Here is a 60,358-nt window from a genome sequence, read left to right on the forward strand (position 1 = left end):
TTCACTAAGTATTTTAATGTGTAACCTCTCATCAGCACATTAGAGCCAAATCCATACATGTGGTATGATGTAACTACTGGGTGGTGAATCCCTTGTGGAATCTCTGGTCCACCAGCATTGGTATGGATCCACTTGTTTCACAATACGAAAGTATCAACCTTTAACAATCAAATCAATGCACAGGCAAAATTATTTCGCATAATTTTTCACACGACTTTCACATGATTTCCACCTGAATTGAGCAAATAAACTTTGTGTCAGAGTTCATTTGAAATTCTGTGTACCAAGCCTTCACGTGAAATTTACGTGAATTGTTCACATGAAATTCTTGTCCAGAGAATTTCACGTGAAAATCATGTTAATTTCAAGTTAAGTTCACGTGAATTCCATTTGAAGCTTGATTAACACTAATTTCACGTGAAAAATAATTGCCTGTGTATATTTCTGGGAGAATTAAAAAAAAAAACAAATGTTAAACTCTAATACTTTCTGGTAGTGAAATACCGATTTACTAGACAGCTATTTATCTTGGACTCATCGATAGACTCCGTGGTTCCATTTATAACAACAATGAAATGTAGGAATATGAATTAGTCATGTCCATTTCCATGGTTGTATATTACTTGAAACATATATTGACCTTGAGTTTGTTCTGATTTTAGGACAGAAATCACGTAATATCATGACCATAGAACTGATTTATAAGATGGCATTGTTTAATAATAACATATCTTTTTAACATAACAGAAAAAATCAAACCTTGAAAACAGGGTGTAGTTAGATTTCAGATACATGCATACAAAATTGGCGATACATAATGCGGAAATATTTAATGATGTGCACGAAAAAGGATTCGTTCCTTTGCCCTGGCTGTTATCGCTATGTATTTCAAGTGCCCAAATCCACTGTAAGGAGTACAAAAAATTAAACCACAGATGGAGTTGCCATAGTGGGTTAAACGGTATATTTTTTATTGACATTGCATGAGTCATTTGTTTTAATATTATGATATATGTACCTGATGTATGACTATGTTTTTATTAATTTCAATTGCATTTTATTAACTACATATGTCCTATATTCGAGGAACATGAATATACTCACGCAGATCCGGCTATAATAAATGTTAATATTTTCGATTGAATTAAACGTCGAGCTATCCTGTTAGTACTTTCACCGAGATATACATTTTATTTCTTTTAAAATCTTCAAGACGAATTATTGCTTTGTGACATCAAATTCAAGATAAAATTCAAAATTTTCAACAAATTATTGATAAATGACGTATGTTTTATGGTGAATTCTAATTTTGTCGAATTCGGATGTTTTTCCACTATTTCCAAGTTGCTTACTGCGCTTGCAGCATGACACTTGGTTACAAATGAATGATTTCACCCTAATGTCAATGTTTGACAATTTGTCATTAATGTGTCGTTATTTGACTTTTTAATTTATTTTAAATACGTGTCATCGTTCTGCTACCGTGGATTTTATTATTTTGTTGTCTTGGTTTTTAAGAACTTACTTGAAGGTATGTTTACACTTATTGAAGACCTTTAGAATAGAACAGAATAGTAACACCGAAGGAAGTTCCTATGAAAAAAGAGGCGGACGTTAACACCAAAAAAGGACAACAGGCGAGCTTCAGTTAAAAAATAGGTATTCCGACATCACCAAAAGGACTTCAGTTGAAAAAGGTATGCCGACATCACCAAAAGGACAACAGGCGAACTTCAGTTGAAAAATGTTTGCCGACATCACCAAAAGGACAACAGGTGAACTTCAGTTGATAAAGTATGGCCGATACCAAATGGACAATAGGTGAACTTCCGTTGAAAAAGTATTCTTTCAATACCAAACGGACAACAAATGAAGTACAAATTAGTTTGTAGTGAACTTGAAATTTAATGGGTTAATCAAAACTCTGAGGTCTCTTTATGTATTTACATTAAGAAATGTTTGTTTTGATAGTCGGGGAAGACATCATTAATCTTATCATATATTATTTACCAAAATTTGCAGTATTACAAAATTAAAAATCCTGGAACGTGGAGGCTTTATTCCGTATATTATACATGGTATGAATTCTCGATGCTTGATTCGACATTATTTGTTTCAAGTACTTCTTGTATACAGTTTAATTTTGGATAAGATCTCCTTACGTATATGTTTTTAATGCTGCTGATGCGAGGTTACTCCTTGAAACACGTGTACATAATATAACGAACGTTGCAATATGTATATGTTTAAAATAAAGGTCTGTCGAAAACTGCACGACCAGATTACAATAAAACTAATGCCAGTGGATTGTGTCCCTATCCTTTTTCGGTTATAATGTTAAATTCTAAATGTTTTAATTGCCATATTTGTCCTTATGTGTCAGACATTGGCATATGCATTGATTTGTTAAAGGTCTGATCAATGTTCATTTTGAATAAGTATTCTGATATTAATGTTCCAATTAACTAATTAAAAAAATTCAGATATCAAGTGTAACGTTTTGACTTGAAAGTAAGAACAAACAGAATTATTGAAAATAATTGACGACACGTAAAAAGCTATTGATTTTGGCGTTACTCTTATGGACTTATTTGAGTAACTGAGATCATTTATTCCTCAATAGCCTTATTTATAATTAACTTAATGTTAATAATATGAATAAAGGCGTCATTCATCTTGCAAAAAAGAAAACACGATGAGTTGTTCAGAAAGGTTTATGTTATAGAATTACTAGTATTCTTTTTATTCCAGATGTAATAAGTTTAGACAACTGATCTTATGATATTCTTAAGATTTTTTTCTTCAAAATTTGCATGTAAATTATGCCAATTCTTTAATAACAAATATACAGATGATGAAATCATTCCAAAGTTGAACTTTTTGTTTGATGATATATTTGATGGTTATGATATCTAACTTGAATCAATTTTACACATTTGAGGCAAGCTTTTAAATTATCAACAACATACCCTAAGAAAATGAACGAGGTTGGCGCAGTCCATTAATTTCAGCTTCCGTTGTGTAAATAATTTGTCGTTAAATAATCCTGGATTTTATTACTATCTTCATCTTACAAGTATCAACGAGAAAAAGCTTGAAATTTATTAGAACTATAGACACAGTGAAGTCTGTCTCTTATATTGACCTTCGTTTAGAAAACAGAAAAGATTTCAACCAAAGTCTATGACAAACGCGACTTGATTTCCCAATCCAATAAAATATCAGTCTTTATAAAAAATTAATTCGGACATAAATCATACATGTAAAAAAAAACACCGAATTCAGTCTTATTTCTTGTTCAGACACGGCAACAGATCACATGACCAGTCTTAGTTTTTCATTTGGTTGTTGCCCTTTTGATATGAAATTTACACTTTGCAAGAGTTATCGTTCTTGATTTGGTTGATTTTAGCGGGAAACTGATGTGTGATTTTCTAAAAAGAGTTGATCTGAATGCAGAAAAGATTATTGTTATGTGAAAGTAAAGCATATCTAGACTAAAAAAGCATCGTTTATTTAGTTGGTTTTTCTCAACCATGAATCACTTAGTATTACCATCCCATGGCCATCGTCTCCAGCGAATGGATTTTTTGTCCTTTAATGCATATGCTTTCCTTGAAATTGCGACCATAATACCAAATTCCTAGATACGGTTTTTAGATTTTCTCAAAAACTACCGGATATAAATATGTTTCCGATACTATGTCGTCATTACAAAAACACACAGTTAACAACATAAACTGATTGACTGTTTTGAAGTGTTCACTCCCAATTTGACAAAGGACCTCCATCTTTCATAGTCGATAGCGTATATTTTATGAAAAGCAGAACGGTTCATTTTTTTTGGAGTTCCTGACTTGAACCAACAAGTTAATAGTGGGATTCATTTTCCGGTGTTCTTTTCAAGTGCAATTTGTGTTCTACGATATGCTTTTCAAGTTTTCTCATATGGCCCTTTAGTATTCCTAGTATTGTCTCGTCAAAGGAGTTCATCTAGTTTGTTCCTCTGATATTGCAACTTTACTAAAGTAACAGGTTCCAATATTTTCCAGAAGTTTTGGCTTTGGGAAGAACTTATTTTATTGACTTTTTCAATTTAATTGAACTAAACTGGAAATTAACCATTTTTTTAAACATGATTTTAGACATGGATTTTATTGGTCTTTCATGAGAAATTCACCTAACAAAATTGTTATGTGACCCAATTTATTTCTCAATTCAAGTGAAAATTGTAAGAATTTCCTCTGGCCCTGCACTGTCCATGACAACAGTATACTAGTTAAGATACATAACTGAATTTTGGTTGTGATGTTCAATAGACCACAATTTTAAGACACAGAATGAATGTGTTTTAAGATCTTTAAAAATGCAATTTGACACAAAAGTTAAGCAACTGATGCAATTTACATCTAGTTCAAGAAAATGCTTATTTTTTACCCTTTATTCATTAATTATTACCCTTTAATGATTAAGGGTTAAACTATTTAATTCTAGAAAGAATCCATATATGTAAATCTTTTATTCAAGAACTACTGATTAACATATATATACAAGAACAAGATATATTCAACAAAGAGTATAATAAAATTGTATACATGTTAGTGAAACCTATATAAAATTACTCATAGTAAGGCCATACTGTGCCTACTGTCTCCAAATACAACAGATCAACTGGTCATAGTAAATTATGAAAGAATGAGATAAATAGCTATCAATGAATTATTGCTCAAACCATCGATTATTGGCAAATAAAAAAAAATTGGCTACTGGCCTGTATCAATGAATTATGAATGCCTTTTATAAAAGTGAAAGTGACAAACCTTGACATGAATCTAAATTCTTAATAGTATTATACTGTGTGTGAAACTTAAATACAAGTTATAGTAAAGACACAACACATTGGTTTATATAAGAATATGTACAAAAATACATGCAGTTTTGTTTCAATTATGCACTTCTTTGAGCAAACAATAAAAATTTTGAACTTAAAAATGCTTTTAATTGTAAAAATAACAATTTTAAGTTGTAAGTAAAAAACTGTATGGGAACAAAATGTGTTCACCATTAATAAGGTTACAATATAAAGTTATAAATAAATGCTCAGAAAGATTTCTTGATTCTTCATTAGAAAAAAACAACTGTCCAAAATTCTTATTCTAATCCAATCTCCCCCCTAACCAAATCAGTGTCTGAATTCATAAAAAAAATCTCAAAATGAAAGTTTCCCCAAACCTTTACTCACCTCAAATTTCACCTTATTAAATCATTGAAAATTTTAAAAATTGAGGAAAAATTCAAGGATTTGAAAAAATATCTATTAATTTAAGCTTTTTTATGGAACCAGACAGTATACCTATAAACAATCACATGATATATCATTAAAAAAATACCTCTGACTAGATAATCAATACACCATCTATACAGTATACAGAAATTTTAGTTAGTTTTAAATTGACTCTATTTTTTTATTTTGTCAAATAAAATCAAACAACAGGACTTGACCTATTTAATTTATGATAAAATCAATACAAACACAGAATAGTAAAAAAATGAAATTTGTGTAACAACATCAAATAGGTTGGAAGAAAAATAGCACCTTTAAATCTAAAATTAGCTTACACTGAAATGGTTTATAACTTATACATGAACATTACTGTGAAGAACTTTCTGAATAACATTAAAAAATAAACCAGAACCAAATCTGTTATTTATAGGTTATAACATTGTTTTAATATTTGAAAGCAAAAGTACATTGTTTATTGAAACCCAAATTAAATGACAAATGAATATGAGAATGACTTTTCATTCCCTGTTCCATAGATCCAATCAAGGAAGGTATTGAAAAAAGTTCAAGCCAAGCCCTACTAGAGATGGAACACATTCAATATATTCATAAACTGAATATTGAAATTTAATAAATATACGAAAAAATATTCTATTAAGAGCTGTTAGAGATGAGATTCTAACAATAACCTTCTGTTATCATAGCCTCTGATTATACTGTAAAATTCCAACCTTAAATTGCATCTTCAAAAAGTGCATTAAACAAATGGTTGATCTTGAACTGAATTCATCTTTTTAGATAGTTCAAGATAAAAAAATCATTCAATGATCATAATTGTTTTCCACAATTCCTCAGAAAGTTTATTTCTCTGTGATTATGTCTTGCTTAAAGTCAGGTTTGATTGCTTCAGCCATTTCCTCTGCATACATGTCTAGCCTTTGTGTCATCTGTAAAATTCAGACTGATGGATTGAAATTTTAAGTACAAGTCTTAGTAAGAATCATGCAAATTCTGTAAACTGTGATACACCTCAAAAAGACTACATATTTTTAATCTGTTATTAAATTGCTTTATAGGTCTTTATGATGAAATGCATAAATGTTCATTCCAATTTGTCTGCTCTAAGGAGATAATCCACATGGAAAATCCAATAGTTTCTATTGTATTTTAGTGTCATTTACAGAGTTATCTCCCTCAATTTTGAATACTACAGTACATTCTATATAATTTTTATCTCCTATGAACAAAGGTTATATGAAAAGCCACATGTTACTTTCTGTTTAGTATGGTATTTCAAACAAAATATAAAACTTTAAAATATGTAGGCTTTCCAACTATAAATCACATTTTACATGATTCTTATGTGGAGTGCTACTTAACAATCTATGGCAGATACTTCATCCATTTCAGGATAAGATCATTTAATCAATTAAACATATCCTGCAATAGTCCAATAGATAGGTTCTAGTGTGCTAGTAAACACATGCAATAGTCCAATAGATAGGTTCTAGTGTGCTAGTAAACACATGTAATAGTCCAATAGATAGGTTCTAGTGTGCTAACACATGCAATAGTCCAATAGATAGGTTCTAGTGTGCTAGTAAACACATGCAATAGTCCAATAGATAGGTTCTAGTGTGCTAGTAAACACATGCAATAGTCCAATAGATAGGTTCTAGTGTGCTAGTAAACACATGTAATAGTCCAATAGATAGGTTCTAGTGTGCTAGTAAACACATGTAATAGTCCAATAGATAGGTTCTAGTGTGCTAACACATGCAATAGTCCAATAGATAGGTTCTAGTGTTCTAGTAAACACATGCAATAGTCCAATAGATAGGTTCTAGTGTGCTAGTAAACACATGTAATAGTCCAATAGATAGGTTCTAGTGTGCTAACACATGCAATAGTCCAATAGATAGGTTCTAGTGTGCTAGTAAACACATGTAATAGTCCAATAGATAGGTTCTAGTGTGCTAGTAAACACATGTAATAGTCCAATAGATAGGTTCTAGTGTGCTAGTAAACACATGCAATAGTCCAATAGATAGGTTCTAGTGTGCTAACACATGCAATAGTCCAATAGATAGGTTCTAGTGTGCTAGTAAACACATGCAATAGTCCAATAGATAGGTTCTAGTGTGCTAGTAAACACATGTAATAGTCCAATAGATAGGTTCTAGTGTGCTAACACATGCAATAGTCCAATAGATAGGTTCTAGTGTGCTAGTAAGTCCAATAGATAGGTTCTAGTGTGCTAGTAAACACATGTAATAGTCCAATAGATAGGTTCTAGTGTGCTAGTAAACACATGTAATAGTCCAATAGATAGGTTCTAGTGTGCTAACACATGCAATAGTCCAATAGATAGGTTCTAGTGTGCTAGTAAACACATGTAATAGTCCAATAGATAGGTTCTAGTGTGCTAGTAAACACATGTAATAGTCCAATAGATAGGTTCTAGTGTGCTAACACATGTAATAGTCCAATAGATAGGTTCTAGTGTTCTAGTAAACATAAGCAATAGTCCACATGTAAGCCTCACAAAGACATTACTGTGACTCTGACCTAACCAGTGGTCTTTCTATTACTTTTATCCTGCATGCTCAGCAAAGAAACTGAGTAATTTCAAATTTTGAATTTTTAGGACTTTTTTATTCTGCACATCAGGTGAGTATTGTGAGTATTCTATTATGAGACAACAAGGGTTTGCAGCCTGCCTTTCGGTATGAGGATTTCCTCATTCAATGAAGATCAATGCATGACCTTGGGCTGACATTTTCATCTAGGTGGGGTGGTTGTCTCTTTGACATATACACCATACCTATTCTCTTTGTATTTGTTAAATTCAGAACTAAACAACCATTTAATAAACATAGACATACTGAGTCATAATAAATGTTGAAACATGAGGTTGCTTACCAAATCTTTGAATAAAAAAAACCAGGAAATTCAATGTAAGACAAAACTAAAATAAGTAAAGTATCAACCTAAAGCTCATCATACCAAATATGAAAATCTGTCATGTTGAAATAGATGAATAGGATTAGAGGCTCATCAATTAGGATACCAAAGATCTAAACTTCCATACATGGTGAGGTGGAAATTTATTCCTTACCCTGAAACACCACTTATCTTTGATCTGTCTACACAGATTGAGGTCCATCTCAGCTACCAACAAACCATCCCTTGTTCTGGACAGACCCTGTAATATTCATTTTTGGAATGATCTGGGTGAAATTTAAAGTCTGTAAACTACTTAAATATAAGATATACTTCTACCTACTGCCTCAATCTTACATGGAGATATACATAAAACATGTAAACTATTTACTGACAAGTCCATTTTTTACATTCTGCCCACAATGAAAACATCTGTCATCATCCAACATAAATACATGTCAAAAATGTATGTAAAATATTTCATTAAATAAATATACATCTGACCATGTCACTAGATGTAAATTTATTAATTATCATTGTCAAAACTGTATCAGTGAGGCTCCAGAAGAAAAGCAATATTAAATAAAACACAACAATGACAAATGAGACCTTTGTTTATATAAATTGAATAGTAAAAATAAATTCTGCTATCATAAATACAATACTGGAAGGAAAAATTACACCCAAATCATTGAAGCTCCTGATGGAAACTCCTTTTTCATGTTACATTGATAAAAAATACTAGTATTTATATAATTATTTACAGACTAATTAATAAATTCATAAAAACATCCCCCAGAACAGAACAGGCAGAACTGAGCTTATCCTCACTTGGTTCAATTTTGATTGTTTTCCCTCACATTTGAGATGAGAAACATTTTCATAACCCTTAGCACACACTCCTTTTTCTTTTAAATCCTGGATCTTATCTTTAAACTCTTTAATCATAAGACACATCATAAACAGATTTCTTTTTCAATTTTTCATTGTTTCCTCTAGATCCTCAGTAATACAGTGGACCTCATTCTGTCCAATGAATTACCATACTCATCCTAAAGAAACTTACAGGTGTACGACTTCCATCTGGAGCCGCTACATAACTAGAACCTACAATAAAAAGTTGAAATAATCGCAGCATCTTTTTTGTCATGTTTTGCTTGTTTTGTTTGTCTTAGATATCTTTTTCTTGTTTGTTTATTAACTTTCACATAAAGACAGTAATTGAAAGCCCTTTCATCAAATCTTATGATTTATTAGACAAAAAAATTCATTACTGGTATTATGAAAGGTAAGATTTTTCATTAAGGATTTTTAAAATTTATTTTAACATACAGCTGATGCTTTATATACCTTGTCAAAAAGTCCCATAACTAAACTGAAATGCCAGATTAAATTAAGACCTGATCACTTTTCAATATGTAAATAGAAGGGTATGCAAAATTCCCAATGATGTTAGAACTGTCAAATTTGCAAAGCAAGACTAACTCGTACCACTGTGATATCTATGGCAACACTGCCTGCACAAAGTCCAGCGCCCTAAACCACTCTGCCAGCTAGGCTAACATTTATTTTGGCATTTGATCAATTGAAACTTTGTGAGTGTAACTAATAGGTTTATCAAATAGTTAAGCATTTGTAGTGTGTTACATTACATTATATTTCTACAGTAAAATAAAACATGTAAAATGATTTTCAAGATGCAGCTTGGTACAACTGCAGAGGTCAAACCTTAAACAGTTTGGGCAAGTGTGAACACAACATTCAAACTTGATACAGCTTTGGTTTCTGACACAGGATAATAATTTGAAGCCTTTTGGTCCCTAATTCTTGAATGGTTCTAGTAATAACTTCAAACATCAATCCAAACCTTCCTCTGGGGGTGTGGTACTTTGTGGTAAAATTTCTAAGATATCCATTTCAGAATTCATAAAATATTTGATTCTGGCCCCTTCCTGGCCCCTAATTCTTAAGTCACAACCCCAGTCTCCCTTTGAGGTATGACACTTTTAAAACATTATTATCTGAACACTAGGAAAATGCTTGTTTCTGGCCTCTTTTTGGTTCTCATTTCCTACCGGTAATTGAGTCAAATCATAGCCCACAAAGTTAATCCAAGCCATGCTTTGGTGGTATGGTACCTTGAGATACAATTTTGAAAAGATCAAAATAATTATAGTCAAGTTTTTGGTCAGAACATCATAAAAACGCTTGTTTTTTGGTCACATATTCAAGTCTTAACCCTTTAAATCAATCCCAGAATGATCTTTGTCATATAGAATATTGTGAAGCATTAACATAGCCACTCATATGCTCTTACTGGCTTTTAGTAATTAAATTTCACGAAATGTTTGTTTTAGGCCCCTTTCAGCTGCTAATTCCCAAATGATTTGGGCCATAACCGCAAAAAATCAAAGCCAACCTATCTTTTGTAGTTTAGAATCTTGTTTTAAAACTTTATTGTGACCAATGGCAGATGACAACACACATGTGGACAACGCAAAACCATTATACAACTACAAAATTTTTGGTGTTGTTAAATAAAAAATTCTTACCATAAAAATGACCAAAGTCTTTGTGAGCTGTGAAAAGAAAAGAATTTTTATTAGCTTATGCTCTAGAATATACTGTGGAAGAGCTGGTCTTTTTTAAACATACCACTTTTCTAGGGAAATTGGAAAAATCAGAAGTCAATAAAGAGTAAAATAAATAATCATAATGATAAAATATGAATTTGTAAAAGGAGAAATCTCATCCTTGTTTTTGCATTTTGTTCAAGCTACAAAGTCTTATTCAAAATGAATCATAAAATTTCCGTTAAGAACTTGGATGCTCTCATAAAATCAATAAGTTAGGTCAGATTTTGACTTTAAATTTCCATGAATAAAAGTACTATCTCAGTGCTTTTTATACAAGTCCTTATAAATTAAGAAACTACAAAAGAATAGGCGATTCATCCAGCAGAAAAACCAATTGATTTTATGTACCTATACCATATGTTCATGTAACTGTCCTTTATACATACAGAATTAAAGATCTGTATATTTCATAAAACAATCCATTCATCTCTTTCTAACTCAACCAAATAAAGAACGATCACTCTTGTGACTTGACAAAATCATGTACAATTTATATTATTTTTATCTCAAATGTACAAGTCCATTTGTAAATATTTCATGCACATAACAATCAAAATTTAAAATTTCATTCAGAGATACACAAACTCACCTTTCTTTCCATCACCAGATGAAAATTCATTGGCAAATTCCTCCTGAAAATATAACAATAATCTTATAACGTACATGATTAGCTGTGTATAAATGTACTCCTTGTTATTCTGATGTTCAATTTTCATGTAAAAAACTAGCCCGTTAAATCCAAACAAAATCACTACCTCTTGTTGTATTAAAACAGTATTTTACAGTAGATTTAGCAACTGACTTAAGATAATTTTCTCATGATAAATTTTGTCATAAACTTGCTTTCCTTTATGCCACTGACTAACAAAACATGAAGTTGCCTGTGTTGCAGTGCTAGATATACCTCCACTCCTACAGGAAGATGATATCGGACAGCACCCAAAATCACTTACAAGGTATGCCCCATCTATATAAAGCAACAACCCATATTTGTATGCATGTAACCGATCCATCAATTGGGAGCTGAGATTTTTGTAACGAAAATTCTCTCTATCATTCCATGTAGTAAAAAATGACAATTAAACCCACAAAATAGGAACCTGATATCAAACAGCACCCAAAATGGCTTACAACATGTCTATCTATATAAGGCCACACACCAAATTTGAAATCAATCCATCTATTGGAAGCCTTGATAATTACAATGAAATTCGGATGGATGGACAGACAAGGTGAATCCAATATACCACACACTCATTGAGTGGGGTTATAATAGAACTTACCGAACCCACTCTGTTGATGGCTACAGTGAAGTAGCTATTGGCGATGGCAGCATTTCTAGCTTCTATAGGCCACATTGGTTCACTGTAATAGAATTGTTGATGACCTATAGTTATCAAGCTCAATATGTTTCCTCTTACAAAATTGTTAACAAATAAATTTGTCAATTCATAAAAAAATAGTTAAAAACCTTAATTATACCTGCAACTTGTTGAGAAGGGATATTATACATACTACTGTCCTTCAAAAGTCTTACCTGGGTGCTCTCATAGAAGGAGGATTGAATATCATCTCACCTACACACTATGCAGCCAAGGGCTTGTGAAGACCATAACATACAATGAAAATTAACTCCTATATAATTCAATCTGATAACTAAGTGTTCCTACAGTACCAGAGGGATTCGATACAATGTAAGCACATTTGATACTGCACATAATACAGGTATGGGGGTTTGGGGAACATAACACGTTAAAGACTTATTCCTATATTATTCAATCTTTATTCAAACAGTGATGACTTACCTAAGTGCCCCTACAGTAGCAGAAGGATTAAATACAATCTCAGCCCCATTGATACCATACATCAACCAGTTCAGGGGGTGGTGACGGCCATAACATATGTTAATTGCAATTTTTCCTGAAAGGAGGAAAGGTCATTGAAGAAAGATTTGTTCTATTAACTATGAGATTGGTGGTGTTTACATTAACAACTTAATGTATCAGTTAACTTCTGAAATTAATTTTATTTTTCATTCAACTGTGCATTTAAAAACATTAAGTGGCCAGTATTGTACATTTCAGGAAGTTGTCATAAAATAATAAAACATAAAACAGTTCACTTAAAATTCATGTGAAATGAGCTTCAAATGACATTCAAATGTAGTTTATAAGATTTTCACATGAAATTCATATGAAGGATTGATTTCACATGAAGTTCTTGTGAAATTAACAAAATTTAGTGAAAATAAAAATATTTTGCCTATGATAAATGGCTTACCAAACTGTGTCTGGAAAACTTTGTGACCCGTATTCCCTTCCATGTAGTAAGTGGACTACAATAAATAAACAAAGTAAAATTATCACATAAGACATCTCCCTTATTAAACTTGTTTAATGTTCATAATATTATTCATATTAAAATAAGAGATTTGACCCTGTCATCATAGGCTCCCAAAAATGTTTGGTTTGAGTTTATGCAATATACAACATAATCAAACTTGACTCATTAGTAACATTTTGCTGAAATGAGACAATATTTGATCAAACAGATCTTAAAATATCATTTTGAAACCGAAAGTGAGATGGATAAATTTGTTAAAAGTTAAAATTGAATTACTGCAAAAAAAATTCCAAGCTACAAACTACCAACTTACTGACTTACCTCATTGAAGTCTCCAACTCTAGGTATATGGTTCTTCCTAGACTTTCCCAGATACTGTCCTGTGTTGGAGATTACAACTGAAACAGATATCCAAGTTAATAGCATGTTGTCTTAATGGTACTTTTATGAATGGTTTTAGGGTAACTTAGAATTGGTGGGAGTTTACAACCAAATGAGTCAGATCATACAGGATACTTTGTTTAATTCTGATGTGACAGGAGATTTCTGCTATGCAGTGCATGCCCACTCATTAATGGTACTTTTATGAATGGTTTTAGGGTAACTTAGAATTGGTGGGAGTTTACAACCAAATGAGTCAGATCATACAGGATACTTTATTTAATTCTGATGTGACAGGAGATTTCTGCTATGCAGTGCATGCCCACTCATTAATGGTACTTTTATGAATGGTTTTAGGGTAACTTAGAATTGGTGGGAGTTTACAACCAAATGAGTCAGATCATACAGGATACTTTGTTTAATTCTGATGTGACAGGAGATTTCTGCTATGCAGTGCATGCCCACTCATTAAGAGGGTACATAACAAACTAGAAATCAATTTTATAAGAAGTAGCCCAAATAACTGACACAGAATTCAGATGGATGGTCAGAAGGAATAGCAGCAAACAATTTACCTGCAGTGTTTGCCAAAATGTCCCCATGGGCTTCATCTCGCTCAAGTATTGGAGAAATAATTACCATATTAAACTTCTTGGCAAGCTGTAAAATAAAGAAATATAAGATGAAGTTTAATACTCTACTTAAATATGAAGTTTACATTGGACAGCAACAAAAATTACTTATATTATACAATTTTTTTGGAAAACTGCAAACCAAAATACAAATCAGCCCATCATGGGGAGGTGAGATTTTTGCCAAGGATATTTTCACTATCATTTACATGTGCTGAAAAATCCCATTTTAATGTGGCAATTAAAGTAAAATATTTTGCATATAAGATAATTGTTCATCATCCACAGATGAATAATTCTCATGAGCTGACACACAAAAGTAAGTATATCATACTAAATGAAGATAACTAATAATCATTTGTATTTTTTGACATTGTTGATGTCAACATTAACAACTGCACATGTGTTCTTAGCCCCAAGCCAATATTATCTTCTTACTTTATTGCACTGGAAAAGGACATTATCATCCAGTAAAAACAAAGAAAAAATTTATATAACAACAATTGATGAAGTTTGAAAGATTGATCATAGTAAGCCTTTCACTTTCTAAAGAAGAAAATAAACAGCTGCCTCATGTAGGGGAAGTAACTACCCTTTTTATTATTTCAAAAGGAGAAGCTAAAATAAAGATGTGATTTCTTGTAATCTGCTAAGTGGAGAGGAATAGATGATGCTAGCACAATATTCTTATCCATCCATCTACAACAGATATGATTATCCCTCCATCTACAACAGATATGATTAAAACATTTTACCTCTTGAAGCAGCTTTGTAGTTGGTCCATTCTCTGCAGACTCAGAAAATTCACACCATGGATGCTTTTCTCTGGTGCAAAATGCAAATGGCATGGCTAAAATGTAACAGAAACAATTCATCAAACGAAAGCCACTTGATTAAATAAAGATTTTTTTTAACTTATTTCAATAGTAAATGAATAATTGTCTCCTTAAATAATGTGTGCCTTGGCATGAGATTTCACTCCAGACTTTGTTTTGTCTACAGATATCCGTGGTAAAAATCCTCATCATTTCTATAAGAAGCAGGAAATGCTAACCCATCTGCAGCACATGAGTTCAGCCCCTTTTTTCGCCAGGTTCTTACTGCTCTTCTTTGTGTGTATTTCTACTTTTAGTATTTCTTGTTGTTTGACCATATCAGTCTATGTGTTCTCAAATGTTTTTGACTAAGGAATTCTCCTCTGTGAAATCTCTCCTTTTCAAGGGCACTTCCATATTTTCTCTTTCCTTTTCTTTCTTTCAATTTTCTATTTTATTTTCAGTTGGATAAAATTGAGTTAAATTAAATACTATTGAATTAGAAGATATAAATCAATTGACAAGTCCCAATGCAAGAATCTGTTTTTCTATTTTTCATACTTAAAATATTTTTAGAATGATCTCCTCCATTTGTTTCAAGAAAAATTTTATCCCATGTTTGTCTCACTAAATGAAAAAACTTAATTTCATCCAACTTTCTGATACAATAAAAATGAAGTTGCCTGCATTGTCATGCTAAGTATACCCCCACTAGTACAGGTAGGTGATAGAGGACAGCAGCCAAATTTGCCTGCAATGAATGTTTCATATATATAAGGCCACAAATCAAATTTGAAATAAATCTATTCGTTGGAAGCTGAGATAATTGCAATGAAATTCTGATGGACAGAATGAAGGACAGATGGCCAGGTGATTCCATAATGCCACCAACTCATTTAAGGTATAAAATATTCAGAAAGCAGTATACATACTCCATGCCTCCTGCATACAGAGAATATTTACTCCACTCAATGCTGCGACTTCTATAATCTCTGATATTCTGTTGTGAAGAGATTCAACCTGATAATACAAACAAAGAAAACTAAGGTCACAATGTGATGACTCTATCGAGAACTATGCCCCATTTCCATAAAAAATCTCAAACTGAGGGAAAAACCAATGATTAAAGGAAAATTTCAATTTGAGATATTTTATAAATTTCATGTGAAGCCTGACTATCTGATGGAGTACTTCTAAAGTCTGTCTAACCTCACAGTTTGGTTTTATTTATCTGAGGTCAAACATGATATGTTGTTTGATATCCCCTTACTCAGAGCTCAGAATACATGTATGGGTAAGTAGGAATACAATTTGGAATTTTTTGTTTGGAATTTACAACTCTAAATGGGAAGTTATTAATTTCCAAATCAAAATGGCATGAGTGTAGTGTTTTCAGAGCAGTAGCCAACTTGCTTACAACTACCTTTATCAAATTTTCAGTCAACCATTAGTGTGGTTTAAACACAAATCAAAAGATGATGTAAAAACAATTCTGATATGATGTCCTTAACAGGTTTTGAGAATACAACTGTGGTCGATTTTCGATTGCTATATGAGCAGCACACGACTTATTGGGTGTGGCTTGTGTGTGTGTAAATTACTGCCCACCTTAATCATGTAAACAAATACATGTAACATTCTGGTGTGTATCAGCAGTTTTTATTTAGTTCAGTAGCGTGAATGAACATCAAATTCATTTTTAATAAAAATATTAAATTTTATGTTATAGAAATGTAATATGATATTCCGTAAAAATCCATTACACACATACATTGCCACTTGCGCCATCATGTATGAAACCAAACGATAACAATAGTCGATGAATAATACATTGTACCTGTCCATGTGTGAACTCTGTGACCTTATAATGCAAGTGACTATTGCCATATCTAACATCGTTCTACTTAATTTGCCCTTTCCTTCATTATTAAAAAAAAGAAGCAAATTTTCAGTAGCGACCATTTCAACTGACATAGCTAGTGTAAAGTGTACAGACAAAAATGGACAAATATGGCCAGTCTAAGGTTACTACAACAACTGTAGAACAATCTAATAAATCATGGGATCTCCATCATTGTTTTACCACAGGCTGACTATTTAAGCCGATATTTAACCCCTTGCTATCATTCGTGATAAAATTATGCGGCATAAAGGTCAGTCCATGGCAAAATGGAGTTTTTGTGATTTATATCTTAATTAAATTGTTAATTACCTTCAATGCAACTTAATTTTTCTGGGTTGTGTAAAGTCAGATGTGAACTCAGGATATCAAAAATGTTTACATTGATCCCTATTAGTTGTTATGCAATGTATACTTGTAAACCAGGAGTTTGATCTCCTGAGCTAGATGACAGGATTCACCTCTTGAAAACATTGAATTCAACCCTTCTGGCAGGATGTTCTTATGTATGAAACTTTATTCTATGAACAGACGCCTGCAATGATATTTCTGAGTTCTATCTTCTGAATTTTTTCATCCCACCAAAAAAAAAAATCATGTGTGCAATAATTAACCAGTAATTGACAGTGGCAGAAAATTAGTGCCAACCTTTTTACAGTCTTTATAATCGACATTGCCAAATTCATGAAATATTCTACTTTTTCTTCTGTTCACAGTACATGCAAGTTATTTCAGCTATCACTGGTTACCTGTTTAGATACTGGCTCTGTTGTTGGGATCACAATCTGGTTCTGTATAGCACCAACTCTTACAATTCTAGCAGGACGTAGATCTTCTTTAGCAGCTTCAAAACAACTTCCTTTCAATTCAAACCCTCTTTTGCCAGCTAATTGTTGTGCCTCTTTGGAAAATTCTAAAGGCCTAAAGTTCATGTACTCAAGAATATAATCATTTAAAACTGCCAATACTTCACAAAACTATTTTATGACCAAGTATAAGGTTTTAAACTACATGTCCTCATTAACTTTTAATAAAATGGTTCAAAGGACACAGCTTGATACAACCAGGGCAAATATGGACACACCATTCAGACATTGAGACACTGTTTTGAATTTTGATAGCAATGAGAAATTTGTTACAGGTTAAGAATTTGACCTGAATCAATTTTGTTCCTAACATCAAAAATCAAGTTTCCTTCTGTTGTTTCGAAAAGAACAACTGATACTCAAGTTATTGGACTAAAAACCAAGTATCTACAGACAATGACAACACAGGTGATGATGACAGTGCCATACCATCATATAGGGGGTTGTATAAAAAGGTAGAAAAGCAATGGTTCATATCTTGTTACTGTAAGTCAATTGCTCATATTGCTTAGTAGTCATATTCAGGAGGCTCGGACGTAATGCATTTTCTGATACAATTTAGAATTAAGGTTTTGTTTGAAATGTTTCTGAAAACAAAAGTGATCTTACAGAAATGTTTAAATGATTCAAAATGTTTCAAAAATCCCTTTGTTTTTTTTTGTCTGTTTATGTTTCTAATAAGTCTCAAACTCAAACTTTCAGAAAAAATATACCCTTTGAATTTACAATATTAAACATCAGCTAAAGTATTATCTGCAATCAACTTTATCCAGTAATTAAATATACAATGTACCAAACTGTACAAATGTACTAGCCTATACACTCTCCAGGAACGGTATTGTCACAAACAATCCCTCAAAATTATTAATTCCCTCCTATTACATCAGGTATGCCAATTATTAATCTTATCAGTACATAATGGTTGCACTTCATACATGTATTTGATGGTGCTATCAATATCATGCAGAATAGCAAACTACGTACAGTGACATCATGCCAATATATTTGATCACTTAAAAAAAAGGCTTTAACAAACAAAAAACCAAAAACAAATACAGTGTATGTTTATTGTTCATCTTAATGTAACACAATGAATGTTTTTTTTCATATTTGATGGTGTACCAGTAATCAATATTATGCAGAATCACACTTTATGTCAGTATGTGCACAGACATCATGCCAATGCATTTGGTCACTTAAACAGAAATCTTTTTTTTTTTAAATATCATTTAACTGTTTCTCAACCAACTTTTATGATTGTTAAACAACTTATTAAAAAAATAGTTTGAAATAAAATTACATTTAGTAAGATGCAGGTACGAGACCACAATTAATTCCCCTTTGTTTTCATTGTAAACGAATTTAGTTCCAACTTTGGTAGAAGGCACCTACCACATTTTTTTCATATTTTTACTGGAAACTTATTTGCTTAAGTTTTGCCTCTGATAGGTGAAAATATGTCAAAATTACATGGGATTTTTTTTTATTAATAAATTCTGACTACAAGTTGTGATTTTATTCAGTGGAAGAAGGTTAAAATTTAAGACTTTTAACTCAGTTCTTCTGTCATGCTTACCCCATCTCCAGGTCATTTGTATTAGTTTCAGAAAATGATGGTAAAATTTTCTACAATTTATATATAAAATACTGTTTGTAGGTATCTATAGGCCAGAGAAGTTTTATTCAGTTCGGGCCGGTGGAATTTTTTTAATCTGCTATATTGAAATGCACTTGAAAATTTATTGTGGTCTCGTGCCTGCAGTGTATTACTTTGACTTTCTTTGTTATTAAATGTACATTATACAGAATTCATTGATAGTTAAAATGCATATTGAAATTTTCCATAGACCCTTTCATTGTACATGTAAATGCAGGGTAGTCAATAAGCATGCTTAATAAACACTTCAATAAGGAAAATTTCATGGTCTACCAACAAACTTGTCATGCAAGCTCATCAACTATCCAACAATAAACATGTAAATTCTCAGTCCATTTAACATATAAAAAAGACATTGAAAAATGTATTTTTCAGTAATTTTTTTCTAGAAAGTAAGAGGAAATTTTACATATCCTTTAGTTTGCATTCATATTTATTGCATGGATCCATTAATTAAAATAAAACTGCAATAGGAGAGTTCGCCAATCTCATTAGAGATGTCCTATTCACTAATTCACATATCATTAAGTGTCAAATTGGTTGGAAAATAAACAAATGAATAAACAATTGAAAAGTTCATGATTAGAATCCCAATTTTCAAAACTTTATAACTTTGTTACTTTATATCCAATTTTGGTTCTGTTAAATGTTTCATTTAGATAAAATAATTCATATTTTGTAAGTGGATTTTTAATCTTTTACTTGAAAAATAAACTTGTAATGATGTTTATTTGTAAACCTCTATTTTCATATAAAGTTATAATTAAAATCTCTGACATATAAAGTCTAATTACTGAATATTTATTTAAAAATTAAAATGGATAAAAAGAATTTTATTTGCAGTTTTGGGAACCAAAAGAATTTTTCAATTATCTTAAAAAATGAAAAAGTTATGTTGATTTAAAGTTGATGCCCCGTGCCACTCAATGGATGTTTTGCCAACCAAAACCAAATCACAGGTAAGTGATGACATGACGAAGAACTCTCCTACGGAAAAGACTATATAGTGTTCTTGCAAACAAATTCATGGGAAAGTCTTGTACTTAGTACTGACCGAATCTTTTGATTAATTAGTATAAAATGTGAACTGCAAAATGTATCATTATCTGCAGTGGCTGACACAAACGTAAACAATGTATTGATATTCCTATAACATTTGATATACAAGAAGTAGCTGTTTAGCAGAACATTTACGGTAAAATAAAAGGCTGCAAAAGATAGTAAGCTTTATGAAGGTAGAAGTGAAAAATACCTCAGTTGCTTTCCATAAAGCACCCTCCAAACCTCTTGTAAGGCTTCTTGGGGCAAATTCTTGGATAAAGCATCCTCAACACTTGCAAACTCTGCAGCCATCGTCAACACGTCGATGTCAGAGGTTAGACGAAAAGTTTAGAGGACTTCCGGATATCCGTCTATTTTCACTTTCACTTTGCATAGGGGGTCTCAGTTCCGAGACTTTTGTTTTCAATTAATCCGATTGCTTTATAAGTGTGATTTTTCGCTATATTTATACATTTAAATCATGACTAGTTCAATATCAGTATAAGTTTATTTGAATATTAAGTTATGTTAGTAAATTAAAAATGTTAAGCGATTATTGTAACCCCATGATGTTGGTATAGCCTTGATTGGGCTTGAAATATCTAATGGCTTACGTTTTGCCGGGAAGATTTGACTATTGTGGTATGGTTTAACTTAGTCGGCTGACCTTGCCATTGTGCTTTGATAGAATTTATTGTGGCATTTCTCAAAGGAAAACAACCTTGAAAGGCAGCTAATGTCATTGACAACACCGCTGCTCAAGATTCTTTATATCCAGTCAATGTAATAGTTTTGGAACTTGACGGCTTAGTCTAATTAATACATGTAGATAACCACAACATTTTCTGATGCAGTTTGAAATCCAGGTGTTGATTCATGGGGTATTTAATGCATGTATGCCGCATAACTCTGGGTCCTTCATAATCCTGCGTCCAGATGGATAGCTGGGTAGTGAATGTTAATATTTTATTTTTTGGGTCCCAGCATGTCAACATTCTGTATCCACCTGTCTATAATGCTGTATCCCCCATATGTGTATGGGTTCATCCGAATTCTGGATCTTGCCTGAAATTTTTTACAAACAATTTTTAGCACTGCTTATGCTAATAGATGAAACATTTTGTATTACTAACTTTCATTATCATCCATTTCCTTTTAATTCGAAGTATGTTTTTGAGTTTATTTTATTATTTTTTTTTGTGGATGTTTGTTTTTTGCTTTATAACTTTTATAAATAATGTAACTTAACCCCTGACACCAATTATAAGGTGAACTGAATTACTACACACTAACTGATCAATCTGAAACTATAAATAATTTCATGTGGACAATTTTGTGTCTTTGGTTATAATCACCACGGGACCACCAATTACTACTACGATGCCTGTTTTTAGGTTTCAATGTATTGTAACAATATGATTAATAAAAGTTTTTGTATTTATCTTTTAATTCAATTTTCTGTCAAATAATAATCATGTGTACATGTAACAAAAAAGTTACTTAGAACTTACAAAAAAACTGTCATTAGAACATAAAAGCTACATGTATAACCTGAAAAAAAGCATTTTTTCATATCATTACTCATACCTTTTGCCAGATCTTGCCAGAACTACACCGACTTTCTGCACCATGCTAAACTTACTACAGTAAGGCTTCTGGAACAGGGCTATGTTGCTAATGGCTTAAAGTTATCACTGCAGAAGTTTTATGGTCATAAACTCATGGATTGTTACATTGTGTCCATCTGCACGATGAGAACTAATTCACTGTGTTTTTCCTTTCCTCTTTCATCTACCCTGGACATGACATTTCATTGAGCAAATCAGCGGCTGTTTCTTGAATAGCAGAGGACACTTTCCCTTCCTGTGCAACAGGTCCATGCTCCCGGTTTTGAGTGGAGTCCGAGTCCTTTACTTTTGTTTCTTTGTATGTGTTATTTTGGTTAATCCATGTTTTTTGTTATCTGTGTCTGTTTTCTTGTTTAGTCTGTATCCTTGGTATATATTCTTTTGATTTCTGCTCGATTCTTAGTTCTCTTGATTACTCTTTAATAAAGAAATCCTTTCAGAAATCTTGATTTCCCTATTTTTCAAGTTTACATGAACTGGCTCAGATAAAATTCATTCATCAATTAGTGACTATGAAAACAGCATCTTGCTGAAAAAAAACAGGGTTCCAGGGGCAAGGTTTACATATCCCAGATAATAGAAACTGAAGGCTCAAGTTTGTGGGACTGTGTCTAATATGAGGGAGTGTGGGGTACTTGAGCATACTCATATCAGTTAGTTATGTGTAATTGTCATTTTTGTAGGTAAAACATTGTCTGCAGTGAATGATGAACTTTTTAAGGAGGTAGAAAAGGTGTACAAGGAATCTAGTAAATGTAAGTTTATTTTTAAGAATATTTACTGCTCTTTTGTTGTTAACTTTGTAAATTGTATGATGCGTTGTACATACAATTTAGATATGTTAAAAACTACCTTTAAAGTACATTTATTTATGCCTTTTGGTATGCATTTAAGTGATGCAGTCTGATCATGCAGAAAAATCAAGATTCTTCAAATTGCTAAAATTCCTTTTTTTTACTATGGCCATAATTTAACATGTAGAAGAATTTTGTTGAGTTATTGCCCTTTGTAAATTTTTGATCACAGGATGATTAGACTTTCTCTAGAAATATTTCAACCTCAACAGGAATAAAATTCTAGAATTATGATATGATATTGATGGCTATAAGTGTTATTTAATCCATTATAAATTATTTGTTTTTTTTTACAGCTGGAAGGGGACATAACTCTTAAGTAATTTTTATTTTTAATTTAACACATTCCAATATATTATTTTCAGTTGCCAATAATTTTAATTTTTGTTTTGTTTTTGTTTTTTTTTTCATACACAGTACCAGATGAACTGTTGTCTGCGTAAGTACTTCAAGCCAGATGTAAAATTTTGTGTTACCTGTTGTCAAACTTTAAGACTTACTCTGTTCTCTCTAGTATGTTCAATGGTTTCTAAGTGTATAAGGAGTAATAAAGCTTCTGTTAATGTCCTTAAATTGAGATTCATGCAGAATTCGTATATCAAAGTCATTGCACTGTTATTTTCTGTAAATTGCAACACAATTTAAAATAAAAATGCTGATTCAAGCAGGAAAAACAATGTTTTTCATTCAAAGCAGGCAACATTCTGGCAATTTTTAAAAAATGTAACTTTTGTGATGTCACAACAAAAATGTTTATTCTGTCAGTAACCATATACCACTTGTTAATATACAGTCAATGCATTTTGTTGACTGCTCAGATAGAATGGTTGCAGTATAAATACCTATAATTTCCTGTTGTAGACTGAATTTTGTTTATGGAGCACCACTTTTACCTGCTTTAGACCTGGTAGACCATAGAAATGTCTCGTGTGTGACCTCACCAAGTGGCAGATGTGCTTACCAGGTTTGTTAAGCAACAATTTATAGGGAAGTCCGAAGGTAGATTTTACATACAAAGGAGTATGTTTGTGTTATCAGATTCGGCCCTGTAGTAAACTTTGTCCAATCAATATTGACTGCATTGTATGATACTTTTAAGCAAATATATGTTTACATTGCTAATAAAACCTTTTTTTGCAGTTTATTCATGCATAATACAGAAACTTATATGCAAATTGAGGCAATAACATTTAAACTTGAGGAAAGTAGGGAAAACATTTTAATTTCATGACATGTTTCTATAAAAAAAATATTTGCAATATATTTTGACAACTTAGAAGATATTTTAATCATGAAAACCTAATTGTGAAATGAAATTCATGTACTCAAAATGTATTAGTTTTCGCGGTATCTAATTTACGAGGATTCTGTCAAGTGAACATATATATTCACAGCTATCAATTTTCACGATTCAAAACAAAAAAATATTAGCATTATATTATGTTTAAAATCAATTTCGTGAATATCTTTCCACTGCCAAAATAGCAAAAATAAATACGCCACAGAAATTAGAAAGTTTACAATAATTTTTTTTAGCCTTTGATAGTATAATTTTGTATGTGATATTTCAGGTAATTGGCAGTTCTGGGACACCATATACATGTCTTTCAACAAGTCTATACTGTTCCTGTCCAGCTTATAGATACTCTGGTAAATATACTACATGTATTTACCCTACATATCTGGGGATAGAGTTAACTTGTTTTCTAATGTCTGTCTGTCCGTGCCATTTTCTTTATTTTCTGTGTTTCAGTATTCACTTAATGATTTACAAATCTAAATACAACATGGTGGTTTTGTGGGAAGTGTGCTCACCTTGATTGCTGGAGGGTGTGTGTTCAATATTGGGCAAGTCACACCAAAGACTTTAAAAATATCACTACCTCTCCCCCTAGCACACAGTATTTATGGACTTCTTCCCCTAGCATGCAGTATTTATGGACTTTTCCCCCTAGCACAGTACTTATGGACTTCTCCCCTGACATAGTATTTATGGACTAGAGTTGTCTTGAGTTGGGATGACATGCCTATCTGCACATCACAGCTTCTGTGAGCTACATGAAGCTTGATAAAAATCAGCTTCAGTGTGTTAGATTTGTTAAATCAGAGTCTGTTTGATTGGTCAAACATTAAATTTCTGAAATGCATGAAGTATCTGCCATGGGACCAATCAGTCAGTACTAATTCTGTGGTTAATATCACACATAGAAAAGAAAGTAGAAACAGAGAAATTTGCCTTCGGTGAACAATGAGAATTTTCCTACACCCAGAATCTGCATTCAACTGGTCCCTGAATTGTCAAACTAACCAGTTCAGCAAAAGGTCAAATCACACTTCACCTTAAATATAAAAAAAAATTCTAAATCATATAATGAGAATTTATATAGTCAATAAGACAACAACCCAGTCTACTTCATCTTATGGAGCTTTGTTTCTGTAGACTTAAAAGATATTTTTGATACACAACTTCAATTTCTGTATGCATAAAAAGTAACATTCTGGTATATTATTTTCTTTTTTCACAGTATTACTGAGAGATGATCATATTATGGTGAGTATTTTTTTAAAACTCCCTTTATATCACTTTAAATGTATTTTGAAGTTGATAAACTGAATGCCTGTCTAAATGGAACCAGTTGTGGAGAAATACATGTTGCTGTAGATTTTTGCTTCATTTGGTGGGATTTGAAAATCAGGGACATTCTATTGTCAAGAAGAACTGAAGTTCCTCTAGATGACAGGATATTTTCTTATGCTACATTTTTTGTACTAGTTTTAACAATTTTCAACTTTTAGTTAATCCAATATTTCTAGGAGTGTTTGAACCTTTGTGAAGTATTGGATTTGACTTATATTTCTTTGATGAAAACTTATGATTATTCAGTCTAAGAACATGTGTGTTTTTTGATTGAAATAAAAATTGGTTATCTCAAATATCTTGATTTTACCATTTGACAGTGTCCCCTATCTTTATTTTTTATGATGTACCCTTTTATTTTTGGACACTAAATTTATAAATTACAAGTACTTTCTGTAGTATATTTTACCATCTATTTGAAATCATCCTAATGCTCATGGTGCACACTCAAAATTTATTTGCTTAACATATTGTGTAAATACAGTATATAGGGATATTTCCAGGGTCAGATCCAGGATTTCAGGTTGGGGCATGGGGAATACATGAATGCCAGGCGAGCAAAATCAAGAAAATGTTTGGGGTAGAACTTGTGAAAAATCAAGTTTTCATGCAAATATTTTTTTGTTTTCCAATTTTGGGGCAGTACACTCATCCTTGGATAAGTGCATAATTTCATCAAAAGATCAAAATGTTACCTTCATTCCTATTTAAATTGTTTTCATTTTATTTTTTTTCACAGTGCAAGCATGTATTGGCTATAAAGCTGTCTGAAGCAATGAATGTTACAAAGAAAGTAGAAGTCAGTGACAAGGAAATGGTGAACATTATAAAATCGATCGACTAAAAATGATAGACACAAACAAGTCAAGTGACTAAAAGTGATAGACACAAACAAGTCAGTTGACTCAATAATAATAGACACAAGCAAGTCAATTGACGAAATATGATTGACACAAACAAGTCAAGTGACTAAAAATGGTAGACAAAAAAAAGTTGATGGACTAAAAAATGATACAAATAAGTCAATTGACTGAATATGATAGCCTAAATATCAATATTCAATATCTTATTAATTAAATGTATCAGGTTGTTTGAGAAGGTGGTGTGACTTACTTGGTAGACAATGATCTGTAGGACTAAGATCCTTCCTTTTGAGGCCTAAATTTAAGACATTTTGTTTGAGTACCCTAAATACTCATAAAAAGGCCTCTACTAATTTTTTTTATTGGCTTTAAAAAATGAAGTTTGATTTTATTGTCTGCCCTTGATTTTAATCATAAATAGTATTGTTTTCAGTGATTATGATAGGTTTTGGTGTCCATAAAATAAAATTTCATTCCTATCTACCTACCTTCTTATGCTCTAAGTAGGGGAACATCAAACAAACATTTAATTATTTTTGCCCGAGGTCGATAACCAAGCTGTAATTTCTGATGTGTTTTTATCCAAGAAGTGTTTAGATTATTGTAGCTACTTCATTCACCCCACGGGTGACTAAAGAACCATTTGGAAGATTTTATTGACACGTGTGAATAATCTTATTATTAAAAAGATCAGTTGCCCAATTTGATTTGCTAGTTCTTTAATCATAAACCTATTTCAGAGTATATATCTTTGATTCACAAATAGTTGAAATACTGCATGTTTCTTGTTATGTCTACTTATTTTTAATGTTGAATTAAATTTTATTACTGTATTAGATCATTGTTTACTTTTTTTATTTTTTGGAGAATCACAGAGAAAGATATGGTTTTAGGCTACGATGGATGGAGCTCTGTTTAAGGTGCACTGCCATGTTGCTATGTATGGGGTCTCTTTTGGTGAGGAGAATGTGTAAGACGTTTTTCTGGGATAGCTTTATATATTTCTATACTGCAAATATTTTCCAAATTATTATTAAATAAATAAAGTGATGAATAAATATAAAATCACATCCATTGATGTATTAGAAGACAAAACAATACCTCCACTTGTCTACATGTCAACAAATTTCCTCACTTCCACCTGAATATTTTTTAGCCCTTCATAGTTCTGGCCTTTCATTCTACATTTATAGGGCATTGCTGTCCATATTAATTGATTGATTAGTTGTGGTTTAAAATCCTATGGCAGATATTTATGCATTTACTGACAAAAATGTTTTATCAATTAAATAGACCCTGCTGTGCACTAGCCCAACAGGCTGAACCAGATTTATGTGCTAGCTCACAGAAGCATTTCACTCCAAGAACTGACTCTGAGCAGAAAAATCCACACTCTTATCTCCAATATGCTTAGAGTAGAAGCAGTCCCTACCAATTTTAAAGCTTTTAGTGTGATTTATCTAGGGATGGAATCCACCAACTCTCATACTCAAGGTGAGCATAAACAAAAAGTATAGAAAGGCCACTAAAAAGTCTTTAAAAAACCTGCTTTCTTTAGTACATTGTTGATTATCTTGGCAGCAGAAATTAACAAAAATATGACGTGAATAGTACACTGCGTAAGAAGGAACTATTCTACTTCTACTTAATAAAACCTTTGACACTCCATCACAAAAATGATTTCTTTTTGAAAATTTTTCATTATTTTTGAAGTTCAAAAGGCTACTATCTAAAAAATATATAATGCAGAAGAAGATCCAAGGAGAAGTTTCCAAAGGTTTCATTACTGCATTAATGTTGTGCAAAATTTTGTAACATTTGAGCAAAATATAGCTATGAACATCATTTTTATCAATTTTTTAATCCACCAATGAAATATCGAATACAGTAAACATATAAATTTTTACTAATTCTCAAGTAAACAAGTGGATCTCAATTTTTAGCGGTTTAAAAATGATTGGTGTTATAACGTGTTAAATGTCAGTTGTGAAAATAGCAAAAATTAGTACCTTTACAGTATTGTAAGGAATAAATATTTTATCAGACTTAAGAACTGATTTATCAACAGCAATAAAAAGTTCACCACCTTTTAAAATATGCTGATTTGATACAACTAAAAGTTTGAGCATTGGTACAAAAGTCATCAATGGAGTTTACTTTTTTATTTTTTATTATCAATCATTTTCGAGATCTGATTCGGCAATGTCTTCTTCTGAGCGAGATTTTATTTTTTTTCCGAAAACTTCCTCTGCAAATAGTGGCTGATGCCTACCAGTATCTCCAACAGGTCTACTTATTGAGCTGGCAGCAATTTTTTCCTGAAAAAAATGAGGTTTAAATACAAAGAATTCCTCATAAAATAACATTCTGCTAATTGGATGTTGAAATTGAAAGCAAGTATCAAAATATAGATATCTATGAATTTAATACTGCATATTGTTTGTCGTCTTTGATAAAAGTGTCTAAAGTTCTTTAATATTTTCATTTTCAACAATGAAAGTGTTAGGTGCACTGGTCCATGCTCCCAGTTTTTAGTGGCGTCCGAGTTGCTCATTTGCTTTTGTTACTTTGTATGTATGATTTTAGTTACTTTTTGTTCTTTGTGCTGTTTTCCATGTCTGGTCTTTGTCCCTGGATTACATTCTTTTGATTCTGCTATAACTTTGGTTCCCTTGATTACTCTTTAAAACCCATTTTACTATATGATCTCTGATGTATTGTTCTATACATTACCATAGCTTATTATGCCATTATTTTAACTTTTAGGTATTTTTTCTACTTTATGTTGTTTATGAAATTCTGCATGTAAAGGAATGATACTAGTGAATAAGTTCTCCATCAATAGGAGTCATTAAAATTAATTCTACATTCAAGTTGTAAAATTAATAATTTCAACATGTGAGCTTTACCAGAGCTCAAAACCCACTTTTGTGCTGTAATTGAACAAAAGTGTATGTACATTAATATAAAATATAGCTTGGTAAATTCTACCCTTTCCACAACCCATTATACTAGCCTATGTCTACCATGCTTCGAAATGGCAACTGCTTTGGAATATAATTCTGTTGTAATATCTGTTAAATTGCGTAAAATCTAAGTGCTGATAGCACTGGCAGTTTTTTTATTCTTGTGAAAATTGTAGCATGAACAAAATTCAAAGATTATATGATTCTAAATAAAATTGTGATCATACATTCAAATATTGTTTTCAAAATACTATCAAGAACTGTCCTTTTTCACTATGTATAAGCTGAAAGTCAATCTATACTACTGATCCAACTTCACACACATTTACAAATTTTTGTTCCATTTCATCTTTTTTCCCCAATTTTAAATCTATCCAAACTTTAATGTGCATTTACATTCAAAAGCTTAATTAACATAGTATGTATCCTATATAACAATTATACTTAAATAAAACAAATATCAGCTTAAGAAAATAACTTCCTTAACACAAGATTTTTAAAATCTGGACACTTTTATCAATCTGAATTTTCCTGCCAATTTAAAATCACTGCTCTTCACTTCCTATTTATAAATGGTAAAATATAAATGAAAGGATGGATAATTTGACTTATAAGTGTGTCAAAATGAAAATATTAAACAAATTCTATCCTTCCAGACACATAACTGAAAGAAATAAATTCCCAAAATGTAAATTTATTACATTTTGTACTAAATATCTTTCAAGCCCAAAAAGAAGTCCCTCAAATTTTAAGTTGATATGAAGACTAGATCTTACTTTTATTTGCATAAATAAAAGAATGTTGTTGAACAGATAAATTGCAATAACATATTTACTAGTTATAAAAGAGGTATTGAATGATTTAAAAAGAATTACATTTGGACTATATTTTTGTGTAGTGTTAGGGAAGTTCCAGTGATAGACTGGTGATATAAGTTATTTTGATCCTGAAGGACCAAAAACCCAAAAAGACCTTCATACATCAATGACGGCTGCGGTCTAAAGAGTTTTGAAGCATCCCTATGGACAAATGACAATCTAATTAAGCTTTTGTGTAAATCTTACTAATTTTTTGTTTTTGTTAAGTTCTTCCTCTGTGGCTAATCTGATTCCCTCAGCCCGTAGAAAGTTTGTGGTCTGTTGAAATAAATCTTCATCTTTTACCATTTTGGATTTCTTCAGTTCAAAGTATTTATCAATAAACCTGAAAAACATACAAAATATATCCTAGGGTTGTGTCATTGAAACATTAATTTAATTATTTTGAAATGTTTTTTCCAAGCTTTGCAACAGTATGCACCTTTAAAATATCATTATTTCTGGCAATAAACAATATCGTTACACAGGTCCTGCTATAATGTTACACAGGTCCTGCTATATTGTTACACAGGTCCTGCTATATCGTTACACAGGTCCTGCTATAATGTTAATATTTTTGATTGAACTCATTTTTTCTATATTTTATTTCTTTTGAAATCTTCTAGTTATTATTTTTTTTGCCCTGCATTTTGTATTATTGCATAATTTATTGCTTTGTGATATCAAATTCAAAATTTTAAAGAAAAATTTATGAAGCATTGCTTCTGATGATTTTTTATTGTCTGAATCTAATTTTGTTGACTTTGGATGTTTGTCCACTACTTCCAAGTTGTCTGTTGCAGTTGCAGCATGATACTTGGTTAGAAATGAACGATTTTGCCCAAATGTCAATATTGGTTATTAATGTGTTTTCATGTCAACTTTTTACTCTGTTTTGAAGTAGTGTCATTGTTCTATTACCCTGTGGATTATTACATTTGTTGTCAGGTCCTTTCAGAGCTTACTTGAAGGTGTGTTTACTCTTATTGAAGACATTTTGGTGATCTCTGTAAGTATTTACTATTTTTATAGGGGTTATAAGATGATGCATTTGTTGTGTTTCACCATATCTATTCCTTTTTCTAGTGAAATTTTGAAAAGGCTCATTTCAACATATTTTGATTACAGCAACTGATACATCCTATTAGAATATATGGATATCAATAGTGACTTTATTACAATACATGTCAAGTAAGCTCATGCAGTTCATTCAAAATTATTGTATGTGAACATACATGTAATTAATTGTTTCTACCATTAGTTACCACTGACTTGCTTAACAATGAAGACTTCCACAGTAGTCAGCTGACCAGAGAAATATCAACATTTGTACCATGTGAAGATCAGAGAAATTTTGTGCAAATTACAAAAAAAAAATCAGTAGTTATAGACCATTAGGCCAAGAAAAATTTATGTTGGTTTAACATTGCCCTACCTACACTATTTCTTCTGCCTACCCTAGCACATTCTAATGGTATCATTTTTATGAAATGCCGCTAAACAATCTATTTTTAGTTGAGTATTGTTAAAATAAATAAATCCTCCCATAAGTGGCTATATTGAATAATCTAAAATTAAAAGTTTTGCTGAGCACAGCTGTGGTCTAACTTTGAACAGTTGGGACAAGTGTGGACACAATATTAGTTTTTGACACACATAAGCATAGGGACTTACAATTCATTATGGATACAACAAATAGTTTGGATACTATATTGCACAAAATTTTAAATTAAAATCAGAATTTCCAAATCAGACCAAAAACAAAAAAATTATTTTTTTCCAATGTGGCCCATTTACCCTTATCACTAGAAAACAATAAGACATGTAAAATCCGAATGCAGGCAGGGATTTTTTAAGGAATCCAATGAAAAAAATTTGAAATCAGTCCAAAAATTAAAAAAAGCCAATTTTTAGGATGTGGCCCCTTTAATCCTTTACAACTCCAAAACGGTGGGAGATTGAAATATGCAGGTAGGGGTTTTATGAGGAATCCAATAAAAAATGTTTAAATCGGATAAAAAATAAAATAGGTTAATTTTTGGGTGTTGCCCAACTTTAACCCCTATAACTTGAAAATGGTCCAAAATACATAATATCTGTTGATACATTTGTTTACCAGAATGAAATAAGGAACACAATAAAACAAGAATAGTTAAAATCTGGAAGAAAACAAACATTTTCCTATTTTTACCTTTTTTCTTAAACAGTATGGGCTACAAAGTACAAATTAAGTAAGAACCTTCCTTTAGTGAATAACTGGTCAACCACAACTTAAGTTATCACACGGAAACGAAATATCCCCAGACCCAGGGCTTTCAGGGAGACGGAAAATGAACGGGCAGACATGGAATTTTTTTGGAGGATATCACATAAAACCTTTATCTTTTCAGTGAACAGGCTTAATAGAGAAAATGGACCGTCTACACCTTCAAAATGTATCAAATGGGGAATGGGGCCCATCGTGATTTTGAACCGTCCATTTCCACCTTTTGAACGGTCTACATTTTGACAGTAGCCAGTTCTTAATGAAACCTCTGCAGACCAACAACAAAGACGGCAACTGCGCCACAACATTATAAGTTGCAAATTTTTTGCAGTCCGTATAAAAATAAAATGAATGGACTTACCTACATTTTTACCTACCCTATTTTTTCATGTAATATTAAACAGACATTTTTTTCTTGGCCTTATGTGTATGTTTAGAAAACCATGGAACAATGGATTGACAATATCCACTGCTTACCTCTGACAAATTGTTGGAGTCTTAGAATCTGTCAAATCTGTGATATCTTGAATCTCTGGACTTCCATACATTGCATAAAACTTACTGAAAACAGAAACATTCTGTAAGTACATAGTTAATCAAATATTTGTAAGTGAGTTGTAAATAAAATGCTCCACAGGGAAGCTTGATATGACAGCCAATCAGCAGAATGAACATGAAAAGTTGGGGCAAGTATTGATGCTATATCTCAGCTTGATAATTTTCTAAAGTTAGATTTTTATTACCAGTAAATATTTGCAACAGCATAGGTTTTTACACAGAAAGAATGTGGTGAAAGAACTTATAATTATTCAAAAAATCAACAGTAAATTCACTTGACTTTTAACCTATCTTGATACACTTCTGTACATTCGCATAAAAAGTCATGTAACTACAAGTATTTTGAAAAACAAATTAATGAATAGTAAGGGCCTTTAAATGGGAGTTAAATCTTCTCATATACACAGAAATCACCCCAGATGGAAATCAGAAGTTAGCCAGATGCCTTTTGAAATTCAAAAAAAAAAGAGGACTAATGATAGCAAATTCATTTTAGGGTACCCTGGATACTTGGTTTGACAGGGGGTCTTTATACGAAAACATAGCCATCAGAAAAGTTAAGTGACTATGGCCCCCAAATTCCTTTCCAAAGAGATCCCTGTGTACATGTAGCAACCCACTTACGCTCTGACTAGATCTTCTGGATACAGAATATTGACAACATGTTGATTTTCTACTGGTTCTCTAGAGAAGTTAGGTGTAACTTGTGGTGGGAATGATCTGTAGACATTGAACCAGACTGGTTTATCTTCATACTGCAGTACACCAGATTTTATCATACCATGTACCCTGGATACAGCAAAAAAATCATTAATTATTGAGGAAAATGCAACATTGTACCATAATGCATGCAACTAATGCAAAATGAGACTGATAGTGGTCCAGTGTTCTACGATTCCTTTCTTCTGTCACCCAGGGCACGTGCAATTTTGGTGTGGAAAAGTTGGTTATTATGACCCACATTCCCTTTGGCAAGTAGAAAACTTAGTTTTTTTTTAAAAGGATTTGTCAAGTTAGGAAAGCAAACTTTAAATTTGGGAAAGTTAATCTTCATTCAGACTTTTCCAAGCGGAAACCTAAAATTTTGAATAATCCTAGAATATTGACTATATCCTATATGGCAGGTATTTAATACATTTCAGAACAACAACTCTTGATCAACTGAACAGGCCCTGCTTTAATTTCAACACACTAACCCAGATTTTTATTGTGCAAGCACATGGAAGCAGGCATGTCACCCTACTCATATACATCATTTTGACTGTGCCAACCAGTTTCCAGAATATACATTTTGTATGCCATGTGCTTAAAAAAGAATTTAAAACCTTTTCATGTGATTCATTCCACGACCAAACCCACAATCTTCCTCACACATGGCGAGAACACTACACACTAAACCACTGAGGCAGTTTACTTAAAACAATAGTGACAATAACTAGTAACAGAGCATCAGCGATGTCCTAAATGTACATTTGTACATATATACATGTACAACTGTAGATTCTCTGTCAAAACATGAATGGTACAAAAAAATTTTCTGTCGGAAGTGACGTCAGCAGTTAGGATGTGATTGTTTGAATTTTCAAAGCAGACACACAGCATTCATTATATAACATAGGGGTGATTATCAACAAAGCCAAATGTTTTTAGTAAAACTAGCTGTGTCCCCCATTAGGACAGTCTAACTTCATATTAAAATATATCTAGAAAAGTATACCCTATCAGTGCACCTACTCCAAGCTTCCTGTTTACAGTGGATTCCAGGTTCTCATTTACTTTTGATTGTGTGTGCCATTTTTTTTTTTTATCTTATTAGTTACTTTGTATTTTTTGTTCAATTTTTTATTTAGTCATCATCCTTGGATTATGCTATTACTATTCAAATCCTGGTACCCTTGATTTCCCTTTCATGTTTCTGGAGTTCAGGCACTTGTTTTTATTGTAACAGTATTACAAAAAATTATACTCCACCAACAGGATCGAACCCTAGACAGCTTGTTGAAAAGCCAGCAACAAACCCATTCAACTATAGGATTAATTCTTCAGCCAAATCGGTTTGTTGCTGGCTTGCCACCAAGTGTGAGTCTGATCATGCTCTCCTGTTACATTTTGCACCATACTAAAAAACCCACATGGTTTGGTTAGCTAATGAAATAGTGTTAAGAGTTCTTCGAGGAATGAAGACTCTTGAGGTGGGAGGAGTGTGGCAGTACGGCCTACCTGCATTGTAGTAGGTAGTGAGATTTACAAATGTAAATAGCAAGTTAATTGACTTGGTAAAATGATTAATTCTTTAGCCGAATTGGCTTGTCACTGGCTTGTCACTGGGCGCATATGGTTCAATCCTGATGGTGGAGTATAAGGAGTTTGAACTTGACTTGTCCAAATAATTTACTCCAGTAATGCTAGAGGTTGTCTGGCAAGCTATTTTCTGACTTGGTGCCATCCTAACCTCTAGCATCTGACATGTTGAAAGCCACCGCAAATGTGAGTTAGCTAAACATGTGTTTTAAAACATTTTAAGTCTTTTATTTACATAAAAGAAGTTTAACCTACAGGAAATCGAGCAATATAAGTCCTAAATATATGTTAAATACCTAGAAAACATTAGTGATGTTTTACGGAATACAATATATTTTTGACAAAACGAACATTAAGTTGGTAAAGGCAATTGGTTGGTTAATTTAATATGTTCGTTTCGCAAATTTTAAAATTCATAATTTTATCAACCGGAATTACGCACTCAAAAAGCTAAAAACCAAATATGAAGTTCATTTTAACTGCATTTACAAAGGATTTCCAGGATTGCTGGATTTTCTCATCAGGTTGGTCATTTGTTTTTCTTCACTTTAGCCACCTTCAACTGTATTATGGTAAAGAAACTGTATAGAACATTTTAAATGGTAAATAGTTTACTTTATTTCTGCCAATTTCAAAGAACGGCGGAACGAGCGTTATGCAATACGGCGCTCGGAAGTAAGAGGTTGAGGTATGGAGGAACGGAATCCCAACCTCTAATGTTGTAGGAGTACCAAATAATTATGCTGTCTTGGAAGCTGATTATTATTTTGCTTGGTCGCCTCCCTTCGACTAATGAGGCATAAAGGGCAGTTTTAAAAAATGCTACAGCAAACGTCATGATTACATGAATTAGAATTTTACAATGAACCCAATTAATTGTGTGAGTAGTATGTCTTAAATCCGTTTTTTTTTTTTTTTTCTTACGTGGTTTCCGAGAAATTTGTATCAGAAATCAATTACCTCGAGAATATATTAGAAAATTTGTGAATTCTTGATCCTGCCATGCTTTGTATTGAATGAAAATCACTGAAATAAACGTGCTCCAACCAAGTCAAACTTGGCTTTCAATGTCAAAACACAACCCCTGAAGTGCATTGGAATTTGGGTCAAATAAATCGCACAGGTGATACAGTGCAAAAAATTGTTTACAAGTGAACTTCCGGTTGACTGACCGTGGCAGGTGGTTGCTGAAAAAGTATTTCTTGGAATGTTTACATCATCAACATTGATAACTATTGTCCACTCATTTCCATACTTGGATTTATTTATCTAAAATGTCTTACACCAGGAGAATTCGAAGGTAATTAATGCGTCATATTAGGGAAATATTGTGGAAAGGCCCATCCTTTGGACTTGACACAGTTTCATAAAATTTCTGTGGTTAACATTTTTTGCCTCTAAAGGTACTCCCTTTGAATGAGTTAATTGTAAGTTTTCAACATTTTTCGTTGTTGTTTTTAACTATTGTAGAAAATGAATTAATATTCTGTTTATTTTTAGGTTTATCAATTAAAATTAAATGGTAAACAAATGAAAAATTCAAATAAGAATCCAGTATTTATTCATACTGTGTACTGTACATGCATGTGTTGGTTTTTCTTATCAGTTTTATGAAATAAACTGCTGTGCTGTGTATTCCTTTGCATTATTTTATTTGATTAATCAGGGATGCAAATATGAGTGTATATATGTACTGAACTGCACACTGCAGGTTCGAGGATCAGGGCCCTCAATTTGTGACTTTCGTGTACATATATGACCTTTATTTACTTACATTTTGTATGTGCTGTACTTTCAATCCCCCCTTCAAAATTGTGCCTTTTTAACACTTAAGCTTTTCATCAGGTTGACTATGGATTTGAGAAAGTTCAGGATGTTTTACTCTTTCAAAGTACATTTTTTGTAGTGTAGACACAGGATAAGTACAGTGTTTTCATTAAGAGCCGGTACCAGGTACTTTTACCCGGCTACAGTAGCGTCTAGTACCGGCAGAATAGAATAAAAGCCAAAAAAATCATGAGGAAATATCTAGTACGCGTACATGTAAATACACATCTAGATACATGTAACTAACATCGTTACATCTGTAGGCTATGGATATGTCTCCAAAATCGCGATCTTTAGTCGTTATTGTTTATATCAGTTGGTGTCTTTGTTGAGGCATGTGTCGAATTTTAATCGCTAAAGCGCTTAAACCTACGACGTTTTAACGTAGTGTCTATTTATAGAAAACATGTGGTGACTTAACAATGTCAAAGCAATCACCGAATATTTTGTGGTGAACAAAAAGCTAAACACAGGCGAAGATTCTATGAAAACGTGTCAAAAAATGCTCTTCGTATTTTGAATTACCCCATACTATCATTTTCCCCGATATTTGTTGTGATTTGTGCAGATGAGTGCAGAAATTTTTAGTGTTGAAAACGAGTCAACACATGGAACAAACTTTTACAGAATATGATATAAGGGATGACCATTCAAATCGGCAGGGAGGGGGAGTTTTTGTAAAAATTTTCTGGCAACCCTAAGTTTGAAAAGAACGTGTCTGGCCTTTGCTGACAAGAATATAAAAAAAATATAAATAATAATAGAAAATAAATACATTGCAATGTTTAAATAATTCTGTCCGTCAAAAAGTCAACCAGACTAAAACTGCCAGCCTTGTTCTTTTTCAGAAGCAAAGAATTTCTTATCAGACTGATTTGTAGACCAACATTTCACAATAAGACACATGTATGGCAAGCCAAAGTGGACAAAAATGAATATTTTCTAATGTAACAAATTAGATTTCTAATATCACAAAACACTTTTTTAATATTTAAAAAATCATTTTTAAATATTAAAAATTCAGTTGAATTTCTAATATTAAAAAACGATCTTTTAATATTAGAAATTGATTTTCTATTCAATTAAAATTTTTTAATATTAGAAAATCATTTTGTAATATTAAAAAATGTAACTGATTTTGCAATATTGCATATTCAATTTGTAATATTACAAAATGGGTGATGTTTTATAATATTAATAAGTAAGGAATTTGTAATATTACTAAATGAATTCCTGATATTAAAAAATCTTTTCTAATATTACAAAATATTGATTTTTGTCCACTTTGGCTTGCCATACACATGCAATTGCTCTACATGTCACAGTAATAATTAGGCAATAAAAAACAACAAAGTTTTATTATGAAAATAATCAGCACTAGAAACCACCACATGTTATGGAATTTTATTTAATAAATGTTTAGTTTTGTTCCTATGCTTTTATTTGCATGTGTTAGTGTTCAAATTTTGTAACAAGTAAATAAAAGCCTAAGAACAAAATATGACATTTATCAAAATAAAAAAAATAAACAGTCAACAAAGTTTATCAGCATTAGTCTAGAAATGGATCTGGTGGGAATCATGGGGAGCTCCTGGATTTCAGGGTTTTGAGACTAATTCAGTTATGATTCATCATATATCATATATCTTGATTTCAAATTCATATATTTTAAACAAAACTGAAGCAAATATTGCAGATCCATATTTTCAAGTTAAGATTTAAATCTAAAAAAGGCTAACATCCAGGAGCTTCCCCCCTGGACCCCCCTCCCCCCACCAAGGCATTGCCCTGGACCCACTGGGGGCCTTAAGCGGTCCCAGACCCCTTGCCAAATTTATTTGGTACCTCCTACTTTCTGTAAAGTACCTCCTGTCTGAAAAATTAATGAAACCCCTGATAAGTATGAGGACTTTGAAAAGGGAAGAAAATTAAATATACAGAATATTACATGTACAAATGTACTTGCACTTTCACTTTCTCTTTAAACTAAATTTAACCAAGTCAGCTACATTGTACTTCCTTTTATGAACAGAAGTTTGTAGGTTTTAATAATTACAGGTATTACATGTACTTTTGTTTTCATTTTTGTGTAAAACAAATTTAAGCTGCCTTATACTTGTAGATTAGTAAAGTGTGATCAGTTACATTTTCCAGGATAAATGTATGTGTGGTAGCCCGAAATAGGAGAGCGCACCACCCTTGGTGCCCTTACATGCACCCTTCTGCCCTTACAACTTTTCTGATACGCCCTTGTGCCTTTTTTTTGCAACAGTAAGTTCTGAACAGGTGGTTTTTTGCATGATCGATCGATTTTCTGTCATAAATATTACAACTACAGTCATGACACGTACCTGAAGTTTACCTGGAGAATACAATCATGTCATTAAAATCAATTAGTGTAGATTAAACTTCAAAGGTGTTAATTACCAGATATCAGTTACAATTTACCTTTTGTTTTGTGTAATTGATTAACATAATTAGTTTGAAGTACGTGATGAAAACCTCAGCGCGTGCCCGCCGCTTGGGTGGTATGATTGATTGCAACAGCCAAGAAAGCTATCATCGACGCACTCAAAGTTATGTACTTCATAATTACCAAGAACCTTGCCCTTGACCTCTTCAACAACATGGTAGACCTCTGTATAGAGCTTGGTGCGACCAACTTATCAAATCTACGACTAGCAAAGAATGCAACATACTCTAGTTGGGAAACAGTTCAGGAGCTACTTAACCTACTGAGTGAGCAAGTGTCTGACACAGTTGCAAACAGTATCAAGTCCAGTCCATGTTACTCATTTATGGTAGATGAAGTGTCTGACAACAGATCCATTAAACACCTAGCTCTCTGTACCAGACACAACCTACAAGACAAGTCACTGACTCATCTACTTCAAGTACTGCATAACCCAACCACAGGGCTGAAGGACATCTACCTGTTGGTTTATAAACTGATTATTGCCACCACTCTCCCTCTTAGTACAGCAGAAGTAGAAAGGGTATTCTCTCAAGTCAAACTCATCAAGACCAGCACTCTAAACCATCTCCTGAATATCAAACTGAACTGTGATGAGACTATGTTTGCAGACATCATTCAGCCCACATTCACCAGATTTTTCACAGTTAGAGACAGAAGAATCAACTCATTGTGCTAAAAACATTTATTCAAATGAACATTTTCTAGTGTCCTACATTCAAATTTTCATAGATAGATGTCATGAACTTATTGTTAATATCAAAATACTGTGAAATTAAGTTTTGTTCTGTAAAAATTTACTGTTATTTGATGTGAAAAAATGACCAAACATGTAATAGCCTTAACTTATTTTTGTACTTTTTTGTATATTTTGGTGTGTATTTGAGAGGTAGTAGATTTCTGCAGTTTGTATGGTGAAAGTGTGTGAGTGTTTCAGAAGTTTGTTCTCTGAAGAATGTGAGATAGATTTTGTTGTTAGCAATGTTGGTAACTTTCATGAACTGCTGTTTGTATGGGTGAATGTGTATATGTGTATTTTGAGCCTGTAAGCAATGAATGTAGTTTGTGATGTTATGAATTTTGAAATTATATAAATGTTTTATTTGATATGGTTTTCATATTGTAATAAATAATCAAAACATGTTTACATCTTTATTGCTACCATATATACAGTTACAAAAATGTGGACACATAATAAAAAACATAATGTCATAGCTGTAGAACTGTAGCACTTATTGTAAATATGACAATTTTTTTTATATTTGCATATAGTAACTATCAAAATATTTTCATATAAACCATAAGAGGTGGGGTTCAGCAGCTAGTTATCAGAAAGAAGAATTCAAACAAAAAACAAAGAAATAAAGAAAATTACATACATAGAAAATGAAACAACTTGACATGGTAAACATGCGAACCAAAACAAAAAGTGCCCTTTTTCCGACTACAAAGGTGCCCCTCTGCTCCCTGCCCCTTTCTAGCAGGAGCACTGCAATGTACACTTTATTGATGTTTTTATTTACACTCATTATTTTGATTTTCCTTTCAGATGATTGTAGGATAATTTTTGACTTAGTTAAAAGCCATATTAAGAATATACATATTGTACCATGTGAACAAACACCTCGTTAATACCAAAACTGTTTCTATGGCAACAGCAGAAACCCCTCAGAGGAAAACCAGCAGTAAACGCAGTAGGAACCACCAATCCCCTGCTTCCCAGGTCAACGCTGACCAAACTGCAGCTGCTGATAATATGGCAGAAACAACTGCTTTAACAAATGGTAGTAGTCACAGACACCAGCATCACCATCATCGGCATCATCATCACCACTGTAACCATGGAAATCAAGAACAGCCAGAAAAATCTGAAAAATCTAAGTCTAAAAATAGACCTACAAAACAGTTGGACTTTGACCAGGCGATGGCTGATTTCAAGACAATGTTTCCAACAATGGATTGTGAAATTATAGAAGCTGTTTTAAGGGCAAATGATGGAGCAGTTGATTCGACAATAGATCAGCTTTTGACAATGAGTATTGATTCGGAAAATAATGACCCTGATTTTGAGATCCCTCCAGAACTTCTGTCTCCAGTAAGTATACATCAGACTCAGTCATTAAGAATACATGTACATATGTGCTGCTTTAATGATGAAGGCAGAATGATACATGTAATACACATTGTACATCTGAAATGGTACTGGAATTACCTTCTGTTTAGATCACCATTACTGGCATGCTTTTGGGCAATGCCATTACATTGTCCTATATAATTTATAACTGCAGTACATGTAATGTAGCTTAGGCTTAAGAATTGCATATAAAAGGGTTAAATTTACTAGTTTCAGGCCTACTTACATGTATTTGCCAAAGCTTCAACTTGCTATTTGGAATTTTCTCTTTGCCTATTTTAAAGCTAAAATACTCTCTGAATACTAATATACAGAAAAAAAAACAAGCTGTTGTGTCATAGCTTATTCCCAAGTAGGGCCCAAAACTCTGCTTTTATACAGTGTTCAAGAAATTTTCACAAAAATAAGAGAAGGCTGTTCGTGTATAAATATCGTCAAGTCGACAAATGTGCATTATACATTTTATATGTGCACTACTATCAACCAAAATTTTAATTCCTCCACTGTGACTCCATCAAAGTAAGAAATGTGATAAAATTGCTCCATTTCAATAGTTTCCAATATTTTTATCTGTCCTTTACTGAAATGTTATTAACTGCTAGAACCATTACATATACCTTGGTTAAAAGACAAGAGAATTTAAATACTGACAATTTTTGAAATGGTGACTCCACTCAAAATATCTCCATGGTGGAGAGTGGAGAAATTGAAATTTGTGTTGACAGCAGTGTCTTTTCTACATAAAAATATCTTATGAAATAAGCTATTTTTACACAATTCATCTAAAAATTCTAATTTGGCTTTATTTCATCAACAATTTAAAAGCAACACTTTCATGAACAGCATTGAAACTTTGTTTTTAACGAAGGGACATATTCAACAAGTGAAAGTTCATGTACATTGTAGTTGTTATGTGTAGTGTTTGTACATAAGAATCAGGCAAAATGGGAAAAATCAGAAACATGCATGTCAAAACCCCACCGATCTGACAATGTAACATCATTCAAGGATACTCTATCTGAAAAGTCCATTATTTGATCTCTGCATCACTGGCTTTGCTCAGAAATTTTTCAATAGAATATTAGAAAAATTAGGTTTTGACAGTTATCTGCCCTTGAAATGTTCATTTTCAGTGCATTTCAGTGAAATTATAACTCAATGCACCAACATGATATGGTAGATGTAGTCTTTTTTCCTTGATTTTGATGATACAAATTCTCAAATTACACTATCAAAATAATGGGTTTTTTCAAACCATGTTTCACCCACTGCCTGATTCTTACAGAGACTGACACTTAAGCACTTAAAAAAAATATACGTGTATGCCATCAAGTTGAAAAGCTTTAAATCACAGATAAAGGCGCTAATGGAAAACTATCAATACATCTACAAAAATTAACTTTCCAGCAGTGGCAAGCAACCTGTCAAACCAATAAGAACATTTTACAACTTTTCTAGGACTTACAGTACTTTCACTTGCCCAAGTTAAAAGATATTTCAGAGTTCTTGACTCTTGATAAGTAAAACTTGATTTATCACTTGAATGTATTACATTAAAAATATTAGGTTTAGAAATAAAAAAAATGTTTTTAATTGATATATTTGTTTATCATAGGTTGTTGATGACTGCCCTTTGTATAACGAACACAGAAGTGAAGACTCGCCACCTTCATATACTGAAGCTGTTTCAAATAACATATGGACAACCCCAATACCTAGTCAAGAGGCTGTATTAAGCAAAGCTCCACGACGGTCACACTCAGTAACTTCAACACCACACAGACATAGTACCCCTTTGTTCAACCATAGTTTTGACGACCTTTCATTGTCAAATACAGAACCGAAACTTCCCCCTCCAGATGTGATTGAGACTTTACCAAAGAAACCTGGGTTCAGAAATTGGAACCCACCTATGTTGGGTACATTACCTGATGACTTTCTGCGGCTGGTTCCATCATCATCAGAAAGTTCAAAGTCCTTTTTGGACAATTTGTGTAGTTCAGATTTAAATGAAAAACCTAGAGTGCATCATCGTCGGCACAAACACTCTAGCTCAAGGACAAGTAGTGAGCGTAAAAAACTGTCTCAAAGTCTCATCACGGATGACTTTAGTTCACCAAGGTCAACTAAATTGTCTCGTAGCATGAGTGAACGATCGCCAATAGAACCTCTACTAAGAACGAGAAGTTCTACTTCTGGGCTACCTCTTACAAGTCAGTCATTGGTAAGATATATAGAAGAACGGTAACCTGTGAAAACACAAGCTGAATGAGCTTCTGTTAAATCAAGTTTCACTTTTGTAGAGAAGTGTTTATTACATGTATAAACCTTTTTAGTCAGTTCAGGACTCACACAGTCCTCTGGTTTGTATTATGGAAAGCCTATACTTTTTTGTTTGGAAATCTAAATCTCCTGCATTTATTTATATTTGGAAATCTTGACAGCAGCCTGGAATCTACAAACAGTTGGTAAATCAGTCTCGTTTTACTTTTTGGTGGGTTTGCACTCATGTTAAACGGCTGATAGAATGGTGAAAGTTCAGGCAGGCAGGCAGGGAAAATATTTTTGTATCATTTTTCTCAGCAACTATAAATTACAGCCACTAGATATTTGGTATGCAACTTCAGTATGTGGTCCCATATTGTGGGATGTGATTTCAGGTCTTTCCCACTACTACTTCCTGTTTCCCAACTTTTTTCATCAGCAACCCGGCCATTTCTGTCTGACCCAATTGCTATCACTTGGCTTCTGTTGTCCTTGTCATTAACTATTTTTCAAAACTCTTCTCCTTTGAAACTATGGAACCAATTTGTACCAAACTTGGTACCAATTTTCAGTCAGAAGTTTTTCCCATATATCTCCAAAACCGTTAGGTTTAGCAAATATTGACTTGCCTTAAAGTGTTAGAATGATGAGATCTATCTGTGGTTAAATTTTGGTGTCAACACATTAAGCCATGTTGGTATTATTGCCTTTTCAAGTTTTTTTTTTTGCTATTTTAAACTATATTACATCAATTTTCAAAAATCTTTAAAAAAAAAAAAAACAATACTCTGAAACTACTTGACCAATTTGAACCAAACTTGGTATGAATATTCTGTATGGTATTCTGCATAGATTTTTATCCATTGAAAAGCATGGCCACTGCTACTAAAAATTGAACAAAGAAGTCAGAAGTTTTTTTCCAAAATTGTAAGGTTTAGCCAAATTCTTTCATTTTCCGAATGATCTTTATTATACAGCTTACAAAAGTCTGTATTGGATCAAAGTTGTCCGACAACTCCTTGTTACATTACTAGTAACTTAAAATGGGAAAAATAATTTTTTTTTCAACCAATATCTAGAAAACTATAATAGATATGAAAAAAATTTTCAATTAATGAAATGATTTTGATGATAAGTCATACCAAAGTCTTCTATTGAGTCAAAATTGTCAGACAACTCCTTGTTAGAGTTATTGCCATTTAAAGGTAAAAATTTAACCAAGTGAGCGATTCAGGCTCCTGAGAGCCTGTTGTTATTTATTTCAACCTCATTTCATTTACATTTGAAGTCATCCAACATCAGTAAGAAAGTCAGACAGGTTTACCTAGATAGAGAAAATAAAAAGTTTAATCTAAGTTTATTTATGAGTGTTAGACTTAGTGAATCAAAAACTTCCCGTTAATTATCTTTGGTCATTAGTTTAAGGGTATAATATGTGTATCTTTTCATTTTACATTCAACAGATAATTTCCTCGCATGAGTTTACCCAGGGTATGCTAGACAAAAAGATGAAAGAAAATGAAAGGAGACGACGAACAGCTGTAATGAATGCTGATTTAGAAATGTCACAATACCTTGAAGACGAGAGACTCGCGATTATGTTACAAAACAGTGAATTCTTGCAGGAGCTAAGGGGAAATGAAGAATTCATGCAGACTTTAGAAAGAGGTAATGATAACATATGCCAGGGGTAACAATAACATAGGCCAGGGATAACAATAACATGGCCAACGATAATGATAACATGAAAGAGATAATGATTGCATATGACAGCAGTAACAATAACATAGGCCAGGGGTAATGATAACATGATAGAGGTAATGATAACAGATGCCAGGGGTAATGATAACATGATAGAGGTAGTGATAACATATGCCAGAGGTAACAATAACACAGGCCAGGGGTAATGATAAATTGATAGAGGTAATGATAACATAGGCCAGGGGTAATTATAACATGATAGAGGTAGTGATAACATAGGCCAGGGGTTACAATAACATAGGCCAGGGATAAGATAACATGACGGAGGTAATGATAACATATGCCAGAGGTAACAATAACATAGGCCAGGGGTAATGATAACATGATAGAGGTAATGATAACATAGGCCAGGGGTAATTATGACATGATAGAGGTAGTGATAACATAGGCCAGGGGTTACAATAACATAAGCCAGGGATAATGATAACATGATAGAGGTAATGATAACATATGCCAGAGGTAACAATAACATAGGCCAGGGGTAATGATAACATGATAGAGGTAATGATAACATAGGCCAGGGGTAATTATAACATGATAGAGGTAATGATAAGATGTACCAGGGGTAACAATAACATAGGCCAAGGATAATGATAAATTGATAGAGGTAATGATAACATAGGCCAGGGATAATGATAAATTGATAGAGGTAATGATAACATAGGCCAGGGGTAATTATAACATGATAGAGGTAATGATAACATAGGCCAGGGGTAATTATAACATGATAGAGGTAATGATAAGATGTGCCAGGGGTAATAGTAACATAGGCCAGTAGTAATGATAACATGATAGAGGTAAAGATAAGATGTGCTGGCGGTAACAGTAACATAGGCCAGTGGCATTGAGAACATATCCCTGTTTCTGTGGTCCTTTCCAAAAGGTTTTCTAAGGGGTGCATTGATTACTGGTATACTTAAAATTTGGGAAGTGATATATTGATCTCCTGAAACATAAAAAAAAATCTGTACCCACAAAAATAATTTGTTTTCATTACAATCAGTGTTTTCCCTAAGATTTACAAATAGGTTCCTTGTAACCCCTGAACTTTAATATAGCATCTTGCATCTAACAATTATAGCATCACATTAATTTTGTACCCTATGGGAACTTCTTTTTGGATAGAATCCTGGTAAAAAATAAGGCATCAAGGCAATGTGATGCTATATGGCCCTGGGAAGATCACTGGTACAATGTGTATGAATGAAAAATATATTTATACCTCTGCAAATTGGATTTTGTGCCTCAAACTTGTTCTTTCTCCTTTCATGACAGACCAAATTAGAAAGCACAAGAAAGAAAAGAAAACCTCATCTCCTAACAGGGTAGAGACTAGTAAGAGCTCTGAAACAGCAGTAAAGAGAATGGAGGTACCAGAGGTACCTAGACTGGTCCCAGTCCCGATAGAGGAGGAGACACATGAATGGTTAGGCCCAGCAACAGAAGCAGCAACATCTGATGTTAGGTTGTCTTTTAATGATGAAAATGGTAAGAGATATCTATTTATAGAATTTGCCAGCTAAAGTTTGTGGTCATGTTAAACTTTTTTGCTGCTTGTTCTGTTGTTTCATACAAATTTCGAGACAAAGAGACATTTAGCTCAACAGCACTTTTTCAATGTCTGAACTAAAACTATCACAAACTTAGCATGTTAAAAAAAACAGAAATTGAACTTTATTCTATATGACTAATTGCCAGAAGATCAGTGCTTGAAATGTGTGTTGCTGGAGAATATAGGGGCAACTATATTGCTGTAACTGTATAATATTGTTTTGGGGCCAGCTGCAGCCTGTTCAGTGATATGAGGGTTTCCTCACCATTCATTGAAGACCCATGGGTGGCCTTGAGCTCACATATTTTAATCCCGGTGGGATTGTTGTCTTTTTGACATATTCACCATATCCATTCTCATTATATGTTGATTAATGTGTATTTTAGTGTCAATAGTAGGCTATGGGGATGACAGACAACAGGAGTTAGATGCCTTTCCCTTCAGTCAGCCATTACAGAAAGATGATGATGCTGAGTTAAGACAGAAACTTAAAGATATGGGAGGAGGTTGGTACCTAATTTGAAATTTTAATCTAAGGATCAGAGAATTAGGCAAAACATGTATTTGGGGATTTTTTTTGTGGGAGGTGGAATACACAGTTCACAGTTTAAAAACAATGAAAACATCTAATTTGATTTTAAATGATACTGCTTTCAATACAAAAATTGCTAGTCTTCTGAGTGATTTGAATAGTGCTCAAGGTAGAAATCTTTCCTACATTATGCTGTAATGTCCTATGCAATTACCACTGGACACCTGTGTGATGTTTTGGACACAGTCTTACAACTTTGAATAGTTGACAGTTATGACAACCTTGACCTTTTAGGTTGACCTATTTTCCTGCTATTCACAAATAAATGAACGTTTGACATAGAACTGTATGATGTTTTCCTGTAGTCGTTAACTGTTAATTATAGATCATGGTAGAAAATAGCATTGTAAGTTTTTACTTTAGGTCGGTTTCTCACTAACTGCTTTTTTGTGAAATACTGTATAGTATTTTTGTTTCAGAAAGAATTAAAGGATGGTCGTTTCAGAAAAACCTGTGAATTGAAATTTTTCTAATGAAGATGAAAATGATAGAATTACAAATCTAATTTTTTTTTTTCAGCATCCAAGACGCAATTTATAGCACTTGCCAAAAAGTTTTTCTCTAGGAAGAAGTCACATAAACGTACACTTAAACAAATGTATCCTTTCAAGAAAATAATGTATATAAGTTAGTGTAGCTTGAAACTGATATGTAGCTACAGTTTCTTTTTTATTCCTTTCCATTTGAACAAAACTGTTTACACCTATTCATTATGTGCTAAAGAATGGAAAACTTCATACATGTACTTATGTCCTGGAAAGGCTGAAAGTCAGGTAAGTCATTATGTGCTTAGTCTAAAGGGTATTACTGAGTGGATAGGGGTGCAGTTCCCATCTTAACTTTTGGTATTACTGAGTGGATAGGGGTGCAGTTCCCATCATCACTGAGTGGATAGGGGTGCAGTTCCCATCTAAACTTTTGGTATTACTGAGTGGATAGGGGTGCAGTTCCCATCTTAACGTTTGGTATTACTGAGTGGATAGGGGTGCAGTTCCCATCTTAACTTTTGGTATTACTGAGTGGATAGGGGTGCAGTTCCCATCATTACTGAGTGGATAGGGATGCAGTTCCCATCTTAACTTTTGGTATTACTGAGTGGATAGGGGTGCAGTTCCCATCTTAACTTTTGGTATTACTGAGTGGATAGGGGTGCAGTTCCCATCTTAACGTTTGGTATTACCAAGTGGATAGGGGTGCAGTTCCCATCTTAACTTTTGGTATTACTGAGTGGATAGAGGTGCAGTTCCCATCTTAACTTTTGGTATTACTGAGTGGATAGGGGTGCAGTTCTCATCTTAACTTTTGGTATTACTGAGTGCACCATTAGTCTAAAAAGACAGTTTCCATCTTAACTTCTGGTATTACTGAGTGGACCATTAGTCTAAACGACAGTTCCCATCTTTACTTTTGGTATTACTGAGTGGACCATTAGTCTAAAAAGACAGTTTCCATCTTAACTTCAGGTATTACTGAGTGGACCATTAGTCTAAAAGACAGTTTCCATCTTAACTTTTGGTATTACTGAGTGGACCATTAGTCTAAAAAGACAGTTTCCATCTTAACTTCTGGTATTACTGAGTGGACCATTAGTCTAAAAGACAGTTTCCATCTTAACTTTAGGTATTAGTGAGTGGACCATTAGTCTAAAAGACAGTTCCCATCCCATGTGTTAATAGGGGTGCAGTTCACATCTTTTTCAACTTTTGATGCATTAATCTTCCTTTCAGAAGATAAAAAAATGGAAAATGTCTTCTATCATAAATTTTAGAAGTAATTTAAAATTCGTTATATAATTTTACCTCCTGTGGGAGGTACAAACTGATCATGGTGCATATCTTTCTGCTTATCCACCCACAACTTTTTTTGTCAAAATTCTCTGCAACTACTAATGTACATCACTTGATATTTTGCAGAAACTTTATATATGTATGCCATATCCTGGGATTTGATTTCAGACAGAGGTGAAACAACTTCTTGTTTGAAGACTTAAGTTTAAAAGTGTCGAAAATTTTAACTATATTGGGTTGGGAGTTGGGGTAGTCTTTAGTGAGCTTTGCACACAGATTTTCTGGTTTTATCTACGAGTATATTGAAATGATTTTAGGGGGCCAAAAAATACTTTTAAGTACAAAAGCGTAAAAATTATTTCACCTTAAATATAAAAAGGTTAGACTGGAAGTATTTTTAAGCTCACCTGGCCAATGGCCATGTGAGCTATTGCCATCACTTGGCGTCCATCGTCGTCTTCTCCTCTGAAACTACTCAACCAATTAGAACTAAACTTGGTATGAATGTTTTTTGAGATATCCTGCATAAAACTGATGTGGGGATTTTGGATCCGTAGAAAAAGATGGCCGTGGTTACTAAAAATAGTACATAGGGGTCAGAGTCTGAGTCTGACCATCAGACAGTAGTTTTTCGTATATACCTCCAAAACCGTTAAGGTACCAGTATCGTATTGCATATCCCTGAGCGGGTGTACGTCAAAACATGGATGCTATAAAAATATAGTGCATTTTCTTTTTGCCTCTCTACAAACTAATGTTTTGTCAAAATGACAATGACTTATAAAATAGAGCAAACATCACACTGGAAGATGAAGAACTTTTTTAAGAGAAAATCTAACATAATATCATAAAAATGTTCCACTGAAAAGGTTGGTTTGGTGAGTGCAAAACGAAAGTGAAAGTAGGGAAAATGGCTATTTATAGTTCAAGACTACTTTTCTGTCCGATCTTCGTGGACTCACCCTATTTTCTTTGCGGAAAATTATTTTTTCACATGTCCTTAGAAATGCTACATAAGTGAAAGTTTTATTGAATCAATTTACATATTTTTTAAAAAATCCTAAAAATATGCACTTCACTATAGAAGTCTATGGGAAAATTAATACGATACTGAGACCTTAAGTTAGGCTAAAATTTTGCAATATCTGAAATGATCCTTATCATTAGGATTACAAAAGTCTTCTTGGATAAAAGTTGTCAGATGATTCCTTGTAAGAGTTATTGCTCTTGAAAGGGGAAAAATGACAGGTTTTTTTCAGCCAATATCTTGAAAACTATGATAGATAGAAAGAAACTGTTAATTGCTGAAATGATCCTTATGATAAATCCTACCAAAGTCTTCTTAAATCAAAATTGTTGGACAACTTCTTAAATTTATTGCCCTTGATAGGCAATATTCAACCAGGTGAGCGATTCAGGCTTCTGGGAGCCTCTTGTTTTTAAAAATGCTGAAATTGTACAAGTTTGTATTTATGTAGATATGTATTGACCTTGACCTTTGAATCAGACAAAAAGAAAAGTTAGCACCCTCTATGTTGAACTTATTAGACAGTGATGAGGAAGACTTTGTACCAGAAGACAATAAACCTTATAATCAGGAAACAGAAATAGAGCCTCTGGTATGGTTATTAAACACTAATCTCTAAACAGAGTTGTATCCCTTAGTACTAGATAAATCTGAGCTGAGTTATGTCCCTTAGTATTGTGGAAAAAATGCATTGTCTCTAACCTATTTCTCAAGGGTGAGCTATGCTTTAATATTGTGAGAGAAAAAGCATAGTTATGCCATTTGAATTGTTAAAACAAATTTTACATTAAAAATAAAACTTAGTATGGTTTAAAGAACCTTATCTTAGGCTAAATTATGCCCCTTGGTATTGTAAAAAAAGAATACAGGACACACAAATAGAATTGTAGGTATGGTTATTCCCAAAACTGCTTTGAGCTGTTACTAATGACAGAGTTGTAATCTTAGGTAGGCAAAATCAGATTAACAGTGAGTACTCTTTTTTATGCTCCCCTACCTTAACAGCTTTGTCATGTACTTTCAGTCTTTGGTCATGCTGGGACAAGTGATTTTTCCAGGCTGTTTTTAAACAATACTTAGACATACAGCTAAATTTTGATATATGGATTATACATGTATAAAATGTATAATTGAGAATATCTTCAGTAAGCTGATATTTTAGTGGGATATTGAAATGAGTCATGAAAAACACTTCCTTGTGAATTAACAACCTTTAAGCTTAAGTTTTTAAAGTAAATGACTTATGACCTATTCAATACAGATTACAATTATATGAATTTTCTGGTATTTGAAAGAAAAAATATCTTGAACATTTCATTTTCAGATTAAGTTATAAGATAAGGAAGGTATTCATTCCTTGTGGTTTCATGCATTGGGTTTACACAAGTGTTTTTCGTTTTGTGAGTTTGGAGGAGATGGAACAGAGTTATTTGTTGTAAAAAAAACACCGATGTAAAGGGTTAATGGGATTATTTTTTAGACAAGTTCTTATGAGATGGAAGCAAGTTATATTTTAAAGCACAAATATAATGCATTTAGTTTTCTATGCAAATTTCATACCCACAGCATTTTATTGCAATGAAAAAATTCATTAGAACACTTTTTCATGATAACATAATACAGTACATTTGACCAAAGCATTTCTTCTTTTTTTTGAAAAAAAAACTTTTGAGGGTTCTGTCAGACAAATTAATCATTGGTGTAAATGATATGAGGATTTAACTGCCTTTCACATTTAGTTTTATTTTATTCAAGGACTTTATATTAATGCACTCTTTTCTATTTTTACCATATTGTGTACAAAATTTCAATGAAAATTTTCTATGCCATAGAAAGACAGTTAGACAATCAATAATACAAGTTACAAAAATGTAAAACCGCTATTTAGCAAGGTTTTTAAAAAAGGCTCTTGACGGAAAATATTTCAGTGAGCATTGGAATTACAAAATTCTTTTCTGATGGTGTATATAAGTGATTTGAAACCCAACAGAACTAGCAAAGACTAATTTTATTACATTCCCAGCATAGTATACAAATCATATTTATATTTTCAACATAAATGTTACATTCTGAATGATTTTAAGATGTTCAGCAAATTTGACAATTTCCTGCCTTTTACTTTCTTTGCATGATTCTAAGGAGAAGTAGTACTAAGCACCAGTCCATATAAAGATTGGACAGGAGGTGATTCATGCATGTCAAAAACCAACCAAATTCATATGATTTCTTATTCAGAAACTGTAACAGACCACATTTCCAGTTTTGCTTCATCTTTTGGTTGTTAAAGAGTATAAAATTGGCACTTATCTGATAAGAGTTATCATTCTTGATTTATTTTAATTTGGTCGATTTTAGTGGTAGACAGGAAAAGCATTGTTTATTTGGTAGGCTTTTCTACACCATATAAATCACCTCTACCATAGGCAGTGTCTAAATTTTGTATGGACTAGTACTTAAATGTTTTTTTCTGTCTTTTATTTTGTAGCCTACATCAATACTCAAAGTTCCAGGTCACAAATATGTCCAGCGACCTGCATACCATCCTGATACTATAGTAACCTACCATGACAACCACGCTACTGATATGGTCTAGTTAAAACATGGCTGAAAGGATGTCAATTTAGAACAAGATTTGATTGCATGGAGGATAACCATGCCGAAGTTATGTCAGTTTTTATGTCAGGAATTATTAAAATACTCGTAGAACAACAATAGTTTACCTGTAGAAGTTCAACAAAGGGTTGTATTCAAAATGCTTATATCTACTGGATAATATATACCATTGTGAAACTGCATAAATTGCAACAGTGACTAGGGATTATTTATTGATTCTTTTAAAGTTATGAAGAAAAAATTGATAAAAGTGTTATGGTATATCGCTATCTATGTGTCTACAGGTCTAATTTTGTCACACAATTGGTTTTCTTCATTTCTTTTTGTTTTGTTTCTTTTATTATTTCAAATTTTTCTTTTTTGTGTTACAGCACTTTTAACACTGAAAAAAATGGGGATGGGTGTATCCTGTGGTGTATTGTAGCTCTTTAGTTTAATCTACTTCATCATTGTACCTGTAAGATTAGTGTGTAAAGGTTTTTTTCAATAAACCTATAATTGGAGTAAAGTTGTGCATGGCACGTGTAAGCTTGTACTAAATTAAATGATTTAAAGGAATGAATTTGCATGGAACACTTATTTTAGATTTAAACCAATATAAGTGCCTGTACTACTGTTGGTTACTGATAGCCATTTGCTCTAGGGTACCAGATTACTTACATAGGTTCAGACTCCTGCATTATCATATTTAAGACTGAAATTGGCTATTCATGATGAAAAAGTTAAAGGTTAAATTAGTACCAAGGACTATTATTAGGACTTTTCCCACTATTACCCAGAATCCAACTTGCCTTGATAATAAAATCTTGGATAATTTACTTCCAACTTTATCTTTGATACTTTTCATCCATTTTTTTTTTTTTCTTTTTTTTTTTTTTATAAATCAACCATCAGCTTTATCTGTGTCACTTTCTACATAAAATTTACTTATAAAAGTTTGGTATTATGAATTATAAAATACAGATATCTGTATATTTTTTCCTTTTTTTATTCTAACAAAGCATGAAAATTATTGTCTGTTTTAACCTACTTTTGTAGTATACCTAACATTTGTAACCAAAATGCATGCTAATTAGTATTACAGCAATGCTAGAGGTTGTCTGAAAAGCTATTATCTGACTTGGTGCCAGCCTTGGGGTATGGAGGAACGGAATTCCAACTTCTTACGTTGTAGGAGTACCTAATTAGTAATTGTATCAAAGTTCTAAACATTAACTATTATAATACACCCTACAAATGTGTTTTGGAACAAAGTCGAACTAAATACCTACACCTCAAAATAAACATTTGACCTAGCATTTTACTAGTTTTCTATTGCAGATTTCTGTTCATTTTATTGCATAGCACAGTTTTAACATCAGTGAACTTCAAAGAATGCTGTATTAAAATGGCTAATGTATTTCTGTGTTGCAATATTTTAAATGTTCACTTTTCTCTCTAATGCAATAAATGAGTTTCAATCTATTGTAAATGAATGAATGGATTAGCATACCAGACTGTATAGGTCTTTATGATGTGAATATATTTTTGTTATTTATTTTGTTGTTTACTTGTTTTGTATATGTATTTATGTTTGTTTTGTTATGTAGGGCCAGTAGACTTTGTTTGTTTTCTTGGTACGTTGTTGATAACCTGTCATTGATAACCTGTCATTGATGACCTGTCATTGATGATGCTTGATTTTTCACACTATATAGGAGCAGAACAAAGCTGATTTTGACTTTAGTTTATAGTTCTAAAAATATGGTATTTATTACTGTAAATGCTGTTTAAACTGAACCTGTTTTGGTCTTGAAATTTGTTCGGTTTAGACAGGTGTTTGGTTTGGACAGGTGTTTGGTTTACTAATGTTCAAAATACATTTAAATTGGTTGTATGCCTTTACTATTGTTTTTGTCTTTTTTGAAAGTTAATGCAATTTTAAGAATTTTTGCAATACTTAGAAATTTCTCAATTCATTTATATGAACAATTTTAATAATGGGGGTTTATAATTGTAACTTGTCTCTTAAGCATTTCTTTTGTGACAACATAGACAAAGCAATAATATCAGAATTGACATTTTCTCTCCTGTGTTATAAAGGTGTTGTATTTGCATACTTTAAACTTACCTAGTGCCATTATTATTATTATTTCCTAATATTTCCATTATTTTAAGAGAAGTAAGACATCAACAATGTATTGTTCATACATGTATTTAATTCATCATAAGAAAGGTATATACATTTACTTATGTAGGGTTGAAACAGTATTGTTGTTAAATCTATGCAGCCGTTAAGTAACCATGGTGATTAAGTCATGCTTCATTGACCTATTGACCTTTTAAAAAAAAAAAGCATGTAAAAATGCTAATATTTTTAAGTACATGTATTAAACTTTTTTTTAGAAAATAACCAAAATTAATTATGTAGTGACATTTTTAATATGTTTTGACTTTTTAGCTCACCTAGGCAAAGGCCATGTGAGCTATTGCCATCACTTGGCGTTCGTCGTCGTCGTTAACAATTATACAAAACTCTTCTCCTCTGAAAGTACTTGACTAATTAGAACCAAACTTGGTATGAATGTTCTTCGGGGTATCCTGCATAGAACTGATTTGGGCATTTTTGGTTCGTCAAAAAACATGGCCGCCATTACTAAAAATAGAACATAGGGGTCAGACAGTAGTTTTTTCACCTATATCTCCTAAACCGTTCGGTTTATCTGAATTCTGAATGAATAAAAGTGTTCTGCATGATGAGATCTATCTCTGGTCAAATTTTGGTTTTAATCCGTTAAGCCATGTTTGACTTATTTCCCTTTTGCAACGATTTTTGCTATTTTTAATGTTATTTTTTTCAAAAATCTTCTCCTCTGACACTACTTGACCAATTAAAAAACAAACTTTGTATGAATGTTTCTTGGGGTATCCTGTATAGAACTGGTGTGGGAATTTTTGATTCGTTGAAAAACATGGCCGTCATTACTAAAAATAGAACATAAGGGTCAGACAGTAGTTTTTCCCATATATCTCCAAAATCATTAGGTTTATCCAAATTCTTTCAGTAGTTAAAATGATCCATATTATTAGGACTACAAAAGTCTTCAGACTTCTTGTAAGAGTTATTACCCTTGAAAGGGGAAAAATGACTTTTTTATTAATAGTTTTCAGTCAATATCTTGAAAACTATGATAGATTAAAGAAACTTTCAATTGTTGAAAAGTTTAATTTATTGCCTTTGAAAGGCAAAATTCAACAAGGTGAGCGATTCAGACTCCTGGGAGCCTCTTGTTTAGAAATACTTACATGTTTCATATGATTTATATTTTTGTTCCGGATTTAATCAACTCAGATCTGAATGACATCATTTCTTTATAGCGAATAGATTAAAGATTATTATTATGAGATGTAATGTTTTATATTTTTGTCTTTACATCTAAAACACTTTAGTGTCAATTAATGGATCTTCATCTCAGTACCATGTATTATTTTATGTTGGAGTTTCCTTTTGCATTATTAATGGCTATTAATTTAGCATAATTTAAAGATTTATATCCAAATGATTTCTTCTGATATTTAGGGGTAAATCATCGGGCCAACCTAAAAGGCTTGGAACAAATTAATAATTTTTTTTTATAATCAGGCTAACATGTATTTAGTCATTTTTAACAGAGAGGAAATTAGGAGTACAGGCCCTTGTCATGTTTTGCTGAAAACTTTTTTCTACAATAACTTACCTAATTGGATTATTGGTATAAATCATACTGTAATTTTATATTCATAATTAAATTCAAACATTTAGTCATGTTTTTAATGTAATGTCATTTTAAAACCACATTGTATAAAATCACGTAGTTATATTATGGCAATCTCTTGTTAAGCAATCATGTCTATATACGATTTGTTGTCTATATACCATAAATTGCATGTACTGGTATTATCTATTTGGTGTGTAGCTGATATTTACATTTTGTTTACAATGAAAAACAGTTAATAGATATTTTTGTTTTCAATTTTGAGTATTTCAGAATTAATTTTACTTGGGATTTTCTTTCACTGGAGATTTAGAAATTATATTAAATGCAACTTTGTCATTTAAATCAAAAATGTCTTTTTATGTTTGTAATTTTGTGGAAGATCAGTTATGTTGAAGGTCCTATATCACAAGTTTTAATTACTGGTATTGCCATTGAAAGTCTGTTGCATTTTGCATTCAATACCGACATATCTGTCCACCATGAAAATAACAACAACAACAAAAATAATACATTGTTTGGTTCATTAATCTGCTGTTATCTAAAAACCACTTCTTGCCTGACAAAGCTTATAAAAGGGAGTTAATTTCAAAGTCACTATTTTATTAGTATACTAAGATCATAATGAGACCTATATTTATTTGAACTTTTCCCTTTGTTATGATATTATTAATTGCTGCTTAATAGGAATTGTTATTAGTGATAACTTTATGTAAATTTTGTATAAATAAAGTCATTATCTAATTATATGTAAGTTTTTATTTTAATACTGCTACATTGCCCATTAAGTAAATCTAATTGATTTTATGACTATTCTTGTCAATGTCATGAAAACAATATATCTTTATTTTTTATATTTTGTTTACAATGCTTAAATAACACAAAAAAAAACGTGGATTCCTTGAACCTTCATAAGAGATGTAAACTATATAGTGTGCACTGTAGAATTCAAAATTAAGGGAGATAAGTCTGTAAATGACACTAAAATACATTAGAAATCATTGGATTTTCAATGTGAATTATCTCCTAAGCACAGACAGATTGGAAGGATTGATTACAAATTTCATCATATAGACCTATAAAGCAAATTGATAAAAATAAAAAAATAAAATAAAAATGTGTAGCCTTTTTGTGGTGCATCACATATTACAGAATTTGCATGATTCTTACAAAGACTGACACTTGATTAAAACAAGTCTAGATTGTATTCATTTTGAAAAAAAATATATTTTTTAAAAGTGGCCCTAGAATTTTTAGTGGAATACTATTTCCCCAAACATCACTTCAAACAGAATGTTGCAATTACAGAAAACAAATTAAATTGCACTGTTGACTTCCACAGTACAAGTTTATGGATTTAAAACAAAATCTATCAAAAGCAATACCACAATGAGCCAGGCTGTAATAGTTTTAGAGTTATTAACTGAAGCACTTTTCCTGTTTTCTGCACAATAACTTGAATAAAAGTGTGTGGATGTCTATGAAACATTACTACAATGTTTCATCCCATGAATATGATTAATTGGGAAAAACAAACTAAAATTGATCACAAAAAATGTGGTCTTATTGTGATCTAATGTTGTTTATTACAATGTGATCACTTTAGTTGATGTGAATCAAATTTCATGAAATTTGGATATATTATTACTTACTGCTTGAGGATACCTTGCTATTTAAAATATTTTACTTAATGAGAATTCAATAAAATCAATAACCAGTTGTGGTTCGAGGACTATAACAAGATGTTACATGATGTTGACATTCAGAGGTCACTGTCATATCAGTTAGATGTGGTATAAAGGGAAGGGTTCAATAAACTGATCAATCTGTGGTCAAACTTTTGTGAAAATCTGTTGATCCATGTAGAAGTCATTGCCCTTTTTGGACCTTTTTTGCATTTTTTATGTTCTTACTTTCAAAAAGTTTCTTCTCAGAAACTACTGGACAAAATTTAATGAAAGTTTGTATGGTTGATTTTTTTTATATAAAATGTTATACCATGGTGCATTTGTAGCATTTCACCACATCTGTTTCTCTTCTTTTGCAGTATTGATCATTTGGATTTTTGAACCATGAAAAAACATGGCCACCTTTACTAAAAATAGAACAATATCAGGGGTTAGACAGCAGTTTTCCACATATATCTCCAAAACTGTTAGGTTTAACCAAATTCTGATAAGGTGTACGTTTTCAGCATTATGAGATCAATCTGTGGGGAAATTTTAGCAAAAGCTATTCATCCATGTTGGAGTTACTGCCCTTTTTGGATGTTTTATTTGTTGTTGTTTTTGCTATTTTTATGTTGTTAATTTTAAAATCTAAGAACTAACAACATTTAATGACTGTTATGATACAGAAAGTGGAGGTTTCCACCTAGAATTTTAGAAAAGGCTACCGCTTGCTCATTTCTGTGCATTTTTACAATTGTCAAACAAAGTGAGTTTCCCAACCTTGATTTGCAAACCAATAGCATAAATCATAGTAACTTGGGGATCGGAACTACTTAGGCACTGACCATTTTTATATTGAGGGATGGGCATGGGATATCTTTGAAAAAAATATTAATTTCACTTTGAAGGGAAAAAAAAGGTTGGGAGATGAATGGTGTGTACATGTAGTGAATATATTATAAACTGTCATTCAACATATTAAATTATGTATGAAGAAGTATGTAATATATTACCGTTTTATGGTTTATAGTCCAAAAATTCATGATGTTATAATGAGCAACTAAATGGATATCAAGATCTAGAGACTCTTGTTTTATATTAATCCAGTAATTTAAACAAATCATTAGAAATTAAAGATGTTCAGATTAAACACCCATTAGACAAAGATCAGAAAAAGAAAAAAAAAGACGAAGTATATTTTCGGAAAAGTTTAACAGGGGTTTAACGGGTTAAAATGACATATGTGGCAGACTGTATTTCTACCAAAAATACACGAACAACCACTAAACATTATAAAAACCAATTTAGATTTTATCTCCAACAGAAAAGAGACAAGAATACCAGACCGTTCGACTATTTCTCAATGTGGTTCACCAACGGAATACTTGGGTAGACTTATTGATTATTTACTGCTACCTATAGTTAAAGACCAAGGAACTTATGTACGCGACAGCTCGGATCTTTTTTCAGATTTTGAATAACTACAAATTTGCT

At 32.3% G+C, this 60,358-nt stretch overlaps 4 protein-coding genes across 6 annotated transcripts; 2 read left to right on the forward strand and 2 right to left on the reverse strand.

Moving 5' to 3' along the window:
* Positions 1 to 4,504: 4,504 nt before the first annotated feature.
* Positions 4,505 to 20,828, reverse strand: LOC148606157 (beta-ureidopropionase-like). Its single transcript, XM_088546829.1, has 14 exons — positions 20,710 to 20,828; positions 17,684 to 17,855; positions 15,967 to 16,054; positions 14,975 to 15,069; positions 14,163 to 14,247; positions 13,528 to 13,604; positions 13,144 to 13,198; positions 12,669 to 12,783; positions 12,147 to 12,228; positions 11,453 to 11,495; positions 10,780 to 10,806; positions 9,294 to 9,334; positions 8,403 to 8,489; positions 4,505 to 6,231 (listed from the first exon to the last, which is right to left on the reverse strand). Exons 1-14 carry the CDS (start codon positions 20,808 to 20,810, stop codon positions 6,145 to 6,147), a joined length of 1,155 nt encoding a protein of 384 aa, XP_088402955.1. The 5' UTR covers positions 20,811 to 20,828; the 3' UTR covers positions 4,505 to 6,144.
* A 41-nt stretch (positions 20,829 to 20,869) lies between these two features.
* Positions 20,870 to 27,317, forward strand: LOC148606158 (zinc finger SWIM domain-containing protein 7-like). Its single transcript, XM_088546831.1, has 7 exons — positions 20,870 to 21,140; positions 22,810 to 22,881; positions 23,398 to 23,419; positions 23,842 to 23,944; positions 24,552 to 24,630; positions 25,506 to 25,531; positions 26,358 to 27,317. The coding sequence occupies exons 1-7, from the start codon at positions 21,104 to 21,106 to the stop codon at positions 26,460 to 26,462; spliced, it is 444 nt and encodes a 147-aa protein (XP_088402957.1). The 5' UTR covers positions 20,870 to 21,103; the 3' UTR covers positions 26,463 to 27,317.
* Positions 27,318 to 28,628: 1,311 nt separating this feature from the next.
* Positions 28,629 to 36,531, reverse strand: LOC148606159 (small ribosomal subunit protein mS23-like). The gene is made up of 5 exons (XM_088546830.1): positions 36,390 to 36,531; positions 33,753 to 33,917; positions 33,048 to 33,131; positions 30,512 to 30,650; positions 28,629 to 28,799 (listed from the first exon to the last, which is right to left on the reverse strand). Exons 1-5 carry the CDS (start codon positions 36,431 to 36,433, stop codon positions 28,656 to 28,658), a joined length of 576 nt encoding a protein of 191 aa, XP_088402956.1. The 5' UTR covers positions 36,434 to 36,531; the 3' UTR covers positions 28,629 to 28,655.
* Positions 36,532 to 36,566: 35 nt separating this feature from the next.
* Positions 36,567 to 57,943, forward strand: LOC148606160 (CUE domain-containing protein 1-like). 3 transcript variants are annotated; one of them, XM_088546828.1, is made up of 10 exons: positions 36,567 to 36,729; positions 41,279 to 41,824; positions 43,479 to 44,087; positions 45,592 to 45,796; positions 47,165 to 47,377; positions 47,828 to 47,947; positions 48,553 to 48,631; positions 51,328 to 51,439; positions 52,172 to 52,193; positions 53,333 to 53,450. In XM_088546828.1, the coding sequence occupies exons 2-9, from the start codon at positions 41,378 to 41,380 to the stop codon at positions 52,181 to 52,183; spliced, it is 1,797 nt and encodes a 598-aa protein (XP_088402954.1). In that variant the 5' UTR covers positions 36,567 to 36,729; positions 41,279 to 41,377; the 3' UTR covers positions 52,184 to 52,193; positions 53,333 to 53,450. The 3 variants fall into 3 exon arrangements, with proteins under 3 accessions (XP_088402954.1, XP_088402952.1, XP_088402953.1); XM_088546826.1 differs by lacking the exon at positions 52,172 to 52,193 and having other exon boundaries at positions 53,333 to 57,943; XM_088546827.1 differs by lacking the exons at positions 36,567 to 36,729; positions 52,172 to 52,193 and adding an exon at positions 36,741 to 36,856 and having other exon boundaries at positions 53,333 to 57,943.
* The last annotated feature ends 2,415 nt before the right edge of the window (positions 57,944 to 60,358 follow it).

Source organism: Perna viridis, chromosome 9 (genome assembly GCF_037379345.1).
Source record: "Perna viridis isolate PV_CMFRI_1.1 ecotype Kerala chromosome 9, ASM3737934v1, whole genome shotgun sequence".
Classification (NCBI taxonomy): domain Eukaryota; kingdom Metazoa; phylum Mollusca; class Bivalvia; order Mytilida; family Mytilidae; genus Perna; species Perna viridis.

Coding starts and splice junctions, on each gene's coding strand:
- LOC148606157 (XM_088546829.1), bottom strand. CDS start 20,810: ATGGCTGCAGAGTTTGCAAGTGTTGAGGATGCTTTATCCAAGAATTTG. Junction 17,856..20,709: donor CTTTATGGAAAGCAACTGAG/GTATTTTTCACT, acceptor CATGAACTTTAG/GCCTTTAGAATTTTCCAAAG. Junction 16,055..17,683: donor CAGAGCCAGTATCTAAACAG/GTAACCAGTGAT, acceptor TTGTATTATCAG/GTTGAATCTCTTCACAACAG.
- LOC148606160 (XM_088546826.1), top strand. CDS start 41,378: ATGGCAACAGCAGAAACCCCTCAGAGGAAAACCAGCAGTAAACGCAGT. Junction 45,797..47,164: donor CATGCAGACTTTAGAAAGAG/GTAATGATAACA, acceptor CTTTCATGACAG/ACCAAATTAGAAAGCACAAG. Junction 48,632..51,327: donor AAACGTACACTTAAACAAAT/GTATCCTTTCAA, acceptor CCTTTGAATCAG/ACAAAAAGAAAAGTTAGCAC.
- LOC148606159 (XM_088546830.1), bottom strand. CDS start 36,433: ATGGCAGGATCAAGAATTCACAAATTTTCTAATATATTCTCGAG. Junction 33,132..33,752: donor CCAGAAGATCTAGTCAGAGC/GTAAGTGGGTTG, acceptor TTCTGTTTTCAG/TAAGTTTTATGCAATGTATG. Junction 28,800..30,511: donor TTAACAAAAACAAAAAATTA/GTAAGATTTACA, acceptor CATTTTTTTCAG/GAAAAAATTGCTGCCAGCTC.
- LOC148606158 (XM_088546831.1), top strand. CDS start 21,104: ATGGCTTACGTTTTGCCGGGAAGATTTGACTATTGTG. Junction 23,420..23,841: donor CCAGATGAACTGTTGTCTGC/GTAAGTACTTCA, acceptor TTCCTGTTGTAG/ACTGAATTTTGTTTATGGAG. Junction 24,631..25,505: donor TCCAGCTTATAGATACTCTG/GTAAATATACTA, acceptor CTTTTTTCACAG/TATTACTGAGAGATGATCAT.